The sequence below is a fragment of the Pleurodeles waltl genome, chromosome 4_1 (assembly GCF_031143425.1).
Source record: "Pleurodeles waltl isolate 20211129_DDA chromosome 4_1, aPleWal1.hap1.20221129, whole genome shotgun sequence".
Classification (NCBI taxonomy): Eukaryota; Metazoa; Chordata; class Amphibia; order Caudata; family Salamandridae; genus Pleurodeles; species Pleurodeles waltl.
Genome location: NC_090442.1, coordinates 961277345 through 961349433, shown reverse-complemented (window position 1 = coordinate 961349433; position 72089 = coordinate 961277345).

The window sequence follows — 72089 nt, the reverse complement described above, 5'->3', positions numbered from 1 at the left end:
TTTTAAAAAACTAGAGACCTAGGGGAATCCAAGATGGGGTGACTTGTGGGGCTCTGACCGGATTCTGTTCCCCAGAATCCTTTGCAAACCTCAAAATTTGGCTAAAAAAAAACATTTTCCTCACATTTCGGTGAAAGAAAGTTCTGGAATCTGAGAGGACCCACAAATTTCCTTCCACCCAGCGTTCCCCCAAGTCTCCCGATAAAAATGATACCTCACTTGTGTGGGTAGTCCTAGCACCCGGGACAGGAAATGTCCCAAAACACAACGTGGGCACATCCCATTTTTTGACCAAAAACAGAGCTTTTTTTTGCAAAGTGCCTAACTGTAGATTTTGGCCTCTAGCTCAGCCAGCACCTAGGGAAACCTTCCAAACCTGTGCATTTTAAAAAACTAGAGACCTAGGGGAATCCAAGATGGGGTGACTTGTGGGGCTCTGACCGGATTCTGTTACCCAGAATCCTTTGCAAACCTCAAAATGTGGCTAAAAAAACACATTTTCCTCACATTATGGTGACAGAAAGTTCTGTAATCTAAGAGTAGCCACAAATTTCCTTCCACCCAGCGTTCCCCAAGTCTCCCGATAAAAATGATACCTCACTTGTGTGGGTAGTCCTATCGCCCGGGACAGGAAATGTCCCAAAACACAAAGTGGGCACATCCCATTTTTTGACAGAAAACAGAGCTGTTTTTTGCAAAGTGCCTACCTGTAGATTTTGGCCTCTAGCTCAGCCAGCACCTAGGGAAACCTACTAAACCTGTGCATTTTTGAAAACTAGAGACCAAGGGGAATCCAAGATGGGGTGACTTGTGGGGCTCTGACCAGGTTCTGTTACCCAGAATCCTTTGCAAACCTCAAAATTTGGCTAAAAAAAACATTTTCCTCACATTTCGGTGACAGAAAGTACTGGAATCTGAGAGGAGCCACAGATTTCCTTCCACCTAGCATTCCCACAAGTCTGCCAATAAAAATGATACCTCACTTGTGTGGGTAGGCCTAGCGCCCGCGACAGGAAATGCCCCAAAGCACAACGTGGACACATCCCATTTTTTGACAGAAAACAGAGCTGTTTTTTGCAAAGTGCCTACCTGTAGATTTTGGCCTCTAGCACAGCCGGCACCTAGGGAAACCTACCAAACCTGTGCATTTTTTTAAACTAGAGACCTAGGGGAATCCAAGATGGGGTGACTTGTGGGGCTCTGACCAGGTTCTGTTACCCAGAAACCTTTGCAAACCTCAAAATTTGGCTAAAAAAACACATTTCCCTCACATTATGGTGACAGAAAGTTCTGGAATCTGAGAGGAGCCACAAATTTCCTTCCACCCAGTATTCCCCCAAGTCTGCCGATAAAAATGATACCTCACTTGTGTGGGTAGTCCTAGCGCCCACAACAGGAAATGTCCCAAAACACAACGTGGGCACATCCCATTTTTTGACAGAAAACAGAGCTGTTTTTTGCAAAGTGCCTACCTGTAGATTTTGGCCTCTAGCTCAGCCAGCACCTAGGGAAACCTACCAAACCTGTGCATTTTTTAAAACTAGAGATCTAGGGGAATCTAAGATGGGGTGACTTGTGGGGCTCTGACCAGGTTCTGTTACCCAGAATCCTTTGCAAACCTCAAAATTTGGCTAAAAAAACACATTTTCCTCACATTAAGGTTGACAGAAAGTTCTGGAATCTGAAAGGAGCCACAAATTTCCTTCCACCAAGCGTTCCCACAAGTCTGCCGATAAAACTGATACCTCACTTGTGTGGGTAGGCCTAGCGCCCGCGACAGGAAATGCCTCAAAGCACAACGTGGACACATCACATTTTTTGAGAGAAAACAGAGCTGTTTTTTGCAAAGTGCCTACCTGTAGATTTTGGCCTCTGGCTCAGCCGGCACCTAGGGAAACCTACCAAACCTGTGCATTTTTGAAAACTAGAGACCTAGGGGAATCCAAGATGAGGTGACTTGTAGGGCTCTGACCAGGTTCTGTTACCCAGAATCCTTTGCAAACATCAAAATTTGGCTAAAAAAACACATTTTCCTCACATTTTGTGACAGAAAGTTCTGGATTCTGAGACGAGCCACACATTTCCTTCCACACAGCGTTCCCCCAAGTCTCCCGATAAAACTGATACCTCACTTGTGTGGGTAGTCCTAGCGCCCGCTACAGGAAATGTCCCAAAACACAACGTGGGCACATCCCATTTTTTGACAGAAAACAGAGCTGTTTTTTGCAAAGTGCCTACCTGTAGATTTTGGCCTCTAGCTCAGCCTGCACCTACGGAAACCTACCAAACCTGTGCATTTCTGAAAACTAGAGACCTAGGGGAATCCAAGATGGGGTGACTTGTGGGGCTCTGACCAGGTTCTGTTACCCAGAATCCTTTGCAAACCTCAAACTTTGGCTAAAAAAACACATTTTCCTCACATTTCGGTGATAGAAAGTTCTGGAATCTGAGAGGAGCCATAAATTTCCTTCCACCCAGCGTTCCCCGAAGTCTCCCGATAAAAATGATACCTCACTTGTGTGGGTAGTACTAGCGCCCGCGACAGGAAATGTCCCAAAACACAACGTGGGCACATCACATTTTTTCACAGAAAACTGAGCTGTTTTTTGCAAAGTGCCTACCTGTAGAATTTGGCCTCTAGCTCAGCCGCCATCTAGGGAAACCTTCCAAACCTGTGCATTTTTGAAAACTAGAGACCTAGGGGAATCCAAGATGAGGTGACTTGTGGGGCGCTGACCAGGTTCGGTTACCCAGAATCTTTTGCAAACATCAAAATTTGGCTAAAAAAACACATTTTCCTCACATTTTGTGACAGAAAGTTCTGGATTCTGAGAGGAGCCACAAATTTCCTTCCACCCACCGTTCCCGCAAGTCTCCCGATAAAACTGATACCTCACTTGTGTGGGTAGTCCTAGCGCCCGCTACAGGAAATGTCCCAAAACACAACGTGGGCACATCCCATTTTTTGACAGAAAACAGAGCTGTTTTTTTGCAAAGTGCCTACCTGTAGATTTTGGCCTCTAGCTCAGCCTGCACCTAAGGAAACCTACCAAACCTGTGCATTTCTGAAAACTAGAGACCTATGGGAATCCAAGATGGTGTGACCTGTTGGACTCTGACCAGGTTCTGTTCCCCAGAATCCTCTGCAAACCTCAAAATTTGGCTAAAAAAAAACATTTTCCTCACATTTCGGTGACAGAAAGTTCTGGAATCTAAGAGGAGCCACAAATTTCCTTCCACCCAGCGTTCCCCCAAGTCTCCCGATAAAAATGATACCTCACTTGTGTGGGTAGTCCTAGCACCCGGGTCAGGAAATGTCCCAAAACACAACGTGGGCACATCCCATTTTTTGACCAAAAACAGAGCTTTTTTTTGCAAAGTTCCTAACTGTAGATTTTGGCCTCTAGCTCAGCCAGCACCTAGGGAAACCTTCCAAACCTGTGCATTTTAAAAAACTAGAGACCTAGGGGAATCCAAGATGGGGTGACTTGTGGGGCTCTGACCGGATTCTGTTCCCCAGAATCCTTTGCAAACCTCAAAATTTGGCTAAAAAAAAACATTTTCCTCACATTTCGGTGAAAGAAAGTTCTGGAATCTGAGAGGACCCACAAATTTCCTTCCACCCAGCGTTCCCCCAAGTCTCCCGATAAAAATGATACCTCACTTGTGTGGGTAGTCCTAGCACCCGGGACAGGAAATGTCCCAAAACACAACGTGGGCACATCCCATTTTTTGACCAAAAACAGAGCTTTTTTTTGCAAAGTGCCTAACTGTAGATTTTGGCCTCTAGCTCAGCCAGCACCTAGGGAAACCTTCCAAACCTGTGCATTTTAAAAAACTAGAGACCTAGGGGAATCCAAGATGGGGTGACTTGTGGGGCTCTGACCGGATTCTGTTACCCAGAATCCTTTGCAAACCTCAAAATGTGGCTAAAAAAACACATTTTCCTCACATTATGGTGACAGAAAGTTCTGTAATCTAAGAGTAGCCACAAATTTCCTTCCACCCAGCGTTCCCCAAGTCTCCCGATAAAAATGATACCTCACTTGTGTGGGTAGTCCTATCGCCCGGGACAGGAAATGTCCCAAAACACAAAGTGGGCACATCCCATTTTTTGACAGAAAACAGAGCTGTTTTTTGCAAAGTGCCTACCTGTAGATTTTGGCCTCTAGCTCAGCCAGCACCTAGGGAAACCTACTAAACCTGTGCATTTTTGAAAACTAGAGACCAAGGGGAATCCAAGATGGGGTGACTTGTGGGGCTCTGACCAGGTTCTGTTACCCAGAATCCTTTGCAAACCTCAAAATTTGGCTAAAAAAAACATTTTCCTCACATTTCGGTGACAGAAAGTACTGGAATCTGAGAGGAGCCACAGATTTCCTTCCACCTAGCATTCCCACAAGTCTGCCAATAAAAATGATACCTCACTTGTGTGGGTAGGCCTAGCGCCCGCGACAGGAAATGCCCCAAAGCACAACGTGGACACATCCCATTTTTTGACAGAAAACAGAGCTGTTTTTTGCAAAGTGCCTACCTCTAGATTTTGGCCTCTAGCACAGCCGGCACCTAGGGAAACCTACCAAACCTGTGCATTTTTTTAAACTAGAGACCTAGGGGAATCCAAGATGGGGTGACTTGTGGGGCTCTGACCAGGTTCTGTTACCCAGAAACCTTTGCAAACCTCAAAATTTGGCTAAAAAAACACATTTCCCTCACATTATGGTGACAGAAAGTTCTGGAATCTGAGAGGAGCCACAAATTTCCTTCCACCCAGTATTCCCCCAAGTCTGCCGATAAAAATGATACCTCACTTGTGTGGGTAGTCCTAGCGCCCACAACAGGAAATGTCCCAAAACACAACGTGGGCACATCCCATTTTTTGACAGAAAACAGAGCTGTTTTTTGCAAAGTGCCTACCTGTAGATTTTGGCCTCTAGCTCAGCCAGCACCTAGGGAAACCTACCAAACCTGTGCATTTTTTAAAACTAGAGATCTAGGGGAATCTAAGATGGGGTGACTTGTGGGGCTCTGACCAGGTTCTGTTACCCAGAATCCTTTGCAAACCTCAAAATTTGGCTAAAAAAACACATTTTCCTCACATTAAGGTTGACAGAAAGTTCTGGAATCTGAAAGGAGCCACAAATTTCCTTCCACCAAGCGTTCCCACAAGTCTGCCGATAAAACTGATACCTCACTTGTGTGGGTAGGCCTAGCGCCCGCGACAGGAAATGCCTCAAAGCACAACGTGGACACATCACATTTTTTGAGAGAAAACAGAGCTGTTTTTTGCAAAGTGCCTACCTGTAGATTTTGGCCTCTGGCTCAGCCGGCACCTAGGGAAACCTACCAAACCTGTGCATTTTTGAAAACTAGAGACCTAGGGGAATCCAAGATGAGGTGACTTGTAGGGCTCTGACCAGGTTCTGTTACCCAGAATCCTTTGCAAACATCAAAATTTGGCTAAAAAAACACATTTTCCTCACATTTTGTGACAGAAAGTTCTGGATTCTGAGACGAGCCACACATTTCCTTCCACACAGCGTTCCCCCAAGTCTCCCGATAAAACTGATACCTCACTTGTGTGGGTAGTCCTAGCGCCCGCTACAGGAAATGTCCCAAAACACAACGTGGGCACATCCCATTTTTTGACAGAAAACAGAGCTGTTTTTTGCAAAGTGCCTACCTGTAGATTTTGGCCTCTAGCTCAGCCTGCACCTATGGAAACCTACCAAACCTGTGCATTTCTGAAAACTAGAGACCTAGGGGAATCCAAGATGGGGTGACTTGTGGGGCTCTGACCAGGTTCTGTTACCCAGAATCCTTTGCAAACCTCAAACTTTGGCTAAAAAAACACATTTTCCTCACATTTCGGTGATAGAAAGTTCTGGAATCTGAGAGGAGCCATAAATTTCCTTCCACCCAGCGTTCCCCGAAGTCTCCCGATAAAAATGATACCTCACTTGTGTGGGTGGTACTAGCGCCCGCGACAGGAAATGTCCCAAAACACAACGTGGGCACATCACATTTTTTCACAGAAAACTGAGCTGTTTTTTGCAAAGTGCCTACCTGTAGATTTTGGCCTCTAGCTCAGCCGGCACCTAGGGAAACCTACCAAACCTGTGCATTTTTTTAAACTAGAGACCTAGGGGAATCCAAGATGGGGTGACTTGTGGGGCTCTGACCAGGTTCTGTTACCCAGAAATCTTTGCAAACCTCAAAATTTGGCTAAAAAAAACATTTCCCTCACATTATGGTGACAGAAAGTTCTGGAATCTGAGAGGAGCCACAAATTTCCTTCCACCCAGTATTCCCCCAAGTCTGCCGATAAAAATGATACCTCACTTGTGTGGGTAGTCCTAGCGCCCACAACAGGAAATGTCCCAAAACACAACGTGGGCACATCCCATTTTTTGACAGAAAACAGAGCTGTTTTTGGCAAAGTGCCTACCTGTAGATTTTGGCCTCTAGCTCAGCCAGCACCTAGGGAAACCTACCAAACCTGTGCATTTTTTAAAACTAGAGATCTAGGGGAATCTAAGATGGGGTGACTTGTGGGGCTCCGACCAGGTTCTGTTACCCAGAATCCTTTGCAAACCTCAAAATTTGGCTAAAAAAACACATTTTCCTCACATTAAGGTTGACAGAAAGTTCTGGAATCTGAAAGGAGCCACAAATTTCCTTCCACCAAGCGTTCCCACAAGTCTGCCGATAAAACTGATACCTCACTTGTGTGGGTAGGCCTAGCGCCCGCGACAGGAAATGCCTCAAAGCACAACGTGGAAACATCACATTTTTTGAGAGAAAACAGAGCTGTTTTTTGCAAAGTGCCTTCCTGTAGATTTTGGCCTCTGGCTCAGCCGGCACCTAGGGAAACCTACCAAACCTGTGCATTTTTGAAAACTAGAGACCTAGGGGAATCCAAGATGAGGTGACTTGTGGGGCTCTGACCAGGTTCTGTTACCCAGAATCCTTTGCAAACATCAAAATTTGGCTAAAAAAACACATTTTCCTCACATTTTGTGACAGAAAGTTCTGGATTCTGAGACGAGCCACAAATTTCCTTCCACACAGCGTTCCCCCAAGTCTCCCGATAAAACTGATACCTCACTTGTGTGGGTAGTCCTAGCGCCCGCTACAGGAAATGTCCCAAAACACAACGTGGGCACATCCCATTTTTTGACAGAAAACAGAGCTGTTTTTTGCAAAGTGCCTACCTGTAGATTTTGGCCTCTAGCTCAGCCTGCACCTAAGGAAACCTACCAAACCTGTGCATTTCTGAAAACTAGAGACCTAGGGGAATCCAAGATGGGGTGACTTGTGGGGCTCTGACCAGGTTCTGTTACCCAGAATCCTTTGCAAACCTCAAACTTTGGCTAAAAAAACAAATTTTCCTCACATTTCGGTGATAGAAAGTTCTGGAATCTGAGAGGAGCCATAAATTTCCTTCCACCCAGCGTTCCCCGAAGTCTCCCGATAAAAATGATACCTCACTTGTGTGGGTAGTACTAGCGCCTGCGACAGGAAATGTCCCAAAACACAACGTGGGCACATCCCATTTTTAGACAGAAAACAGAGCTGTTTTTTGCAAAGTGCCTACCTGTAGATTTTGGCCTCTAGCTCAGCCTGCACCTAAGGAAACCTACCAAACCTGTGCATTTCTGAAAACTAGAGACGTAGGGGAATCCAAGATGGGGTGACTTGTGGGGCTCTGACCAGGTTCTGTTACCCAGAATCCTTTGCAAACCTCAAACTTTGGCTAAAAAAACAAATTTTCCTCACATTTCGGTGATAGAAAGTTCTGGAATCTGAGAGGAGCCATAAATTTCCTTCCACCCAGCGTTCCCCGAAGTCTCCCGATAAAAATGATACCTCACTTGTGTGGGTAGTACTAGCGCCCGCGACAGGAAATGTCCCAAAACACAACGTGGGCACATCACATTTTTTCACAGAAAACTGAGCTGTTTTTTGCAAAGTGCCTACCTGTAGAATTTGGCCTCTAGCTCAGCCGCCATCTAGGGAAACCTTCCAAACCTGTGCATTTTTTAAAACTAGAGACCTAGGGGAATCCAAGATGAGGTGACTTGTGGGGCGCTGACCAGGTTCGGTTACCCAGAATCTTTTGCAAACATCAAAATTTGGCTAAAAAAACACATTTTCCTCACATTTTGTGACAGAAAGTTCTGGATTCTGAGAGGAGCCACAAATTTCCTTCCACCCACCGTTCCCGCAAGTCTCCCGATAAAACTGATACCTCACTTGTGTGGGTAGTCCTAGCGCCCGCTACAGGAAATGTCCCAAAACACAACGTGGGCACATCCCATTTTTTGACAGAAAACAGAGCTGTTTTTTTGCAAAGTGCCTACCTGTAGATTTTGGCCTCTAGCTCAGCCTGCACCTAAGGAAACCTACCAAACCTGTGCATTTCTGAAAACTAGAGACCTATGGGAATCCAAGATGGTGTGACCTGTTGGACTCTGACCAGGTTCTGTTCCCCAGAATCCTCTGCAAACCTCAAAATTTGGCTAAAAAAAAACATTTTCCTCACATTTCGGTGACAGAAAGTTCTGGAATCTGAGAGGAGCCACAAATTTCCTTCCACCCAGCGTTCCCCCAAGTCTCCCGATAAAAATGATACCTCACTTGTGTGGGTAGTCCTAGCACCCGGGTCAGGAAATGTCCCAAAACACAACGTGGGCACATCCCATTTTTTGACCAAAAACAGAGCTTTTTTTTGCAAAGTGCCTAACTGTAGATTTTGGCCTCTAGCTCAGCCAGCACCTAGGGAAACCTTCCAAACCTGTGCATTTTAAAAAAATAGAGACCTAGGGGAATCCAAGATGGGGTGACTTGTGGGGCTCTGACCGGATTCTGTTACCCAGAATCCTTTGCAAACCTCAAAATTTGGCTAAAAAAACACATTTTCCTCACATTATGGTGACAGAAAGTTCTGGAATCTAAGAGTAGCCACAAATTTCCTTCCACCCAGCGTTCCCCAAGTCTCCCGATAAAAATGATACCTCACTTGTGTGGGTAGTCCTAGTGCCCGGGACAGGAAATGTCCCAAAACACAACGTGGGCACATCCCATTTTTTGACAGAAAACAGAGCTGTTTTTTGCAAAGTGCCTACCTGTAGATTTTGGCCTCTAGCTCAGCCAGCACCTAGGGAAACCTACTGAACCTGTGTATTTTTGAAAACTAGAGACCAAGGGGAATCTAAGATGGGGTGACTTGTGGGGCTCTGACCAGGTTCTGTTACCCAGAATCCTTTGCAAACCTCAAAATTTGGCTAAAAAAACACATTTTCCTCACATTTCGGTGACAGAAAGTACTGGAATCTGAGAGGAGCCACAGATTTCCTTCCACCTAGCATTCCCACAAGTCTGCCAATAAAAATGATACCTCACTTGTGTGGGTAGGCCTAGCGCCCGCGACAGGAAATGCCCCAAAGCACAACGTGGACACATCCCATTTTTTGACAGAAAACAGAGCTGTTTTTTGCAAAGTGCTTACCTGTAGATTTTGGCCTCTAGCTCAGCCTGCACCTAAGGAAACCTACCAAACCTGTGCATTTCTGAAAACTAGAGACGTAGGGGAATCCAAGATGGGGTGACTTGTGGGGCTCTGACCAGGTTCTGTTACCCAGAATCCTTTGCAAACCTCAAACTTTGGCTAAAAAAACAAATTTTCCTCACATTTCGGTGATAGAAAGTTCTGGAATCTGAGAGGAGCCATAAATTTCCTTCCACCCAGCGTTCCCCGAAGTCTCCCGATAAAAATGATACCTCACTTGTGTGGGTAGTACTAGCGCCCGCGACAGGAAATGTCCCAAAACACAACGTGGGCACATCACATTTTTTCACAGAAAACTGAGCTGTTTTTTGCAAAGTGCCTACCTGTAGAATTTGGCCTCTAGCTCAGCCGCCATCTAGGGAAACCTTCCAAACCTGTGCATTTTTTAAAACTAGAGACCTAGGGGAATCCAAGATGAGGTGACTTGTGGGGCGCTGACCAGGTTCGGTTACCCAGAATCTTTTGCAAACATCAAAATTTGGCTAAAAAAACACATTTTCCTCACATTTTGTGACAGAAAGTTCTGGATTCTGAGAGGAGCCACAAATTTCCTTCCACCCACCGTTCCCGCAAGTCTCCCGATAAAACTGATACCTCACTTGTGTGGGTAGTCCTAGCGCCCGCTACAGGAAATGTCCCAAAACACAACGTGGGCACATCCCATTTTTTGACAGAAAACAGAGCTGTTTTTTTGCAAAGTGCCTACCTGTAGATTTTGGCCTCTAGCTCAGCCTGCACCTAAGGAAACCTACCAAACCTGTGCATTTCTGAAAACTAGAGACCTATGGGAATCCAAGATGGTGTGACCTGTTGGACTCTGACCAGGTTCTGTTCCCCAGAATCCTCTGCAAACCTCAAAATTTGGCTAAAAAAAAACATTTTCCTCACATTTCGGTGACAGAAAGTTCTGGAATCTGAGAGGAGCCACAAATTTCCTTCCACCCAGCGTTCCCCCAAGTCTCCCGATAAAAATGATACCTCACTTGTGTGGGTAGTCCTAGCACCCGGGTCAGGAAATGTCCCAAAACACAACGTGGGCACATCCCATTTTTTGACCAAAAACAGAGCTTTTTTTTGCAAAGTGCCTAACTGTAGATTTTGGCCTCTAGCTCAGCCAGCACCTAGGGAAACCTTCCAAACCTGTGCATTTTAAAAAAATAGAGACCTAGGGGAATCCAAGATGGGGTGACTTGTGGGGCTCTGACCGGATTCTGTTACCCAGAATCCTTTGCAAACCTCAAAATTTGGCTAAAAAAACACATTTTCCTCACATTATGGTGACAGAAAGTTCTGGAATCTAAGAGTAGCCACAAATTTCCTTCCACCCAGCGTTCCCCAAGTCTCCCGATAAAAATGATACCTCACTTGTGTGGGTAGTCCTAGTGCCCGGGACAGGAAATGTCCCAAAACACAACATGGGCACATCCCATTTTTTGACAGAAAACAGAGCTGTTTTTTGCAAAGTGCCTACCTGTAGATTTTGGCCTCTAGCTCAGCCAGCACCTAGGGAAACCTACTGAACCTGTGTATTTTTGAAAACTAGAGACCAAGGGGAATCTAAGATGGGGTGACTTGTGGGGCTCTGACCAGGTTCTGTTACCCAGAATCCTTTGCAAACCTCAAAATTTGGCTAAAAAAACACATTTTCCTCACATTTCGGTGACAGAAAGTACTGGAATCTGAGAGGAGCCACAGATTTCCTTCCACCTAGCATTCCCACAAGTCTGCCAATAAAAATGATACCTCACTTGTGTGGGTAGGCCTAGCGCCCGCGACAGGAAATGCCCCAAAGCACAACGTGGACACATCCCATTTTTTGACAGAAAACAGAGCTGTTTTTTGCAAAGTGCCTACCTGTAGATTTTGGCCTCTAGCTCAGCCGGCACCTAGGGAAACCTACCAAACCTGTGCATGTTTTTAAACTAGAGACCTAGGGGAATCCAAGATGGGGTGACTTGTGGGGCTCTGACCAGGTTCTGTTACCCAGAATCCTTTGCAAACCTCAAAATTTGGCTAAAAAAACACATTTTCCACACATTATGGTGACAGAAAGTACTGGAATCTGAGAGGAGCCACAGATTTCCTTCCACCTAGCATTCCCACAAGTCTGCCAATAAAAATGATACCTCACTTGTGTGGGTAGGCCTAGCGCCCGCGACAGGAAATGCCCCAAAGCACAACGTGGACACATCCCATTTTTTGACAGAAAACAGAGCTGTTTTTTGCAAAGTGCCTACCTGTAGATTTTGGCCTCTAGCTCAGCCGGCACCTAGGGAAACCTACCAAACCTGTGCATGTTTTTAAACTAGAGACCTAGGGGAATCCAAGATGGGGTGACTTGTGGGGCTCTGACCAGGTTCTGTTACCCAGAAACCTTTGCAAACCTCAAAATTTGGCTAAAAAAACACATTTTCCACACATTATGGTGACAGAATGTTCTGGAATCTGAGAGGAGCCACAAATTTCCTTCCACCCAGTATTCCCCCAAGTCTGCCGATAAAAATGATACCTCACTTGTGTGGGTAGTCCTAGCGCCCACAACAGGAAATGTCCCAAAACACAACGTGGGCACATCCCATTTTTTGACAGAAAACAGAGCTGTTTTTTGCAAAGTGCCTACCTGTAGATTTTGGCCTCTAGCTCAGCCAGCACCTAGGGAAACCTACTAAACCTGTGCATTTTTGAAAACTAGAGATCTAGGGGAATCTAAGATGGGGTGACTTGTGGGGCTCTGACCAGGTTCTGTTACCCAGAATCCTTTGCAAACCTCAAAATTTGGCTAAAAAAACACATTTTCCTCACATTAAGGTTGACAGAAAGTTCTGGAATCTGAAAGGAGCCACAAATTTCCTTCCACCAAGCGTTCCCACAAGTCTGCCGATAAAACTGATACCTCACTTGTGTGGGTAGGCCTAGCGCCCGCGACAGGAAATACCTCAAAGCACAACGTGGACACATCACATTTTTTGAAAGAAAACAGAGCTGTTTTTTGCAAAGTGCCTACCTGTAGATTTTGGCCTCTGGCTCAGCCGGCACCTAGGAAAACCTACCAAACCTGTGCATTTTTGAAAACTAGAGACCTAGGGGAATCCAAGATGAGGTGACTTGTGGGGCGCTGACCAGGTTCTGTTACCCAGAATCCTTTGCAAACATCAAAATTTGGCTAAAAAAACACATTTTCCTCACATTTTGTGACAGAAAGTTCTGGATTCTGAGAGGAGCCACAAATTTCCTTCCACCCAGCGTTCCCCCAAGTCTCCCGATAAAACTGATACCTCACTTGTGTGGGTAGTCCTAGCGCCCGCTACAGGAAATGTCCCAAAACACAACGTGGGCACATCCCATTTTTTGACAGAAAACAGAGCTGTTTTTTTGTAAAGTGCCTACCTGTAGATTTTGGCCTCTAGCTCAGCCTGCACCTAAGGAAACCTACCAAACCTGTGCATTTCTGAAAATTAGAGACCTAGGGGAATCCAAGATGGGGTGACTTGTGGGGCTCTGACCAGGTTCTGTTACCCAGAATCCTTTGCAAACCTCAAACTTTGGCTAAAAAAACACATTTTCCTCACATTTTGGTGATAGAAAGTTCTGGAATCTGAGAGGAGCCATAAATTTCCTTCCACCCAGCGTTCCCCGAAGTCTCCCGATAAAAATGATACCTCACTTGTGTGGGTAGTACTAGCGCCCGCGACAGGAAATGTCCCAAAACACAACGTGGGCACATCACATTTTTTCACAGAAAACTGAGCTGTTTTTTGCAAAGTGCCTACCTGTAGAATTTGGCCTCTAGCTCAGCCGCCACCTAGGGAAACCTACCAAACCTGTGTATTTCTGAAAAGTAGAGACCTAGGGGAATCCAAGATGGGGTGACTTGTGGGGCTCTGACCAGGTTCTGTTACCCAGAATCCTTTGCAAACCTCAAAATTTGGCTAAAAAAAACATTTTCCTCACATTATGGTGACAGAAAGTTCTGGAATCTGAGAGCAGCCACAAATTTCCTTCCACCCAGCGTTCCCACAAGTCTGCCGATAAAAATGATACCTCACTTGTGTGGGTAGGCCTAGCGCCCGCGACAGGAAATGCCCCAAAGCACAACGTGAACACATTCCATTTGTTGAGAGAAAACAGAGCTGTTTTTTGCAAAGTGCCTACCTGTAGATTTTGGCCTCTGGCTCAGCTGGCACCTAGGGAAACCTACCAAACCTGTGCATTTTTGAAAACTAGAGACCTATGGGAATCCAAGATGGGGTGACTTGTTGGACTCTGACCAGGTTCTGTTCCCCAGAATCCTTTGCAAACCTCAAAATTTGGCTAAAAAAAAACATTTTCCTCACATTTCGGTGAAAGAAAGTTCTGGAATCTGAGAGGACCCACAAATTTCCTTCCACCCAGCGTTCCCCCAAGTCTCCCGATAAAAATGATACCTCACTTGTGTGGGTAGTCGTAGCACCCGGGACAGGAAATGTCCCAAAACACAACGTGGGCACATCCCATTTTTTGACCAAAAACAGAGCTTTTTTTTGCAAAGTGCCTAACTGTAGATTTTGGCCTCTAGCTCAGCCAGCACCTAGGGAAACCTTCCAAACCTGTGCATTTTAAAAAACTAGAGACCTAGGGGAATCCAAGATGGGGTGACTTGTGGGGCTCTGACCGGATTCTGTTACCCAGAATCCTTTGCAAACCTCAAAATTTGGCTAAAAAAACACATTTTCCTCACATTATGGTGACAGAAAGTTCTGTAATCTAAGAGTAGCCACAAATTTCCTTCCACCCGGCGTTCCCCAAGTCTCCCGATAAAAATGATACCTCACTTGTGTGGGTAGTCCTAGCGCCCGGGACAGGAAATGTCCCAAAACACAACGTGGGCACATCCCATTTTTTGACAGAAAACAGAGCTGTTTTTTGCAAAGTGCCTACCTGTAGATTTTGGCCTCTAGCTCAGCCAGCACCTAGGGAAACCTACTAAACCTGTGCATTTTTGAAAACTAGAGACCAAGGGGAATCCAAGATGGGGTGACTTGTGGGGCTCTGACCAGGTTCTGTTACCCAGAATCCTTTGCAAACCTCAAAATTTGGCTAAAAAAACACATTTTCCTCACATTTCGGTGACAGAAAGTACTGGAATCTGAGAGGAGCCACAGATTTCCTTCCACCTAGCATTCCCACAAGTCTGCCAATAAAAATGATACCTCACTTGTGTGGGTAGGCCTAGCGCCCGCGACAGGAAAAGCCCCAAAGCACAACGTGGACACATTCCAGTTGTTGAGAGAAAACAGAGCTGTTTTTTGCAAAGTGCCTACCTGTAGATTTTGGCCTCTGGCTCAGCTGGCACCTAGGGAAACCTACCAAACCTGCGCATTTTTGAAAACTAGAGACCTATGGGAATCCAAGATGGGGTGACTTGTTGGACTCTGACCAGGTTCTGTTCCCCAGAATCCTTTGCAAACCTCAAAATTTGGCTAAAAAAAAACATTTTCCTTACATTTCGGTGACAGAAAGTTCTGGAATCTGAGAGGACCCACAAATTTCCTTCCACCCAGCGTTCCCCCAAGTCTCCCGATAAAAATGATACCTCACTTGTGTGGGTAGTCCTAGCACCCGGGACAGGAAATGTCCCAAAACACAACGTGGGCACATCCCATTTTTTGACCAAAAACAGAGCTTTTTTTTGCAAAGTGCCTAACTGTAGATTTTGGCCTCTAGCTCAGCCAGCACCTAGGGAAACCTTCCAAACCTGTGCATTTTAAAAAACTAGAGACCTAGGGGAATCCAAGATGGGGTGACTTGTGGGGCTCTGACCGGATTCTGTTACCCAGAATCCTTTGCAAACCTCAAAATGTGGCTAAAAAAACACATTTTCCTCACATTATGGTGACAGAAAGTTCTGTAATCTAAGAGTAGCCACAAATTTCCTTCCACCCAGCGTTCCCCAAGTCTCCCGATAAAAATGATACCTCACTTGTGTGGGTAGTCCTATCGCCCGGGACAGGAAATGTCCCAAAACACAAAGTGGGCACATCCCATTTTTTGACAGAAAACAGAGCTGTTTTTTGCAAAGTGCCTACCTGTAGATTTTGGCCTCTAGCTCAGCCAGCACCTAGGGAAACCTACTAAACCTGTGCATTTTTGAAAACTAGAGACCAAGGGGAATCCAAGATGGGGTGACTTGTGGGGCTCTGACCAGGTTCTGTTACCCAGAATCCTTTGCAAACCTCAAAATTTGGCTAAAAAAAAACATTTTCCTCACATTTCGGTGACAGAAAGTACTGGAATCTGAGAGGAGCCACAGATTTCCTTCCACCTAGCATTCCCACAAGTCTGCCAATAAAAATGATACCTCACTTGTGTGGGTAGGCCTAGCGCCCGCGACAGGAAATGCCCCAAAGCACAACGTGGACACATCCCATTTTTTGACAGAAAACAGAGCTGTTTTTTGCAAAGTGCCTACCTGTAGATTTTGGCCTCTAGCACAGCCGGCACCTAGGGAAACCTACCAAACCTGTGCATTTTTTTAAACTAGAGACCTAGGGGAATCCAAGATGGGGTGACTTGTGGGGCTCTGACCAGGTTCTGTTACCCAGAAACCTTTGCAAACCTCAAACTTTGGCTAAAAAAACACATTTTCCTCACATTAAGGTTGACAGAAAGTTCTGGAATCTGAAAGGAGCCACAAATTTCCTTCCACCAAGCGTTCCCACAAGTCTGCCAATAAAAATGATACCTCACTTGTGTGGGTAGGCCTAGCGCCCGCGACAGGAAATGCCCCAAAGCACAACGTGGACACATCCCATTTTTTGACAGAAAACAGAGCTGTTTTTTGCAAAGTGCCTACCTGTAGATTTTGGCCTCTAGCACAGCCGGCACCTAGGGAAACCTACCAAACCTGTGCATTTTTTTAAACTAGAGACCTAGGGGAATCCAAGATGGGGTGACTTGTGGGGCTCTGACCAGGTTCTGTTACCCAGAAACCTTTGCAAACCTCAAACTTTGGCTAAAAAAACACATTTTCCTCACATTAAGGTTGACAGAAAGTTCTGGAATCTGAAAGGAGCCACAAATTTCCTTCCACCAAGCGTTCCCACAAGTCTGCCGATAAAACTGATACCTCACTTGTGTGGGTAGGCCTAGCGCCTGCGACAGGAAATGCCTCAAAGCACAACGTGGACACATCACATTTTTTGAGAGAAAACAGAGCTGTTTTTTGCAAAGTGCCTACCTGTAGATTTTGGCCTCTGGCTCAGCTGGCACCTAGGGAAACCTACCAAACCTGCGCATTTTTGAAAACTAGAGACCTATGGGAATCCAAGATGGGGTGACTTGTTGGACTCTGACCAGGTTCTGTTCCCCAGAATCCTTTGCAAACCTCAAAATTTGGCTAAAAAAAAACATTTTCCTTACATTTCGGTGACAGAAAGTTCTGGAATCTGAGAGGACCCACAAATTTCCTTCCACCCAGCGTTCCCCCAAGTCTCCCGATAAAAATGATACCTCACTTGTGTGGGTAGTCCTAGCACCCGGGACAGGAAATGTCCCAAAACACAACGTGGGCACATCCCATTTTTTGACCAAAAACAGAGCTTTTTTTTGCAAAGTGCCTAACTGTAGATTTTGGCCTCTAGCTCAGCCAGCACCTAGGGAAACCTTCCAAACCTGTGCATTTTAAAAAACTAGAGACCTAGGGGAATCCAAGATGGGGTGACTTGTGGGGCTCTGACCGGATTCTGTTACCCAGAATCCTTTGCAAACCTCAAAATGTGGCTAAAAAAACACATTTTCCTCACATTATGGTGACAGAAAGTTCTGTAATCTAAGAGTAGCCACAAATTTCCTTCCACCCAGCGTACCCCAAGTCTCCCGATAAAAATGATACCTCACTTGTGTGGGTAGTCCTATCGCCCGGGACAGGAAATGTCCCAAAACACAAAGTGGGCACATCCCATTTTTTGACAGAAAACAGAGCTGTTTTTTGCAAAGTGCCTACCTGTAGATTTTGGCCTCTAGCTCAGCCAGCACCTAGGGAAACCTACTAAACCTGTGCATTTTTGAAAACTAGAGACCAAGGGGAATCCAAGATGGGGTGACTTGTGGGGCTCTGACCAGGTTCTGTTACCCAGAATCCTTTGCAAACCTCAAAATTTGGCTAAAAAAAAACATTTTCCTCACATTTCGGTGACAGAAAGTACTGGAATCTGAGAGGAGCCACAGATTTCCTTCCACCTAGCATTCCCACAAGTCTGCCAATAAAAATGATACCTCACTTGTGTGGGTAGGCCTAGCGCCCGCGACAGGAAATGCCCCAAAGCACAACGTGGACACATCCCATTTTTTGACAGAAAACAGAGCTGTTTTTTGCAAAGTGCCTACCTGTAGATTTTGGCCTCTAGCACAGCCGGCACCTAGGGAAACCTACCAAACCTGTGCATTTTTTTAAACTAGAGACCTAGGGGAATCCAAGATGGGTGACTTGTGGGGCTCTGACCAGGTTCTGTTACCCAGAAACCTTTGCAAACCTCAAACTTTGGCTAAAAAAACACATTTTCCTCACATTAAGGTTGACAGAAAGTTCTGGAATCTGAAAGGAGCCACAAATTTCCTTCCACCAAGCGTTCCCACAAGTCTGCCGATAAAACTGATACCTCACTTGTGTGGGTAGGCCTAGCGCCCGCGACAGGAAATGCCTCAAAGCACAACGTGGACACATCACATTTTTTGAGAGAAAACAGAGCTGTTTTTTGCAAAGTGCCTACCTGTAGATTTTGGCCTCTGGCTCAGCCGGCACCTAGGGACACCTACCAAACCTGTTCATTTTTGAAAACTAGAGACCTAGGGGAATCCAAGATGAGGTGACTTGTAGGGCTCTGACCAGGTTCTGTTACCCAGAATCCTTTGCAAACATCAAAATTTGGCTAAAAAAACACATTTTCCTCACATTTTGTGACAGAAAGTTCTGGATTCTGAGACGAGCCACACATTTCCTTCCACACAGCGTTCCCCCAAGTCTCCCGATAAAACTGATACCTCACTTGTGTGGGTAGTCCTAGCGCCCGCTACAGGAAATGTCCCAAAACACAACGTGGGCACATCCCATTTTTTGACAGAAAACAGAGCTGTTTTTTGCAAAGTGCCTACCTGTAGATTTTGGCCTCTAGCTCAGCCTGCACCTACGGAAACCTACCAAACATGTGCATTTCTGAAAACTAGCGACCTAGGGGAATCCAAGATGGGGTGACTTGTGGGGCTCTGACCAGGTTCTGTTACCCAGAATCCTTTGCAAACCTCAAACTTTGGCTAAAAAAACACATTTTCCTCACATTTCGGTGATAGAAAGTTCTGGAATCTGAGAGGAGCCATAAATTTCCTTCCACCCAGCGTTCCCCGAAGTCTCCCGATAAAAATGATACCTCACTTGTGTGGGTGGTACTAGCGCCCGCGACAGGAAATGTCCCAAAACACAACGTGGGCACATCACATTTTTTCACAGAAAACTGAGCTGTTTTTTGCAAAGTGCCTACCTGTAGAATTTGGCCTCTAGCTCAGCCGCCACCTAGGGAAACCTACCAAACCTGTGTATTTCTGAAAAGTAGAGTCCTAGGGGAATCCAAGATGGGGTGACTTGTGGGGCTCTGACCAGGTTCTGTTACCCAGAATCCTTTGCAAACCTCAAAATTTGGCTAAAAAAAACATTTTCCTCACATTATGGTGACAGAAAGTTCTGGAATCTGAGAGGAGCCACAAATTTCCTTCCACCCAGCGTTCCCACAAGTCTGCCGATAAAAATGATACCTCACTTGTGTGGGTAGGCCTAGCGCCCGCGACAGGAAATGCCCCAAAGCACAACGTGGACACATTCCATTTGTTGAGAGAAAACAGAGCTGTTTTTTGCAAAGTGCCTACCTGTAGATTTTGGCCTCTGGCTCAGCTGGCACCTAGGGAAACCTACCAAACCTGTGCATTTTTGAAAACTAGAGACCTATGGGAATCCAAGATGGGGTGACTTGTTGGACTCTGACCAGGTTCTGTTCCCCAGAATCCTTTGCAAACCTCAAAATTTGGCTAAAAAAAAACATTTTCCTCACATTTCGGTGACAGAAAGTTCTGGAATCTGAGAGGACCCACAAATTTCCTTTCACCCAGCGTTCCCCCAAGTCTCCCGATAAAAATGATACCTCACTTGTGTGGGTAGTCCTAGCACCCGGGACAGGAAATGTCCCAAAACACAACGTGGGCACATCCCATTTTTTGACCAAAAACAGAGCTTTTTTTTGCAAAGTGCCTAACTGTAGATTTTGGCCTCTAGCTCAGCCAGCACCTAGGGAAACCTTCCAAACCTGTGCATTTTAAAAAACTAGAGACCTAGGGGAATCCAAGATGGGGTGACTTGTGGGGCTCTGACCGGATTCTGTTACCCAGAATCCTTTGCAAACCTCAAAATTTGGCTAAAAAAACACATTTTCCTCACATTATGGTGACAGAAAGTTCTGTAATCTAAGAGTAGCCACAAATTTCCTTCCACCCAGCGTTCCCCAAGTCTCCCGATAAAAATGATACCTCACTTGTGTGGGTAGTCCTAGCGCCCGGGACAGGAAATGTCCCAAAACACAACGTGGGCACATCCCATTTTTTGACAGAAAACAGAGCTGTTTTTTGCAAAGTGCCTACCTGTAGATTTTGGCCTCTAGCTCAGCCAGCACCTAGGGAAACCTACTAAACCTGTGCATTTTTGAAAACTAGAGACCAAGGGGAATCCAAGATGGGGTGACTTGTGGGGCTCTGACCAGGTTCTGTTACCCAGAATCCTTTGCAAACCTCAAAATTTGGCTAAAAAAAAACATTTTCCTTACATTTCGGTGACAGAAAGTTCTGGAATCTGAGAGGAGCCACAGATTTCCTTCCACCTAGCATTCCCACAAGGCTGCCAATAAAAATGATACCTCACTTGTGTGGGTAGGCCTAGCGCCCGCGACAGGAAATGCCCCAAAGCACAACGTGGACACATCCCATTTTTTGACAGAAAACAGAGCTGTTTTTTGCAAAGTGCCTACCTGTAGATTTTGGCCTCTAGCTCAGCCGGCACCTAGGGAAACCTACCAAACCTGTGCATTTTTTTAAACTAGAGACCTAGGGGAATCCAAGATGGGGTGACTTGAGGGGCTCTGACCAGGTTCTGTTACCCAGAAACCTTTGCAAACCTCAAAATTTGGCTAAAAAAAACATTTCCCTCACATTATGGTGACAGAAAGTTCTGGAATCTGAGAGGAGCCACAAATTTCCTTCCACCCAGTATTCCCCCAAGTCTGCCGATAAAAATGATACCTCACTTGTGTGGGTAGTCCTAGCGCCCACAACAGGAAATGTCCCAAAACACAACGTGGGCACATCCCATTTTTTGACAGAAAACAGAGCTGTTTTTTGCAAAGTGCCTACCTGTAGATTTTGGCCTCTAGCTCAGCCAGCACCTAGGGAAACCTACCAAACATGTGCATTTTTTAAAACTAGAGATCTAGGGGAATCTAAGATGGGGTGACTTGTGGGGCTCTGACCAGGTTCTGTTACCCAGAATCCTTTGCAAACCTCAAAATTTGGCTAAAAAAACACATTTTCCTCACATTAAGGTTGACACAAAGTTCTGGAATCTGAAAGGAGCCACAAATTTCCTTCCACCAAGCGTTCCCACAAGTCTGCCGATAAAACTGATACCTCACTTGTGTGGGTAGGCCTAGCGCCCGCGACAGGAAATGCCTCAAAGCACAACGTGGAAACATCATTTTTTGAGAGAAAACAGAGCTGTTTTTTGCAAAGTGCCTTCCTGTAGATTTTGGCCTCTGGCTCAGCCGGCACCTAGGGAAACCTACCAAACCTGTGCATTTTTGAAAACTAGAGACCTAGGGGAATCCAAGATGAGGTGACTTGTGGGGCTCTGACCAGGTTCTGTTACCCAGAATCCTTTGCAAACATCAAAATTTGGCTAAAAAAACACATTTTCCTCACATTTTGTGACAGAAAGTTCTGGATTCTGAGACGAGCCACAAATTTCCTTACACACAGCGTTCCCCCAAGTCTCCCGATAAAACTGATACCTCACTTGTGTGGGTAGTCCTAGCGCCCGCTACAGGAAATGTCCCAAAACACAACGTGGGCACATCCCATTTTTTGACAGAAAACAGAGCTGTTTTTTGCAAAGTGCCTACCTGTAGATTTTGGCCTCTAGCTCAGCCTGCACCTAAGGAAACCTACCAAACCTGTGCATTTCTGAAAACTAGAGACCTAGGGGAATCCAAGATGGGGTGACTTGTGGGGCTCTGACCAGGTTCTGTTACCCAGAATCCTTTGCAAACCTCAAACTTTGGCTAAAAAAACAAATTTTCCTCACATTTCGGTGATAGAAAGTTCTGGAATCTGAGAGGAGCCATAAATTTCCTTCCACCCAGCGTTCCCCGAAGTCTCCCGATAAAAATGATACCTCACTTGTGAGGGTAGTACTAGCGCCTGCGACAGGAAATGTCCCAAAACACAACGTGGGCACATCACATTTTTTCACAGAAAACTGAGCTGTTTTTTGCAAAGTGCCTACCTGTAGAATTTGGCCTCTAGCTCAGCCGCCACCTAGGGAAACCTTCCAAACCTGTGCATTTTTGAAAACTAGAGACCTAGGGGAATCCAAGATGAGGTGACTTGTGGGGCGCTGACCAGGTTCGGTTACCCAGAATCCTTTGCAAACATCAAAATTTGGCTAAAAAAACACATTTTCCTCACATTTTGTGACAGAAAGTTCTGGATTCTGAGAGGAGCCACAAATTTCCTTCCACCCAGCGTTCCCCCAAGTCTCCCGATAAAACTGATACCTCACTTGTGTGGGTAGTCCTAGCGCCCACTACAGGAAATGTCCCAAAACACAACGTGGGCACATCCCATTTTTTGACAGAAAACAGAGCTGTTTTTTGCAAAGTGCCTACCTGTAGATTTTGGCCTCTAGCTCAGCCAGCACCTAGGGAAACCTACTAAACATGTGCATTTTTTAAAACTAGAGATCTAGGGGAATCTAAGATGGGGTGACTTGTGGGGCTCTGACCAGGTTCTGTTACCCAGAATCCTTTGCAAACCTCAAAATTTGGCTAAAAAAACACATTTTCCTCACATTAAGGTTGACAGAAAGTTCTGGAATCTGAAAGGAGCCACAAATTTCCTTCCACCAAGCGTTCCCACAAGTCTGCCGATAAAACTGATACCTCACTTGTGTGGGTAGGCCTAGCGCCCGCGACAGGAAATGCCTCAAAGCACAACGTGGAAACATCACATTTTTTGAGAGAAAACAGAGCTGTTTTTTGCAAAGTGCCTTCCTGTAGATTTTGGCCTCTGGCTCAGCCGGCACCTAGGGAAACCTACCAAACCTGTGCATTTTTGAAAACTAGAGACCTAGGGGAATCCAAGATGAGGTGACTTGTGGGGCTCTGACCAGGTTCTGTTACCCAGAATCCTTTGCAAACATCAAAATTTGGCTAAAAAAACACATTTTCCTCACATTTTGTGACAGAAAGTTCTGGATTCTGAGACGAGCCACAAATTTCCTTCCACACAGCGTTCCCCCAAGTCTCCCGATAAAACTGATACCTCACTTGTGTGGGTAGTCCTAGCGCCCGCTACAGGAAATGTCCCAAAACACAACGTGGGCACATCCCATTTTTTGACAGAAAACAGAGCTGTTTTTTGCAAAGTGCCTACCTGTAGATTTTGGCCTCTAGCTCAGCCTGCACCTAAGGAAACCTACCAAACCTGTGCATTTCTGAAAACTAGAGACCTAGGGGAATCCAAGATGGGGTGACTTGTGGGGCTCTGACCAGGTTCTGTTACCCAGAATCCTTTGCAAACCTCAAACTTTGCCTAAAAAAACAAATTTTCCTCACATTTCGGTGATAGAAAGTTCTGGAATCTGAGAGGAGCCATAAATTTCCTTCCACCCAGCGTTCCCCGAAGTCTCCCGATAAAAATGATACCTCACTTGTGTGGGTAGTACTAGCGCCTGCGACAGGAAATGTCCCAAAACACAACGTGGGCACATCCCATTTTTTGACAGAAAACAGAGCTGTTTTTTGCAAAGTGCCTACCTGTAGATTTTGGCCTCTAGCTCAGCCAGCACCTAGGGAAACCTACCAAACCTGTGCATTTTTTAAAACTAGAGATCTAGGGGAATCTAAGATGGGGTGACTTGTGGGACTCCGACTAGGTTCTGTTACCCAGAATCCTTTGCAAACCTCAAAATTTGGCTAAAAAAACACATTTTCCTCACATTAAGGTTGACAGAAAGTTCTGGAATCTGAAAGGAGCCACAAATTTCCTTCCACCAAGCGTTCCCAAAAGTCTGCCGATAAAACTGATACCTCACTTGTGTGGGTAGGCCTAGCGCCCGCGACAGGAAATGCCTCAAAGCACAACGTGGAAACATCACATTTTTTGAGAGAAAACAGAGCTGTTTTTTGCAAAGTGCCTACCTGTAGATTTTGACCTCTGGCTCAGCCGGCACCTAGGGAAACCTACCAAACCTGTGCATTTTTGAAAACTAGAGACCTAGGGGAATCCAAGATGAGGTGACTTGTGGGGCTCTGACCAGGTTCTGTTACCCAGAATCCTTTGCAAACATCAAAATTTGGCTAAAAAAACACATTTTCCTCACATTTTGTGACAGAAAGTTCTGGATTCTGAGACGAGCCACAAATTTCCTTCCACACAGCGTTCCCCCAAGTCTCCCGATAAAACTGATACCTCACTTGTGTGGGTAGTCCTAGCTCCCGCTACAGGAAATGTCCCAAAACACAACGTGGGCACATCCCATTTTTAGACAGAAAACAGAGCTGTTTTTTGCAAAGTGCCTACCTGTAGATTTTGGCCTCTAGCTCAGCCTGCACCTAAGGAAACCTACCAAACCTGTGCATTTCTGAAAACTAGAGACCTAGGGGAATCCAAGATGGGGTGACTTGTGGGGCTCTGACCAGGTTCTGTTACCCAGAATCCTTTGCAAACCTCAAACTTTGGCTAAAAAAACAAATTTTCCTCACATTTCGGTGATAGAAAGTTCTGGAATCTGAGAGGAGCCATAAATTTCCTTCCACCCAGCGTTCCCCGAAGTCTCCCGATAAAAATGATACCTCACTTGTGTGGGTAGTACTAGCGCCCGCGACAGGAAATGTCCCAAAACACAACGTGGGCACATCACATTTTTTCACAGAAAACTGAGCTGTTTTTTGCAAAGTGCCTACCTGTAGAATTTGGCCTCTAGCTCAGCCGCCATCTAGGGAAACCTTCCAAACCTGTGCATTTCTGAAAACTAGAGACCTAGGGGAATCCAAGATGAGGTGACTTGTGGGGCGCTGACCAGGTTCGGTTACCCAGAATCTTTTGCAAACATCAAAATTTGGCTAAAAAAACACATTTTCCTCACATTTTGTGACAGAAAGTTCTGGATTCTGAGAGGAGCCACAAATTTCCTTCCACCCACCGTTCCCGCAAGTCTCCCGATAAAACTGATACCTCACTTGTGTGGGTAGTCCTAGCGCCCGCTACAGGAAATGTCCCAAAACACAACGTGGGCACATCCCATTTTTTGACAGAAAACAGAGCTGTTTTTTTGCAAAGTGCCTACCTGTAGATTTTGGCCTCTAGCTCAGCCTGCACCTAAGGAAACCTACCAAACCTGTGCATTTCTGAAAACTAGAGACCTATGGGAATCCAAGATGGTGTGACCTGTTGGACTCTGACCAGGTTCTGTTCCCCAGAATCCTCTGCAAACCTCAAAATTTGGCTAAAAAAAAACATTTTCCTCACATTTCGGTGACAGAAAGTTCTGGAATCTGAGAGGAGCCACAAATTTCCTTCCACCCAGCGTTCCCCCAAGTCTCCCGATAAAAATGATACCTCACTTGTGTGGGTAGTCCTAGCACCCGGGTCAGGAAATGTCCCAAAACACAACGTGGGCACATCCCATTTTTTGACCAAAAACAGAGCTTTTTTTTGCAAAGTGCCTAACTGTAGATTTTGGCCTCTAGCTCAGCCAGCACCTAGGGAAACCTTCCAAACCTGTGCATTTTAAAAAACTAGAGACCTAGGGGAATCCAAGATGGGGTGACTTGTGGGGATCTGACCGGATTCTGTTACCCAGAATCCTTTGCAAACCTCAAAATTTGGCTAAAAAAACACATTTTCCTCACATTATGGTGACAGAAAGTTCTGGAATCTAAGAGTAGCCACAAATTTCCTTCCACCCAGCGTTCTCCAAGTCTCCCGATAAAAATGATACCTCACTTGTGTGGGTAGTCCTAGTGCCCGGGACAGGAAATGTCCCAAAACACAACGTGGGCACATCCCATTTTTTGACAGAAAACAGAGCTGTTTTTTGCAAAGTGCCTACCTGTAGATTTTGGCCTCTAGCTCAGCCAGCACCTAGGGAAACCTACTGAACCTGTGCATTTTTGAAAACTAGAGACCAAGGGGAATCCAAGATGGGGTGACTTGTGGGGCTCTGACCAGGTTCTGTTACCCAGAATCCTTTGCAAACCTCTAAATTTGGCTAAAAAAACACATTTTCCTCACATTTCGGTGTCAGAAAGTACTGGAATCTGAGAGGAGCCACAGATTTCCTTCCACCTAGCATTCCCACAAGTCTGCCAATAAAAATGATACCTCACTTGTGTGGGTAGGCCTAGCGCCCGCGACAGGAAATGCCCCAAAGCACAACGTGGACACATCCCATTTTTTGACAGAAAACAGAGCTGTTTTTTGCAAAGTGCCTACCTGTAGATTTTGGCCTCTAGCTCAGCCGGCACCTAGGGAAACCTACCAAACCTGTGCATTTTTTTAAACTAGAGACCTAGGGGAATCCAAGATGGGGTGACTTGTGGGGCTCTGACCAGGTTCTGTTACCCAGAAACCTTTGCAAACCTCAAAATTTGGCTAAAAAAACACATTTTCCACACATTATGGTGACAGAAAGTTCTGGAATCTGAGAGGAGCCACAAATTTCCTTCCACCCAGTATTCCCCCAAGTCTGCCGATAAAAATGATACCTCACTTGTGTGGGTAGTCCTAGCGCCCACAACAGGAAATGTCCCAAAACACAACGTGGGCACATCCCATTTTTTGACAGAAAACAGAGCTGTTTTTTGCAAAGTGCCTACCTGTAGATTTTGGCCTCTAGCTCAGCCAGCACCTAGGGAAACCTACTAAACCTGTGCATTTTTGAAAACTAGAGATCTAGGGGAATCTAAGATGGGGTGACTTGTGGGGCTCTGACCAGGTTCTGTTACCCAGAATCCTTTGCAAACCTCAAAATTTGGCTAAAAAAACACATTTTCCTCACATTAAGGTTGACAGAAAGTTCTGGAATCTGAAAGGAGCCACAAATTTCCTTCCACCAAGCGTTCCCACAAGTCTGCCGATAAAACTGATACCTCACTTGTGTGGGTAGGCCTAGCGCCCGCGACAGGAAATGCCTCAAAGCACAACGTGGACACATCACATTTTTTGAGAGAAAACAGAGCTGTTTTTTGCAAAGTGCCTACCTGTAGATTTTGGCCTCTGGCTCAGCCGGCACCTAGGGAAACCTACCAAACCTGTGCATTTTTGAAAACTAGAGACCTAGGGGAATCCAAGATGAGGTGACTTGTGGGGCGCTGACCAGGTTCTGTTACCCAGAATCCTTTGCAAACATCAAAATTTGGCTAAAAAAACACATTTTCCTCACATTTTGTGACAGAAAGTTCTGGATTCTGAGAGGAGCCACAAATTTCCTTCCACCCAGCGTTCCCCCAAGTCTCCCGATAAAACTGATACCTCACTTGTGTGGGTAGTCCTAGCGCCCGCTACAGGAAATGTCCCAAAACACAACGTGGGCACATCCCATTTTTTGACAGAAAACAGAGCTGTTTTTTTGTAAAGTGCCTACCTGTAGATTTTGGCCTCTAGCTCAGCCTGCACCTAAGGAAACCTACCAAACCTGTGCATTTCTGAAAACTAGAGACCTATGGGAATCCAGATGGGGTGACTTGTTGGACTCTGACCAGGTTCTGTTCCCCAGAATCCTTTGCAAACCTCAAAATTTGGCTAAAAAAAAACACTTTCCTCACATTTCGGTGACAGAAAGTTCTGGAATCTGAGAGGAGCCACAAATTTCCTTCCACCCAGCGTTCCCCCAAGTCTCCCGATAAAAATGATACCTCACTTGTGTGGGTAGTCCTAGCACCCGGGACAGGAAATGTCCCAAAACACAACGTGGGCACATCCCATTTTTTGACCAAAAACAGAGCTTTTTTTTGCAAAGTGCCTAACTGTAGATTTTGGCCTCTAGCTCATCCAGCACCTAGGGAAACCTTCCAAACCTGTGCATTTTAAAAAACTAGAGACCTAGGGGAATCCAAGATGGGGTGACTTGTGGGGCTCTGACCGGATTCTGTTACCCAGAATCCTTTGCAAACCTCAAAATTTGGCTAAAAAAACACATTTTCCTCACATTATGGTGACAGAAAGTTCTGGAATCTAAGAGTAGCCACAAATTTCCTTCCACCCAGCGTTCCCCAAGTCTCCCGATAAAAATGATACCTCACTTGTGTGGGTAGTCCTAGTGCCCGGGACAGGAAATGTCCCAAAACACAACGTGGGCACATCCCATTTTTTGACAGAAAACAGAGCTGTTTTTTGCAAACTGCCTACCTGTAGATTTTGGCCTCCAGCTCAGCCACCACCTAGGGAAACCTACCAAACCTGTGCATTTTTGAAAACTAGAGATCTAGGGGAATCTAAGATGGGGTGACTTGTGGGGCTCTGACCAGGTTCTGTTACCCAGAATCCTTTGCAAACCTCAAAATTTGGCTAAAAAAACACATTTTCCTCACATTAAGGTTGACAGAAAGTTCTGGAATCTGAAAGGAGCCACAAATATCCTTCCACCAAGCGTTCCCACAAGTCTACCGATAAAACTGATACCTCACTTGTGTGGGTAGGCCTAGCGCCCGCGACAGGAAATGCCTCAAAGCACAACGTGGACACATCACATTTTTTGAGAGAAAACAGAGCTGTTTTTTGCAAAGTGCCTACCTGTAGATTTTGGCCTCTGGCTCAGCCGGCACCTAGGGAAACCTACCAAACCTGTGCATTTTTGAAAACTAGAGACCTAGGGGAATCCAAGATGAGGTGACTTGTGGGGCTCTGACCAGGTTCTGTTACCCAGAATCCTTTGCAAACATCAAAATTTGGCTAAAAAAACACATTTTCCTCACATTTTGTGACAGAAAGTTCTGGATTCTGAGACGAGCCACAAATTTCCTTCCACACAGCGTTCCCCCAAGTCTCCCGATAAAACTGATACCTCACTTGTGTGGGTAGTCCTAGCGCCCGCTACAGGAAATGTTCCAAAACACAACGTGGGCACATCCCATTTTTTGACAGAAAACAGAGCTGTTTTTTGCAAAGTGCCTACCTGTAGATTTTGGCCTCTAGCACAGCCGGCACCTAGGGAAACCTACCAAACCTGTGCTTTTTTTTAAACTAGAGACCTAGGGGAATCCAAGATGGGGTGACTTGTGGGGCTCTGACCAGGTTCTGTTACCCAGAAACCTTTGCAAACCTCAAAATTTGGCTAAAAAAACACATTTCCCTCACATTATGGTGACAGAAAGTTCTGGAATCTGAGAGGAGCCACAAATTTCCTTCCACCCAGTATTCCCCCAAGTCTGCCGATAAAAATGATACCTCACTTGTGTGGGTAGTCCTAGCGCCCACAACAGGAAATGTCCCAAAACACAACGTGGGCACATCCCATTTTTTGACAGAAAACAGAGCTGTTTTTTTTGCAAAGTGCCTACCTGTAGATTTTGGCCTCTAGCTCAGCCAGCACCTAGGGAAACCTACCAAACCTGTGCATTTTTTAAAACTAGAGATCTAGGGGAATCTAAGATGGGGTGACTTGTGGGGCTCTGACCAGGTTCTGTTACCCAGAATCCTTTGCAAACCTCAAAATTTGGCTAAAAAAACACATTTTCCTCACATTAAGGTTGACAGAAAGTTCTGGAATCTGAAAGGAGCCACAAATTTCCTTCCACCAAGCGTTCCCACAAGTCTGCCGATAAAACTGATACCTCACTTGTGTGGGTAGGCCTAGCGCCCGCGACAGGAAATGCCTCAAAGCACAACGTGGACACATCACATTTTTTGAGAGAAAACAGAGCTGTTTTTTGCAAAGTGCCTACCTGTAGATTTTGGCCTCTGGCTCAGCCGGCACCTAGGGAAACCTACCAAACCTGTGCATTTTTGAAAACTAGAGACCTAGGGGAATCCAAGATGAGGTGACTTGTAGGGCTCTGACCAGGTTCTGTTACCCAGAATCCTTTGCAAACATCAAAATTTGGCTAAAAAAACACATTTTCCTCACATTTTGTGACAGAAAGTTCTGGATTCTGAGACGAGCCACACATTTCCTTCCACACAGCGTTCCCCCAAGTCTCCCGATAAAACTGATACCTCACTTGTGTGGGTAGTCCTAGCGCCCGCTACAGGAAATGTCCCAAAACACAACGTGGGCACATCCCATTTTTTGACAGAAAACAGAGCTGTTTTTTGCAAAGTGCCTACCTGTAGATTTTGGCCTCTAGCTCAGCCTGCACCTACGGAAACCTACCAAACCTGTGCATTTCTGAAAACTAGAGACCTAGGGGAATCCAAGATGGGGTGACTTGTGGGGCTCTGACCAGGTTCTGTTACCCAGAATCCTTTGCAAACCTCAAACTTTGGCTAAAAAAACACATTTTCCTCACATTTCGGTGATAGAAAGTTCTGGAATCTGAGAGGAGCCATAAATTTCCTTCCACCCAGCGTTCCCCGAAGTCTCCCGATAAAAATGATACCTCACTTGTGTGGGTGGTACTAGCGCCCGCGACAGGAAATGTCCCAAAACACAACGTGGGCACATCACATTTTTTCACAGAAAACTGAGCTGTTTTTTGCAAAGTGCCTACCTGTAGAATTTGGCCTCTAGCTCAGCCGCCACCTAGGGAAACCTACCAAACCTGTGTATTTCTGAAAAGTAGAGTCCTAGGGGAATCCAAGATGGGGTGACTTGTGGGGCTCTGACCAGGTTCTGTTACCCAGAATCCTTTGCAAACCTCAAAATTTGGCTAAAAAAAACATTTTCCTCACATTATGGTGACAGAAAGTTCTGGAATCTGAGAGGAGCCACAAATTTCCTTCCACCCAGCGTTCCCACAAGTCTGCCGATAAAAATGATACCTCACTTGTGTGGGTAGGCCTAGCGCCCGCGACAGGAAATGCCCCAAAGCACAACGTGGACACATTCCATTTGTTGAGAGAAAACAGAGCTGTTTTTTGCAAAGTGCCTACCTGTAGATTTTGGCCTCTGGCTCAGCTGGCACCTAGGGAAACCTACCAAACCTGTGCATTTTTGAAAACTAGAGACCTATGGGAATCCAAGATGGGGTGACTTGTTGGACTCTGACCAGGTTCTGTTCCCCAGAATCCTTTGCAAACCTCAAAATTTGGCTAAAAAAAAACATTTTCCTCACATTTCGGTGACAGAAAGTTCTGGAATCTGAGAGGACCCACAAATTTCCTTTCACCCAGCGTTCCCCCAAGTCTCCCGATAAAAATGATACCTCACTTGTGTGGGTAGTCCTAGCACCCGGGACAGGAAATGTCCCAAAACACAACGTGGGCACATCCCATTTTTTGACCAAAAACAGAGCTTTTTTTTGCAAAGTGCCTAACTGTAGATTTTGGCCTCTAGCTCAGCCAGCACCTAGGGAAACCTTCCAAACCTGTGCATTTTAAAAAACTAGAGACCTAGGGGAATCCAAGATGGGGTGACTTGTGGGGCTCTGACCGGATTCTGTTACCCAGAATCCTTTGCAAACCTCAAAATTTGGCTAAAAAAACACATTTTCCTCACATTATGGTGACAGAAAGTTCTGTAATCTAAGAGTAGCCACAAATTTCCTTCCACCCAGCGTTCCCCAAGTCTCCCGATAAAAATGATACCTCACTTGTGTGGGTAGTCCTAGCGCCCGGGACAGGAAATGTCCCAAAACACAACGTGGGCACATCCCATTTTTTGACAGAAAACAGAGCTGTTTTTTGCAAAGTGCCTACCTGTAGATTTTGGCCTCTAGCTCAGCCAGCACCTAGGGAAACCTACTAAACCTGTGCATTTTTGAAAACTAGAGACCAAGGGGAATCCAAGATGGGGTGACTTGTGGGGCTCTGACCAGGTTCTGTTACCCAGAATCCTTTGCAAACCTCAAAATTTGGCTAAAAAAAAACATTTTCCTTACATTTCGGTGACAGAAAGTTCTGGAATCTGAGAGGAGCCACAGATTTCCTTCCACCTAGCATTCCCACAAGGCTGCCAATAAAAATGATACCTCACTTGTGTGGGTAGGCCTAGCGCCCGCGACAGGAAATGCCCCAAAGCACAACGTGGACACATCCCATTTTTTGACAGAAAACAGAGCTGTTTTTTGCAAAGTGCCTACCTGTAGATTTTGGCCTCTAGCTCAGCCGGCACCTAGGGAAACCTACCAAACCTGTGCATTTTTTTAAACTAGAGACCTAGGGGAATCCAAGATGGGGTGACTTGAGGGGCTCTGACCAGGTTCTGTTACCCAGAAACCTTTGCAAACCTCAAAATTTGGCTAAAAAAAACATTTCCCTCACATTATGGTGACAGAAAGTTCTGGAATCTGAGAGGAGCCACAAATTTCCTTCCACCCAGTATTCCCCCAAGTCTGCCGATAAAAATGATACCTCACTTGTGTGGGTAGTCCTAGCGCCCACAACAGGAAATGTCCCAAAACACAACGTGGGCACATCCCATTTTTTGACAGAAAACAGAGCTGTTTTTTGCAAAGTGCCTACCTGTAGATTTTGGCCTCTAGCTCAGCCAGCACCTAGGGAAACCTACCAAACATGTGCATTTTTTAAAACTAGAGATCTAGGGGAATCTAAGATGGGGTGACTTGTGGGGCTCTGACCAGGTTCTGTTACCCAGAATCCTTTGCAAACCTCAAAATTTGGCTAAAAAAACACATTTTCCTCACATTAAGGTTGACACAAAGTTCTGGAATCTGAAAGGAGCCACAAATTTCCTTCCACCAAGCGTTCCCACAAGTCTGCCGATAAAACTGATACCTCACTTGTGTGGGTAGGCCTAGCGCCCGCGACAGGAAATGCCTCAAAGCACAACGTGGAAACATCATTTTTTGAGAGAAAACAGAGCTGTTTTTTGCAAAGTGCCTTCCTGTAGATTTTGGCCTCTGGCTCAGCCGGCACCTAGGGAAACCTACCAAACCTGTGCATTTTTGAAAACTAGAGACCTAGGGGAATCCAAGATGAGGTGACTTGTGGGGCTCTGACCAGGTTCTGTTACCCAGAATCCTTTGCAAACATCAAAATTTGGCTAAAAAAACACATTTTCCTCACATTTTGTGACAGAAAGTTCTGGATTCTGAGACGAGCCACAAATTTCCTTACACACAGCGTTCCCCCAAGTCTCCCGATAAAACTGATACCTCACTTGTGTGGGTAGTCCTAGCGCCCGCTACAGGAAATGTCCCAAAACACAACGTGGGCACATCCCATTTTTTGACAGAAAACAGAGCTGTTTTTTGCAAAGTGCCTACCTGTAGATTTTGGCCTCTAGCTCAGCCTGCACCTAAGGAAACCTACCAAACCTGTGCATTTCTGAAAACTAGAGACCTAGGGGAATCCAAGATGGGGTGACTTGTGGGGCTCTGACCAGGTTCTGTTACCCAGAATCCTTTGCAAACCTCAAACTTTGGCTTAAAAAACAAATTTTCCTCACATTTCGGTGATAGAAAGTTCTGGAATCTGAGAGGAGCCATAAATTTCCTTCCACCCAGCGTTCCCCGAAGTCTCCCGATAAAAATGATACCTCACTTGTGAGGGTAGTACTAGCGCCTGCGACAGGAAATGTCCCAAAACACAACGTGGGCACATCACATTTTTTCACAGAAAACTGAGCTGTTTTTTGCAAAGTGCCTACCTGTAGAATTTGGCCTCTAGCTCAGCCGCCACCTAGGGAAACCTTCCAAACCTGTGCATTTTTGAAAACTAGAGACCTAGGGGAATCCAAGATGAGGTGACTTGTGGGGCGCTGACCAGGTTCGGTTACCCAGAATCCTTTGCAAACATCAAAATTTGGCTAAAAAAACACATTTTCCTCACATTTTGTGACAGAAAGTTCTGGATTCTGAGAGGAGCCACAAATTTCCTTCCACCCAGCGTTCCCCCAAGTCTCCCGATAAAACTGATACCTCACTTGTGTGGGTAGTCCTAGCGCCCACTACAGGAAATGTCCCAAAACACAACGTGGGCACATCCCATTTTTTGACAGAAAACAGAGCTGTTTTTTTGCAAAGTGCCTACCTGTAGATTTTGGCCTCTAGCTCAGCCTGCACCTAAGGAAACCTACCAAACCTGTGCATTTCTGAAAACTAGAGACCTATGGGAATCCAAGATGGGGTGACCTGTTGGACTCTGACCAGGTTCTGTTCCCCAGAATCCTCTGCAAACCTCAAAATTTGGCTAAAAAAACACATTTTCCTCACATTTCGGTGACAGAAAGTTCTGGAATCTGAGAGGAGCCACAAATTTCCTTCCACCCAGCGTTCCCCCAAGTCTCCCGATAAAAATGATACCTCACTTGTGTGGGTAGTCCTAGCACCCGGGACAGGAAATGTCCCAAAACACAACGTGGGCACATCCCATTTTTTGACCAAAAACAGAGCTTTTTTTTGCAAAGTGCCTAACTGTAGATTTTGGCCTCTAGCTCAGCCAGCACCTAGGGAAACCTTCCAAACCTGTGCATTTTAAAAAACTAGAGACCTAGGGGAATCCAAGATGGGGTGACTTGTGGGGCTCTGACCGGATTCTGTTACCCAGAATCCTTTGCAAACCTCAAAATTTGGCTAAAAAAACACATTTTCCTCACATTATGGTGACAGAAAGTTCTGGAATCTAAGAGTAGCCACAAATTTCCTTCCACCCAGCGTTCCCCAAGTCTCCCGATAAAAATGATACCTCACTTGTGTGGGTAGTCCTAGTGCCCGGGACAGGAAATGTCCCAAAACACAACGTGGGCACATCCCATTTTTTGACAGAAAACAGAGCTGTTTTTTGCAAAGTGCCTACCTGTAGATTTTGGCCTCTAGTTTCAGCCAGCACCTAGGGAAACCTACCAAACCTGTGCATTTTTTAAAACTAGAGATCTAGGGGAATCTAAGATGGGGTGACTTGTGGGACTCCGACTAGGTTCTGTTACCCAGAATCCTTTGCAAACCTCAAAATTTGGCTAAAAAAACACATTTTCCTCACATTAAGGTTGACAGAAAGTTCTGGAATCTGAAAGGAGCCACAAATTTCCTTCCACCAAGCGTTCCCAAAAGTCTGCCGATAAAACTGATACCTCACTTGTGTGGGTAGGCCTAGCGCCCGCGACAGGAAATGCCTCAAAGCACAACGTGGAAACATCACATTTTTTGAGAGAAAACAGAGCTGTTTTTTGCAAAGTGCCTACCTGTAGATTTTGACCTCTGGCTCAGCCGGCACCTAGGGAAACCTACCAAACCTGTGCATTTTTGAAAACTAGAGACCTAGGGGAATCCAAGATGAGGTGACTTGTGGGGCTCTGACCAGGTTCTGTTACCCAGAATCCTTTGCAAACATCAAAATTTGGCTAAAAAAACACATTTTCCTCACATTTTGTGACAGAAAGTTCTGGATTCTGAGACGAGCCACAAATTTCCTTCCACACAGCGTTCCCCCAAGTCTCCCGATAAAACTGATACCTCACTTGTGTGGGTAGTCCTAGCGCCCGCTACAGGAAATGTCCCAAAACACAACGTGGGCACATCCCATTTTTAGACAGAAAACAGAGCTGTTTTTTGCAAAGTGCCTACCTGTAGATTTTGGCCTCTAGCTCAGCCTGCACCTAAGGAAACCTACCAAACCTGTGCATTTCTGAAAACTAGAGACCTATGGGAATCCAAGATGGGGTGACCTGTTGGACTCTGACCAGGTTCTGTTCCCCAGAATCCTCTGCAAACCTCAAAATTTGGCTAAAAAAACACATTTTCCTCACATTTCGGTGACAGAAAGTTCTGGAATCTGAGAGGAGCCACAAATTTCCTTCCACCCAGCGTTCCCCCAAGTCTCCCGATAAAAATGATACCTCACTTGTGTGGGTAGTCCTAGCACCCGGGACAGGAAATGTCCCAAAACACAACGTGGGCACATCCCATTTTTTGACCAAAAACAGAGCTTTTTTTTGCAAAGTGCCTAACTGTAGATTTTGGCCTCTAGCTCAGCCAGCACCTAGGGAAACCTTCCAAACCTGTGCATTTTAAAAAACTAGAGACCTAGGGGAATCCAAGATGGGGTGACTTGTGGGGCTCTGACCGGATTCTGTTACCCAGAATCCTTTGCAAACCTCAAAATTTGGCTAAAAAAACACATTTTCCTCACATTATGGTGACAGAAAGTTCTGGAATCTAAGAGTAGCCACAAATTTCCTTCCACCCAGCGTTCCCCAAGTCTCCCGATAAAAATGATACCTCACTTGTGTGGGTAGGCCTAGCGCCCGCGACAGGAAATGCCTCAAAGCACAACGTGGAAACATCACATTTTTTGAGAGAAAACAGAGCTGTTTTTTGCAAAGTGCCTACCTGTAGATTTTGACCTCTGGCTCAGCCGGCACCTAGGGAAACCTACCAAACCTGTGCATTTTTGAAAACTAGAGACCTAGGGGAATCCAAGATGAGGTGACTTGTGGGGCTCTGACCAGGTTCTGTTACCCAGAATCCTTTGCAAACATCAAAATTTGGCTAAAAAAACACATTTTCCTCACATTTTGTGACAGAAAGTTCTGGATTCTGAGACGAGCCACAAATTTCCTTCCACACAGCGTTCCCCCACGTCTCCCGATAAAACTGATACCTCACTTGTGTGGGTAGTCCTAGCGCCCGCTACAGGAAATGTCCCAAAACACAACGTGGGCACATCCCATTTTTAGACAGAAAACAGAGCTGTTTTTTGCAAAGTGCCTACCTGTAGATTTTGGCCTCTAGCTCAGCCTGCACCTAAGGAAACCTACCAAACCTGTGCATTTCTGAAAACTAGAGACCTATGGGAATCCAAGATGGGGTGACCTGTTGGACTCTGACCAGGTTCTGTTCCCCAGAATCCTCTGCAAACCTCAAAATTTGGCTAAAAAAACACATTTTCCTCACATTTCGGTGACAGAAAGTTCTGGAATCTGAGAGGAGCCACAAATTTCCTTCCACCCAGCGTTCCCCCAAGTCTCCCGATAAAAATGATACCTCACTTGTGTGGGTAGTCCTAGCACCCGGGACAGGAAATGTCCCAAAACACAACGTGGGCACATCCCATTTTTTGACCAAAAACAGAGCTTTTTTTTGCAAAGTGCCTAACTGTAGATTTTGGCCTCTAGCTCAGCCAGCACCTAGGGAAACCTTCCAAACCTGTGCATTTAAAAAAACTAGAGACCTAGGGGAATCCAAGATGGGGTGACTTGTGGGGCTCTGACCGGATTCTGTTACCCAGAATCCTTTGCAAACCTCAAAATTTGGCTAAAAAAACACATTTTCCTCACATTATGGTGACAGAAAGTTCTGGAATCTAAGAGTAGCCACAAATTTCCTTCCACCCAGCGTTCCCCAAGTCTCCCGATAAAAATGATACCTCACTTGTGTGGGTAGTCCTAGTGCCCGGGACAGGAAATGTCCCAAAACACAACGTGGGCACATCCCATTTTTTGACAGAAAACAGAGCTGTTTTTTGCAAAGTGCCTACCTGTAGATTTTGGCCTCTAGTTTCAGCCAGCACCTAGGGAAACCTACCAAACCTGTGCATTTTTTAAAACTAGAGATCTAGGGGAATCTAAGATGGGGTGACTTGTGGGACTCCGACTAGGTTCTGTTACCCAGAATCCTTTGCAAACCTCAAAATTTGGCTAAAAAAACACATTTTCCTCACATTAAGGTTGACAGAAAGTTCTGGAATCTGAAAGGAGCCACAAATTTCCTTCCACCAAGCGTTCCCAAAAGTCTGCCGATAAAACTGATACCTCACTTGTGTGGGTAGGCCTAGCGCCCGCGACAGGAAATGCCTCAAAGCACAACGTGGAAACATCACATTTTTTGAGAGAAAACAGAGCTGTTTTTTGCAAAGTGCCTACCTGTAGATTTTGACCTCTGGCTCAGCCGGCACCTAGGGAAACCTACCAAACCTGTGCATTTTTGAAAACTAGAGACCTAGGGGAATCCAAGATGAGGTGACTTGTGGGGCTCTGACCAGGTTCTGTTACCCAGAATCCTTTGCAAACATCAAAATTTGGCTAAAAAAACACATTTTCCTCACATTTTGTGACAGAAAGTTCTGGATTCTGAGACGAGCCACAAATTTCCTTCCACACAGCGTTCCCCCAAGTCTCCCGATAAAACTGATACCTCACTTGTGTGGGTAGTCCTAGCGCCCGCTACAGGAAATGTCCCAAAACACAACGTGGGCACATCCCATTTTTAGACAGAAAACAGAGCTGTTTTTTGCAAAGTGCCTACCTGTAGATTTTGGCCTCTAGCTCAGCCTGCACCTAAGGAAACCTACCAAACCTGTGCATTTCTGAAAACTAGAGACCTAGGGGAATCCAAGATGGGGTGACTTGTGGGGCTCTGACCAGGTTCTGTTACCCAGAATCCTTTGCAAACCTCAAACTTTGGCTAAAAAAACAAATTTTCCTCACATTTCGGTGATAGAAAGTTCTGGAATCTGAGAGGAGCCATAAATTTCCTTCCACCCAGCGTTCCCCGAAGTCTCCCGATAAAAATGATACCTCACTTGTGTGGGTAGTACTAGCGCCCGCGACAGGAAATGTCCCAAAACACAACGTGGGCACATCACATTTTTTCACAGAAAACTGAGCTGTTTTTTGCAAAGTGCCTACCTGTAGAATTTGGCCTCTAGCTCAGCCGCCACCTAGGGAAACCTTCCAAACCTGTGCATTTTTGAAAACTAGAGACCTAGGGGAATCCAAGATGAGGTGACTTGTGGGGCGCTGACCAGGTTCGGTTACCCAGAATCTTTTGCAAACATCAAAATTTGGCTAAAAAAACAAATTTTCCTCACATTTTGTGACAGAAAGTTCTGGATTCTGAGAGGAGCCACAAATTTCCTTCCACCCACCGTTCCCGCAAGTCTCCCGATAAAACTGATACCTCACTTGTGTGGGTAGTCCTAGCGCCCGCTACAGGAAATGTCCCAAAACACAACGTGGGCACATCCCATTTTTTGACAGAAAACAGAGCTGTTTTTTTGCAAAGTGCCTACCTGTAGATTTTGGCCTCTAGCTCAGCCTGCACCTAAGGAAACCTACCAAACCTGTGCATTTCTGAAAACTAGAGACCTATGGGAATCCAAGATGGTGTGACCTGTTGGACTCTGACCAGGTTCTGTTCCCCAGAATCCTCTGCAAACCTCAAAATTTGGCTAAAAAAAAACATTTTCCTCACATTTCGGTGACAGAAAGTTCTGGAATCTGAGAGGAGCCACAAATTTCCTTCCACCCAGCGTTCCCCCAAGTCTCCCGATAAAAATGATACCTCACTTGTGTGGGTAGTCCTAGCACCCGGGTCAGGAAATGTCCCAAAACACAACGTGGGCACATCCCATTTTTTGACCAAAAACAGAGCTTTTTTTTGCAAAGTGCCTAACTGTAGATTTTGGCCTCTAGCTCAGCCAGCACCTAGGGAAACCTTCCAAACCTGTGCATTTTAAAAAACTAGAGACCTAGGGGAATCCAAGATGGGGTGACTTGTGGGGCTCTGACCGGATTCTGTTACCCAGAATCCTTTGCAAACCTCAAAATTTGGCTAAAAAAACACATTTTCCTCACATTATGGTGACAGAAAGTTCTGGAATCTAAGAGTAGCCACAAATTTCCTTCCACCCAGCGTTCCCCAAGTCTCCCGATAAAAATGATACCTCACTTGTGTGGGTAGTCCTAGTGCCCGGGACAGGAAATGTCCCAAAACACAACGTGGGCACATCCCATTTTTTGACAGAAAACAGAGCTGTTTTTTGCAAAGTGCCTACCTGTAGATTTTGGCCTCTAGCTCAGCCAGCACCTAGGGAAACCTACTGAACCTGTGCATTTTTGAAAACTAGAGACCAAGGGGAATCCAAGATGGGGTGACTTGTGGGGCTCTGACCAGGTTCTGTTACCCAGAATCCTTTGCAAACCTCAAAATTTGGCTAAAAAAACACATTTTCCTCACATTTCGGTGACAGAAAGTACTGGAATCTGAGAGGAGCCACAGATTTCCTTCCACCTAGCATTCCCACAAGTCTGCCAATAAAAATGATACCTCACTTGTGTGGGTAGGCCTAGCGCCCGCGACAGGAAATGCCCCAAAGCACAACGTGGACACATCCCATTTTTTGACAGAAAACAGAGCTGTTTTTTGCAAAGTGCCTACCTGTAGAATTTGGCCTCTAGCTCAGCCGGCACCTAGGGAAACCTACCAAACCTGTGCATTTTTTTAAACTAGAGACCTAGGGGAATCCAAGATGGGGTGACTTGTGGGGCTCTGACCAGGTTCTGTTACCCAGAATCCTTTGCAAACCTCAAAATTTGGCTAAAAAAACACATTTTCCTCACATTAAGGTTGACAGAAAGTTCTGGAATCTGAAAGGAGCCAGAAATTTCCTTCCACCAAGCGTTCCCACAAGTCTGCCGATAAAACTGATACCTCACTTGTGTGGGTAGGCCTAGCGCCCGCGACAGGAAATGCCTCAAAGCACAACGTGGACACATCACATTTTTTGAGAGAAAACAGAGCTGTTTTTTGCAAAGTGCCTACCTGTAGATTTTGGCCTCTGGCTCAGCCGGCACCTAGGGAAACCTACCAAACCTGTGCATTTTTGAAAACTAGAGACCTAGGGGAATCCAAGATGAGGTGACTTGTGGGGCGCTGACCAGGTTCTGTTACCCAGAATCCTTTGCAAACATCAAAATTTGGCTAAAAAAACACATTTTCCTCACATTTTGTGACAGAAAGTCCTGGATTCTGAGAGGAGCCACAAATTTCCTTCCACCCAGCGTTCCCCCAAGTCTCCCGATAAAACTGATACCTCACTTGTGTGGGTAGTCCTAGCGCCCGCTACAGGAAATGTCCCAAAACACAACGTGGGCACATCCCATTTTTTGACAGAAAACAGAGCTGTTTTTTTGTAAAGTGCCTACCTGTAGATTTTGGCCTCTAGCTCAGCCTGCACCTAAGGAAACCTACCAAACCTGTGCATTTCTGAAAACTAGAGACCTATGGGAATCCAGATGGGGTGACTTGTTGGACTCTGACCAGGTTCTGTTCCCCAGAATCCTTTGCAAACCTCAAAATTTGGCTAAAAAAAAACATTTTCCTCACATTTCGGTGACAGAAAGTTCTGGAATCTGAGAGGAGCCACAAATTTCCTTCCACCCAGCGTTCCCCCAAGTCTCCCGATAAAAATGATACCTCACTTGTGTGGGTAGTCCTAGCACCCGGGACAGGAAATGTCCCAAAACACAACGTGGGCACATCCCATTTTTTGACCAAAAACAGAGCTTTTTTTTGCAAAGTGCCTAACTGTAGATTTTGGCCTCTAGCTCAGCCAGCACCTAGGGAAACCTTCCAAACCTGTGCATTTTAAAAAACTAGAGACCTAGGGGAATCCAAGATGGGGTGACTTGTGGGGCTCTGACCGGATTCTGTTACCCAGAATCCTTTGCAAACCTCAAAATTTGGCTAAAAAAACACATTTTCCTCACATTATGGTGACAGAAAGTTCTGGAATCTAAGAGTAGCCACAAATTTCCTTCCACCCAGCGTTCCCCAAGTCTCCCGATAAAAATGATACCTCACTTGTGTGGGTAGTCCTAGTGCCCGGGACAGGAAATGTCCCAAAACACAACATGGGCACATCCCATTTTTTGACAGAAAACAGAGCTGTTTTTTGCAAACTGCCTACCTGTAGATTTTGACCTCCAGCTCAGCCAGCACCTAGGGAAACCTACCAAACCTGTGCATTTTTGAAAACTAGAGATCTAGGGGAATCTAAGATGGGGTGACTTGTGGGGCTCTGACCAGGTTCTGTTACCCAGAATCCTTTGCAAACCTCAAAATTTGGCTAAAAAAACACATTTTCCTCACATTAAGGTTGACAGAAAGTTCTGGAATCTGAAAGGAGCCACAAATATCCTTCCACCAAGCGTTCCCACAAGTCTACCGATAAAACTGATACCTCACTTGTGTGGGTAGGCCTAGCGCCCGAGACAGGAAATGCCTCAAAGCACAACGTGGACACATCACATTTTTGGAGAGAAAACAGAGCTGTTTTTTGCAAAGTGCCTACCTGTAGATTTTGGCCTCTGGCTCAGCCGGCACCTAGGGAAACCTACCAAACCTGTGCATTTTTGAAAACTAGAGACCTAGGGGAATCCAAGATGAGGTGACTTGTGGGGCTCTGACCAGGTTCTGTTACCCAGAATCCTTTGCAAACATCAAAATTTGGCTAAAAAAACACATTTTCCTCACATTTTGTGACAGAAAGTTCTGGATTCTGAGACGAGCCACAAATTTCCTTCCACACAGCGTTCCCCCAAGTCTCCCGATAAAACTGATACCTCACTTGTGTGGGTAGTCCTAGCGCCCGCTACAGGAAATGTTCCAAAACACAACGTGGGCACATCCCATTTTTTGACAGAAAACAGAGCTGTTTTTTGCAAAGTGCCTACCTGTAGATTTTGGCCTCTAGCTCAGCCTGCACCTAAGGAAACCTACCAAATCTGTGCATTTCTGAAAACTAGAGACCTAGGGGAATCCAAGATGGGGTGACTTGTGGGGCTCTGACCAGGTTCTGTTACCCAGAATCCTTTGCAAACCTCAAACTTTGGCTAAAAAAACACATTTTCCTCACATTTCGGTGATAGAAAGTTCTGGAATCTGAGAGGAGCCATAAATTTCCTTCCACCCAGCGTTCTCCGAAGTATCCCGATAAAAATGATCCCTCACTTGTGTTGGTAGTACTAGCGCCCGCGACAGGAAATGTCCCAAAACACAACGTGGGCACATCACATTTTTTCACAGAAAACTGAGCTGTTTTTTGCAAAGTGCCTACCTGTAGAATTTGGCCTCTAGCTCAGCCGCCACCTAGGGAAACCTACCAAACCTGTGTATTTCTGAAAAGTAGAGACCTAGGGGAATCCAAGATGGGGTGACTTGTGGAGCTCTGACCAGGTTCTGTTACCCAGAATCCTTTGCAAACCTCAAAATTTGGCTAAAAAAAACATTTTCCTCACATTATGGTGACAGAAAGTTCTGGAATCTGAGAGGAGCCACAAATTTCCTTCCACCCAGCGTTCCCACAAGTCTGCCGATAAAAATGATACCTCACTTGTGTGGGTAGGCCTAGCGCCCGCGACAGGAAATGCCCCAAAGCACAACGTGGACACATTCCATTTGTTGAGAGAAAACAGAGCTGTTTTTTGCAAAGTGCCTACCTGTAGATTTTGGCCTCTGGCTCAGCTGGCACCTAGGGAAACCTACCAAACCTGTGCATTTTTGAAAACTAGAGACCTATGGGAATCCAAGATGGGGTGACTTGTTGGACTCTGACCAGGTTCTGTTCCCCAGAATCCTTTGCAAACCTCAAAATTTGGCTAAAAAAAAACATTTTCCTCACATTTCGGTGACAGAAAGTTCTGGAATCTGAGAGGACCCACAAATTTCCTTCCACCCAGCGTTCCCCCAAGTCTCCCGATAAAAATGATACCTCACTTGTGTGGGTAGTCCTAGCACCCGGGACAGGAAATGTCCCAAAACACAACGTGGGCACATCCCATTTTTTGACCAAAAACAGAGCTTTTTTTTGCAAAGTGCCTAACTGTAGATTTTGGCCTCTAGCTCAGCCAGCACCTAGGGAAACCTTCCAAACCTGTGCATTTTAAACAATTAGAGACCTAGGGGAATCCAAGATGGGGTGACTTGTGGGGCTCTGACCGGATTCTGTTACCCAGAATCCTTTGCAAACCTCAAAATTTGGCTAAAAAAACACATTTTCCTCACATTATGGTGACAGAAAGTTCTGTAATCTAAGAGTAGCCACAAATTTCCTTCCACCCAGCGTTCCCCAAGTCTCCGATATAAATGATACCTCACTTGTGTGGGTAGTCCTAGCGCCCGGGACAGGAAATGTCCCAAAACACAACGTGGGCACAGCCCATTTTTTGACAGAAAACAGAGCTGTTTTTTGCAAAGTGCCTACCTGTAGATTTTGGCCTCTAGCTCAGCCAGCACCTAGGGAAACCTACTAAACCTGTGCATTTTTTAAAACTAGAGACCAAGGGGAATCCAAGATGGGGTGACTTGTGGGGCTCTGACCAGGTTCTGTTACCCAGAATCCTTTGCAAACCTCAAAATTTGGCTAAAAAAACACATTTCGGTGACAGAAAGTACTGGAATCTGAGAGGAGCCACAGATTTCCTTCCACCTAGCATTCCCACAAGTCTGCCAATAAAAATGATACCTCACTTGTTTGGGTAGGCCTAGCGCCCGCGACAGGAAATGCCCCAAAGCACAACGTGGACACATTCCATTTGTTGAGAGAAAACAGAGCTGTTTTTTGCAAAGTGCCTACCTGTAGATTTTGGCCTCTGGCTCAGCTGGCACCTAGGGAAACCTACCAAACCTGCGCTTTTTTGAAAACTAGAGACCTATGGGAATCCAAGATGGGGTGACTTGTTGGACTCTGACCAGGTTCTGTTCCCCAGAATCCTTTGCAAACCTCAAAATTTGGCTAAAAAAAAACATTTTCCTTACATTTCGGTGACAGAAAGTTCTGGAAACTGAGAGGACCCACAAATTTCCTTCCACCCAGCGTTCCCCCAAGTCTCCCGATAAAAATGATACCTCACTTGTGTGGGTAGTCCTAGCACCCGGGACAGGAAATGTCCCAAAACACAACGTGGGCACATCCCATTTTTTGACCAAAAACAGAGCTTTTTTTTGCAAAGTGCCTAACTGTAGATTTTGGCCTCTAGCTCAGCCAGCACCTAGGGAAACCTTCCAAACCTGTGCATTTTAAAAAACTAGAGACCTAGGGGAATCCAAGATGGGGTGACTTGTGGGGCTCTGACCGGATTCTGTTACCCAGAATCCTTTGCAAACCTCAAAATTTGGCTAAAAAAACACATTTTCCTCACATTATGGTGACAGAAAGTTCTGGAATCTGAGAGGAGCCACAAATTTCCTTCCACCCAGTATTCCCCCAAGTCTGCCGATAAAAATTATACCTCACTTGTGTGGGTAGTCCTAGCGCCCGCAACAGGAAATGTCCCAAAACACAACGTGGGCACATCCCATTTTTTGACAGAAAACAGAGCTGTGTTTTGCAAAGTGCCTACCTGTAGATTTTGGCCTCTAGCTCAGCCAGCACCTAGGGAAACCTACCAAACCTGTGCATTTTTTAAAACTAGAGATCTAGGGGAATCTAAGATGGGGTGACTTGTGGGGCTCTGACCAGGTTCTGTTACCCAGAATCCTTTGCAAACCTCAAAATTTGGCTAAAAAAACACATTTTCCTCACATTAAGGTTGACAGAAAGTTCTGGAATCTGAAAGGAGCCACAAATTTCCTTCCACCAAGCGTTCCCACAAGTCTGCCGATAAAACTGATACCTCACTTGTGTGGGTAGGCCTAGCGCCCGCGACAGGAAATGCCTCAAAGCACAACGTGGACACATCACATTTTTTGAGAGAAAACAGAGCTGTTTTTTGCAAAGTGCCTACCTGTAGATTTTGGCCTCTGGCTCAGCCGGCACCTAGGGAAACCTACCAAACCTGTGCATTTTTGAAAACTAGAGACCTAGGGGAATCCAAGATGAGGTGACTTGTGGGGCTCTGACCAGGTTCTGTTACCCAGAATCCTTTGCAAACATCAAAATTTGGCTAAAAAAACACATTTTCCTCACATTTTGTGACAGAAAGTTCTGGATTCTGAGACGAGCCACAAATTTCCTTCCACACAGCGTTTCCCCAAGTCTCCCGATAAAACTGATACCTCACTTGTGTGGGTAGTCCTAGCGCCCGCTACAGGAAATGTCCCAAAACACAACGTGGGCACATCCCATTTTTTGACAGAAAACAGAGCTGTTTTTTGCAAAGTGCCTACCTGTAGATTTTGGCCTCTAGCTCAGCCTGCACCTAAGGAAACCTACCAAACCTGTGCATTTTTTAAAACTAGAGACCAAGGGGAATCCAAGATGGGGTGACTTGTGGGGCTCTGACCAGGTTCTGTTACCCAGAATCCTTTGCAAACCTCAAAATTTGGCTAAAAAAAAACATTTTCCTCACATTTTGTGACAGAAAGTTCTGGATTCTGAGACGAGCCACAAATTTCCTTCCACCCAGCGTTCCCCCAAGTCTCCCGATAAAAATGATACCTCACTTGTGTGGGTAGTCCTAGCACCCGGGACAGGAAATGTCCCAAAACACAACGTGGGCACATCCCATTTTTTGACCAAAAACAGAGCTTTTTTTTGCAAAGTGCCTAACTGTAGATTTTGGCCTCTAGCTCAGCCAGCACCTAGGGAAACCTTCCAAACCTGTGCATTTTAAACAACTAGAGACCTAGGGGAATCCAAGATGGGGTGACTTGTGGGGCTCTGACCGGATTCTGTTACCCAGAATCCTTTGCAAACCTCAAAATTTGGCTAAAAAAACACATTTTCCTCACATTATGGTGACAGAAAGTTCTGTAATCTAAGAGTAGCCACAAATTTCCTTCCACCCAGCGTTCCCCAAGTCTCCCGATAAAAATGATACCTCACTTGTGTGGGTAGTCCATCGCCCGGGACAGGAAATGTCCCAAAACACAACGTGGGCACATCCCATTTTTTGACAGAAAACAGAGCTGTTTTTTGCAAAGTGCCTACCTGTAGATTTTGGCCTCTAGCTCAGCCAGCACCTAGGGAAACCTACTAAACCTGTGCATTTCTGAAAACTAGAGACCTAGGGGAATCCAAGATGGGGTGACTTGTGGGGCTCTGACCAGGTTCTGTTACCCAGAATCCTTTGCAAACCTCAAACTTTGGCTAAAAAAACAAATTTTCCTCACATTTCGGTGATAGAAAGTTCTGGAATCTGAGAGGAGCCATAAATTTCCTTCCACCCAGCGTTCCCCGAAGTCTCCCGATAAAAATGATACCTCACTTGTGTGGGTAGTACTAGCGCCCGCGACAGGAAATGTCCCAAAACACAACGTGGGCACATCACATTTTTTCACAGAAAACTGAGCTGTTTTTTGCAAAGTGCCTACCTGTAGAATTTGGCCTCTAGCTCAGCCGCCACCTAGGGAAACCTACCAAACCTGTGCATTTTTTAAAACTAGAGACCTAGAGGAATCCAAGATGAGGTGACTTGTGGGGCGCTGACCAGGTTCTGTTACCCAGAATCCTTTGCAAACATCAAAATTTGGCTAAAAAAACACATTTTCCTCACATTTTGTGACAGAAAGTTCTGGATTCTGAGAGGAGCCACAAATTTCCTTCCACCCAGCGTTCCCCCAAGTCTCCCGATAAAACTGATACCTCACTTGTGTGGGTAGTCCTAGCGCCCGCTACAGGAAATGTCCCAAAACACAACGTGGGCACATCCCATTTTTTGACAGAAAACAGAGCTGTTTTTTTGCAAAGTGCCTACCTGTAGATTTTGGCCTCCAGCTCAGCCTGCACCTAAGGAAACCTACCAAACCTGTGCATTTCTGAAAACTAGAGACCTATGGGAATCCAAGATGGGGTGACCTGTTGGACTCTGACCAGGTTCTGTTCCCCAGAATCCTCTGCAAACCTCAAAATTTGGCTAAAAAAAAACATTTTCCTCACATTTCGGTGACAGAAAGTTCTGGAATCTGAGAGGAGCCACAAATTTCCTTCCACCCAGCGTTCCCCCAAGTCTCCCGATAAAAATGATACCTCACTTGTGTGGGTAGTCCTAGCACCCGGGACAGGAAATGTCCCAAAACACAACGTGGGCACATCCCATTTTTTGACCAAAAACAGAGCTTTTTTTTGCAAAGTGCCTAACTGTAGATTTTGGCCTCTAGCTCAGCCAGCACCTAGGGAAACCTTCCAAACCTGTGCATTTTAAAAAACTAGAGACCTAGGGGAATCCAAGATGGGGTGACTTGTGGGGCTCTGACCGGATTCTGTTACCCAGAATCCTTTGCAAACCTCAAAATTTGGCTAAAAAAACACATTTTCCTCACATTATGGTGACAGAAAGTTCTGTAATCTAAGAGTAGCCACAAATTTCCTTCCACCCAGCGTTCCCCAAGTCTCCCGATAAAAATGATACCTCACTTGTGTGGGTAGTCCTAGCGCCCGGGACAGGAAATGTCCCAAAACACAACGTGGGCACATCCCATTTTTTGACAGAAAACAGAGCTGTTTTTTGCAAAGTGCCTACCTGTAGATTTTGGCCTCTAGCTCAGCCAGCACCTAGGGAAACCTACTAAACCTGTGCATTTTTGAAAACTAGAGACCAAGGGGAATCCAAGATGGGGTGACTTGTGGGGCTCTGACCAGGTTCTGTTACCCAGAATCCTTTACAAACCTCAAAATTTGGCTAAAAAACACATTTTCCTCACATTTCGGTGACAGAAATTACTGGAATCTGAGAGGAGCCACAGATTTCCTTCCACCTAGCATTCCCACAAGTCTGCCAATAAAAATGATACCTCACTTGTGTGGGTAGGCCTAGCGCCCGCGACAGGAAATGCCCCAAAGCACAACGTGGACACATCCCATTTTTTGACAGAAAACAGAGCTGTTTTTTGCAAAGTGCCTACCTGTAGATTTTGGCCTCTAGCTCAGCCGGCACCTAGGGAAACCTACCAAACCTGTGCATTTTTTTAAACTAGAGACCTAGGGGAATCCAAGATGGGGTGACTTGTGGGGCTCTGACCAGGTTCTGTTACCCAGAAACCTTTGCAAACCTCAAAATTTGGCTAAAAAAACACATTTCCCTCACATTTCGGTGATAGAAAGTTCTGGAATCTGAGAGGAGCCATAAATTTCCTTCCACCCAGCGTTCCCCGAAGTCTCCCGATAAAAATTATACCTCACTTGTGTGGGTAGTACTAGCGCCCGCGACAGGAAATGTCCCAAAACACAACGTGGGCACATCACATTTTTTCACAGAAAACTGAGCTGTTTTTGGCAAAGTGCCTACCTGTAGAATTTGGCCTCTAGCTCAGCCGCCACCTAGGGAAACCTACCAAACCTGTGCATTTTTGAAAACTAGAGACCTAGAGGAATCCAAGATGAGGTGACTTGTGGGGCGCTGACCAGGTTCTGTTACCCAGAATCCTTTGCAAACATCAAAATTTGGCTAAAAAAACACATTTTCCTCACATTTTGTGACAGAAAGTTCTGGATTCTGAGAGGAGCCACAAATTTCCTTCCACCCAGCGTTCCCCCAAGTCTTCCGATAAAACTGATACCTCACTTGTGTGGGTAGTCCTAGCGCCCGCTACAGGAAATGTCCCAAAACACAACGTGGGCACATCCAATTTTTTGACAGAAAACAGAGCTGTTTTTTTGCAAAGTGCCTACCTGTAGATTTTGGCCTCTAGCTCAGCCTGCACCTAAGGAAACCTACCAAACCTGTGCATTTCTGAAAACTAGAGACCTATGGGAATCCAAGATGGGGTGACCTGTTGGACTCTGACCAGGTTCTGTTCCCCAGAATCCTCTGCAAACCTCAAAATTTGGCTAAAAAAAAACATTTTCCTCACATTTCGGTGACAGAAAGTTCTGGAATCTGAGAGGAGCCACAAATTTCCTTCCACCCAGCGTTCCCCCAAGTCTCCCGATAAAAATGATACCTCACTTGTGTGGGTAGTCCTAGCACCCGGGACAGGAAATGTCCCAAAACACAACGTGGGCACATCCCATTTTTTGACCAAAAACAGAGCTTTTTTTTGCAAAGTGCCTAACTGTAGATTTTGGCCTCTAGCTCAGCCAGCACCTAGGGAAACCTTCCAAACCTGTGCATTTTAAAAAACTAGAGACCTAGGGGAATCCAAGATGGGGTGACTTGTGGGGCTCTGACCGGATTCTGTTACCCAGAATCCTTTGCAAACCTCAAAATTTGGCTAAAAAAACACATTTTCCTCACATTATGGTGACAGAAAGTTCTGTAATCTAAGAGTAGCCACAAATTTCCTTCCACCCAGCGTTCCCCAAGTCTCCCGATAAAAATGATACCTCACTTGTGTGGGTAGTCCTAGCGCCCGGGACAGGAAATGTCCCAAAACACAACGTGGGCACATCCCATTTTTTGACAGAAAACAGAGCTGTTTTTTGCAAAGTGCCTACCTGTAGATTTTGGCCTCTAGCTCAGCCAGCACCTATGGAAACCTACTAAACCTGTGCATTTTTTAAAACTAGAGACCAAGGGGAATCCAAGATGGGGTGACTTGGGGGGCTCTGACCAGGTTCTGTTACCCAGAATCCTTTACAAACCTCAAAATTTGGCTAAAAAAACACATTTTCCTCACATTTCGGTGACAGAAATTACTGGAATCTGAGAGGAGCCACAGATTTCCTTCCACCTAGCATTCCCACAAGTCTGCCAATAAAAATGATACCTCACTTGTGTGGGTAGGCCTAGCGCCCGCAACAGGAAATGCCCCAAAGCACAACGTGGACACATCCCATTTTTTGACAGAAAACAGAGATGTTTTTTGCAAAGTGCCTACCTGTAGATTTTGGCCTCTAGCTCAGCCGGCACCTAGGGAAACCTACCAAACCTGTGCATTTTTTTAAACTAGAGACCTAGGGGAATCCAAGATGGGGTGACTTGTGGGGCTCTGACCAGGTTCTGTTACCCAGAAACCTTTGCAAACCTCAAAATTTGGCTAAAAAAACACATTTTCCTCACATTATGGTGACAGAAAGTTCTGGAATCTGAGAGGAGCCACACATTTCCTTCCACCCAGTATTCCCCCAAGTCTGCCGATAAAAATGATACCTCACTTGTGTGGGTAGTCCTAGCGCCCACAACAGGAAATGTCCCAAAACACAACGTGGGCACATCCCATTTTTTGACAGAAAACAGAGCTGTTTTTTGCAAAGTGCCTACCTGTAGATTTTGGCCTCTAGCTCAGCCAGCACCTAGGGAAACCTACTAAACCTGTGCATTTTTGAAAACTAGAGATCTAGGGGAATCTAAGATGGGGTGACTTGTGGGGCTCTGACCAGGTTCTGTTACCCAGAATCCTTTGCAAACCTCAAAATTTGGCTAAAAAAACACATTTTCCTCACATTAAGGTTGACAGAAAGTTCTGGAATCTGAAAGGAGCCACAAATTTCCTTCCACCAAGCGTTCCCACAAGTCTGCCGATAAAACTGATACCTCATTTGTGTGGGTAGGCCTAGCGCCCGCGACAGGAAATGCCTCAAAGCACAACGTGGACACATCACATTTTTTGAGAGAAAACAGAGCTGTTTTTTGCAAAGTGCCTACCTGTAGATTTTGGCCTCTGGCTCAGCCGGCACCTAGGGAAACCTACCAAACCTGTGCATTTTTGAAAACTAGAGACCTAGGGGAATCCAAGATGAGGTGACTTGTGGGGCGCTGACCAGGTTCTGTTACCCAGAATCCTTTGCAAACATCAAAATTTGGCTAAAAAAACACATTTTCCTCACATTTTGTGACAGAAAGTTCTGGATTCTGAGAGGAGCCACAAATTTCCTTCCACCCAGCGTTCCCCCAAGTCTTCCGATAAAACTGATACCTCACTTGTGTGGGTAGTCCTAGCGCCCGCTACAGGAAATGTCCCAAAACACAACGTGGGCACATCCCATTTTTTGACAGAAAACAGAGCTGTTTTTTTGCAAAGTGCCTACCTGTAGATTTTGGCCTCTAGCTCAGCCTGCACCTAAGGAAACCTACCAAGCCTGTGCATTTCTGAAAACTAGAGACCTATGGGAATCCAAGATGGGGTGACCTGTTGGACTCTGACCAGGTTCTGTTCCCCAGAATCCTCTGCAAACCTCAAAATTTGGCTAAAAAAAAACATTTTCCTCACATTTCGGTGACAGAAAGTTCTGGAATCTGAGAGGAGCCACAAATTTCCTTCCACCCAGCGTTCCCCCAAGTCTCCCGATAAAAATGATACCTCACTTGTGTGGGTAGTCCTAGCACCCGGGACAGGAAATGTCCCAAAACACAACGTGGGCACATCCCATTTTTTGACCAAAAACAGAGCTTTTTTTTGCAAAGTGCCTAACTGTAGATTTTGGCCTCTAGCTCAGCCAGCACCTAGGGAAACCTTCCAAACCTGTGCATTTTAAAAAACTAGAGACCTAGGGGAATCCAAGATGGGGTGACTTGTGGGGCTCTGACCGGATTCTGTTACCCAGAATCCTTTGCAAACCTCAAAATTTGGCTAAAAAAACACATTTTCCTCACATTATGGTGACAGAAAGTTCTGTAATCTAAGAGTAGCCACAAATTTCCTTCCACCCAGCGTTCCCCAAGTCTCCCGATAAAAATGATACCTCACTTGTGTGGGTAGTCCTAGCGCCCGGGACAGGAAATGTCCCAAAACACAACGTGGGCACATCCCATTTTTTGACAGAAAACAGAGCTGTTTTTTGCAAAGTGCCTACCTGTAGATTTTGGCCTCTAGCTCAGCCAGCACCTAGGGAAACCTACTAAACCTGTGCATTTTTGAAAACTAGAGACCAAGGGGAATCCAAGATGGGGTGACTTGTGGGGCTCTGACCAGGTTCTGTTACCCAGAATCCTTTACAAACCTCAAAATTTGGCTAAAAAAACACATTTTCCTCACATTTCGGTGACAGAAATTACTGGAATCTGAGAGGAGCCACAGATTTCCTTCCACCTAGCATTCCCACAAGTCTGCCAATAAAAATGATACCTCACTTGTGTGGGTAGGCCTAGCGCCCGCGACAGGAAATGCCCCAAAGCACAACGTGGACACATCCCATTTTTTGACAGAAAACAGAGATGTTTTTTGCAAAGTGCCTACCTGTAGATTTTGGCCTCTAGCTCAGCCGGCACCTAGGGAAACCTACCAAACCTGTGCATTTTTTTAAACTAGAGACCTAGGGGAATCCAAGATGGGGTGACTTGTGGGGCTCTGACCAGGTTCTGTTACCCAGAAACCTTTGCAAACCTCAAAATTAGGCTAAAAAAACACATTTTCCTCACATTATGGTGACAGAAAGTTCTGGAATCTGAGAGGAGCCACAAATTTCCTTCCACCCAGTATTCCCCCAAGTCTGCCGATAAAAATGATACCTCACTTGTGTGGGTAGTCCTAGCGCCCACAACAGGAAATGTCCCAAAACACAACGTGGGCACATCCCATTTTTTGACAGAAAACAGAGCTGTTTTTTGCAAAGTGCCTACCTGTAGATTTTGGCCTCTAGCTCAGCCAGCACCTAGGGAAACCTACTAAACCTGTGCATTTTTGAAAACTAGAGATCTAGGGGAATCTAAGATGGGGTGACTTGTGGGGCTCTGACCAGGTTCTGTTACCCAGAATCCTTTGCAAACCTCAAAATTTGGCTAAAAAAACACATTTTCCTCACATTAAGGTTGACAGAAAGTTCTGGAATCTGAAAGGAGCCACAAATTTCCTTCCACCAAGCGTTCCCACAAGTCTGCCGATAAAACTGATACCTCATTTGTGTGGGTAGGCCTAGCGCCCGCGACAGGAAATGCCTCAAGCACAACGTGGACACATCACATTTTTTGAGAGAAAACAGAGCTGTTTTTTGCAAAGTGCCTACCTGTAGATTTTGGCCTCTGGCTCAGCCGGCACCTAGGGAAACCTACCAAACCTGTGCATTTTTGAAAACTAGAGACCTAGGGGAATCCAAGATGATGTGACTTGTGGGGCGCTGACCAGGTTCTGTTACCCAGAATCCTTTGCAAACATCAAAATTTGGCTAAAAAAACACATTTTCCTCACATTTTGTGACAGAAAGTTCTGGATTCTGAGAGGAGCCACAAATTTCCTTCCACCCAGCGTTCCCCCAAGTCTCCCGATAAAACTGATACCTCACTTGTGTGGGTAGTCCTAGCGCCCGCTACAGGAAATGTCCCAAAACACAACGTGGGCTCATCCCATTTTTTGACAGAAAACAGAGCTGTTTTTTTGCAAAGTGCCTACCTGTAGATTTTGGCCTCTAGCTCAGCCTGCACCTAAGGAAACCTACCAAACCTGTGCATTTCTGAAAACTAGAGACCTATGGGAATCCAAGATGGGGTGACTTGTTGGACTCTGACCAGGTTCTGTTCCCCAGAATCCTTTGCAAACCTCAAAATTTGGCTAAAAAAAAACATTTTCCTCACATTTCGGTGACAGAAAGTTCTGGAATCTGAGAGGAGCCACAAATTTCCTTCCACCCAGCGTTCCCCCAAGTCTCCCGATAAAAATGATACCTCACTTGTGTGGGTAGTCCTAGCACCCGGGACAGGAAATGTCCCAAAACACAACGTGGGCACATCCCATTTTTTGACCAAAAACAGAGCTTTTTTTTGCAAAGTGTCTAACTGTAGATTTTGGCCTCTAGCTCAGCCAGCACCTAGGGAAACCTTCCAAACCTGTGCATTTTAAAAAACTAGAGACCTAGGGGAATCCAAGATGGGTGACTTGTGGGGCTCTGACCGGATTCTCTTACCCAGAATCCTTTGCAAACCTCAAAATTTGGCTAAAAAAACACATTTTCCTCACATTATGGTGACAGAAAGTTCTGGAATCTAAGAGTAGCCACAAATTTCCTTCCACCCAGCGTTCCCCAAGTCTCCCGATAAAAATGATGCCTCACTTGTGTGGGTAGTCCTAGTGCCCGGGACAGGAAATGTCCCAAAACACAACGTGGGCACATCCCATTTTTTGACAGAAAACAGAGCTGTTTTTTGCAAAGTGCCTACCTGTAGATTTTGGCCTCTAGCTCAGCCAGCACCTAGGGAAACCTACTAAACCTGTGCATTTTTGAAAACTAGAGACCAAGGGGAATCCAAGATGGGGTGACTTGTGGGGCTCTGACCAGGTTCTGTTACCAAGAATCCTTTGCAAACCTCAAAATGTGGCTAAAAAAACAAATTTTCCTCACATTTCGGTGACAGAAAGTACTGGAATCTGAGAGGAGCCACAAATTTCCTTCCACCTAGCATTCCCACAAGTCTGCCAATAAAAATGATACCTCACTTGTGTGGGTAGGCCTAGCGCCCGCGACAGGAAATGCCCCAAAGCACAACGTGGACACATCCCATTTTTTGACAGAAAACAGAGCTGTTTTTTGCAAAGTGCCTATCTGTAGATTTTGGCCTCTAGCTCAGTCGGCACCTAGGGAAACCTACCAAACCTGTGCATTTTTTAAAACTAGAGACCTAGGGGAATCCAAGATGGGGTGACTTGTGGGGCTCTGACCAGGTTCTGTTACCCAGAAACCTTTGCAAACCTCAAAATTTGGCTAAAAAACACATTTTCCTCACATTATGGTGACAGAAAGTTCTGGAATCTGAGAGGAGCCACAAATTTCCATCCACCCAGTATTCCCCCAAGTCTGCCGATAAAAATGATACCTCACTTGTGTGGGTAGTCCTAGCGCCCACAACAGGAAATGTCCCAAAACACAACGTAGGCACATCCCATTTTTTGACAGAAAACAGAGCTGTTTTTTGCAAAGTGCCTACCTGTAGATTTTGGCCTCTAGCTCAGCCAGCACCTAGGGAAACCTACCAAACCTGTGCATTTTTGAAAACTAGAGATCTAGGGGAATCTAAGATGGGGTGACTTGTGGGGCTCTGACCAGGTTCTGTTACCCAGAATCCTTTGCAAACCTCAAAATTTGGCTAAAAAAACACATTTTCCTCACATTATGGTGACAGAAAGTTCTGGAATCTAAGAGGAGCCACAAAATTCCTTCCACCCAGTATTCCCCCAAGTCTGCCGATAAAAATGATACCTCACTTGTGTGGGTAGTCCTAGCGCCCACAACAGGAAATGTCCCAAAACACAACGTGGGCACATCCCATTTTTTGACAGAAAACAGAGGTGTTTTTTGCAAAGTGCCTACCTGTAGATTTTGGCCTCTAGCTCAGCCAGCACCTAGGGAAACCTACCAAACCTGTGCATTTTTGAAAACTAGAGATCTAGGGGAATCTAAGATGGGGTGACTTGTGGGGCTCTGACCAGGTTCTGTTACCCAGAATCCTTTGCAAACCTCAAAATTTGGCAAAAAAAACACATTTTCCTCACATTAAGGTTGACAGAAAGTTCTGGAATCTGAAAGGAGCCACAAATTTCCTTCCACCAAGCGTTCCCACAAGTCTGCCGATAAAACTGATACCTCACTTGTGTGGGTAGGCCTAGCGCCCGCGACAGGAAATGCCTCAAAGCACAACGTGGACACATCACATTTTTTGAGAGAAAACAGAGCTGTTTTTTGCAAAGTGCCTACCTGTAGATTTTGGCCTCTGGCTCAGCCGGCACCTAGGGAAACCTACCAAACCTGTGCATTTTTGAAAACTAGAGACCTAGGGGAATCCAAGATGAGGTGACTTGTGGGGCGCTGACCAGGTTCTGTTACCCAGAATCCTTTGCAAACATCAAAATTTGGCTAAAAAAACACATTTTCCTCACATTTTGTGACAGAAAGTTCTGGATTCTGAGAGGAGCCACAAATTTCCTTCCACCCAGCGTTCCCCCAAGTCTCCCGATAAAACTGATACCTCACTTGTGTGGGTAGTCCTAGCACCCGCTACAGGAAATGTCCCAAAACACAACGTGGGCACATCCCATTTTTTGACAGAAAACAGAGCTGTTTTTTTGCAAAGTGCCTACCTGTAGATTTTGGCCTCTAGCTCAGCCTGCACCTAAGGAAACCTACCAAGCCTGTGCATTTCTGAAAACTAGAGACCTATGGGAATCCAAGATGGGGTGACCTGTTGGACTCTGACCAGGTTCTGTTCCCCAGAATCCTCTGCAAACCTCAAAATTTGGCTAAAAAAAAACATTTTCCTCACATTTCGGTGACAGAAAGTTCTGGAATCTGAGAGGAGCCACAAATTTCCTTCCACCCAGCGTTCCCCCAAGTCTCCCGATAAAAATGATACCTCACTTGTGTGGGTAGTCCTAGCACCCGGGACAGGAAATGTCCCAAAACACAACGTGGGCACATCCCATTTTTTGACCAAAAACAGAGCTTTTTTTTGCAAAGTGCCTAACTGTAGATTTTGGCCTCTAGCTCAGCCAGCACCTAGGGAAACCTTCCAAACCTGTGCATTTTAAAAAACTAGAGACCTAGGGGAATCCAAGATGGGGTGACTTGTGGGGCTCTGACCGGATTCTGTTACCCAGAATCCTTTGCAAACCTCAAAATTTGGCTAAAAAAACACATTTTCCTCACATTATGGTGACAGAAAGTTCTGTAATCTAAGAGTAGCCACAAATTTCCTTCCACCCAGCGTTCCCCAAGTCTCCCGATAAAAATGATACCTCACTTGTGTGGGTAGTCCTAGCGCCCGGGACAGGAAATGTCCCAAAACACAACGTGGGCACATCCCATTTTTTGACAGAAAACAGAGCTGTTTTTTGCAAAGTGCCTACCTGTAGATTTTGGCCTCTAGCTCAGCCAGCACCTAGGGAAACCTACTAAACCTGTGCATTTTTGAAAACTAGAGACCAAGGGGAATCCAAGATGGGGTGACTTGTGGGGCTCTGACCAGGTTCTGTTACCCAGAATCCTTTACAAACCTCAAAATTTGGCTAAAAAAACACATTTTCCTCACATTTCGGTGACAGAAATTACTGGAATCTGAGAGGAGCCACAGATTTCCTTCCACCTAGCATTCCCACAAGTCTGCCAATAAAAATGATACCTCACTTGTGTGGGTAGGCCTAGCGCCCGCGACAGGAAATGCCCCAAAGCACAACGTGGACACATCCCATTTTTTGACAGAAAACAGAGATGTTTTTTGCAAAGTGCCTACCTGTAGATTTTGGCCTCTAGCTCAGCCGGCACCTAGGGAAACCTACCAAACCTGTGCATTTTTTTAAACTAGAGACCTAGGGGAATCCAAGATGGGGTGACTTGTGGGGCTCTGACCAGGTTCTGTTACCCAGAAACCTTTGCAAACCTCAAAATTAGGCTAAAAAAACACATTTTCCTCACATTATGGTGACAGAAAGTTCTGGAATCTGAGAGGAGCCACAAATTTCCTTCCACCCAGTATTCCCCCAAGTCTGCCGATAAAAATGATACCTCACTTGTGTGGGTAGTCCTAGCGCCCACAACAGGAAATGTCCCAAAACACAACGTGGGCACATCCCATTTTTTGACAGAAAACAGAGCTGTTTTTTGCAAAGTGCCTACCTGTAGATTTTGGCCTCTAGCTCAGCCAGCACCTAGGGAAACCTACTAAACCTGTGCATTTTTGAAAACTAGAGATCTAGGGGAATCTAAGATGGGGTGACTTGTGGGGCTCTGACCAGGTTCTGTTACCCAGAATCCTTTGCAAACCTCAAAATTTGGCTAAAAAAACACATTTTCCTCACATTAAGGTTGACAGAAAGTTCTGGAATCTGAAAGGAGCCACAAATTTCCTTCCACCAAGCGTTCCCACAAGTCTGCCGATAAAACTGATACCTCATTTGTGTGGGTAGGCCTAGCGCCCGCGACAGGAAATGCCTCAAGCACAACGTGGACACATCACATTTTTTGAGAGAAAACAGAGCTGTTTTTTGCAAAGTGCCTACCTGTAGATTTTGGCCTCTGGCTCAGCCGGCACCTAGGGAAACCTACCAAACCTGTGCATTTTTGAAAACTAGAGACCTAGGGGAATCCAAGATGATGTGACTTGTGGGGCGCTGACCAGGTTCTGTTACCCAGAATCCTTTGCAAACATCAAAATTTGGCTAAAAAAACACATTTTCCTCACATTTTGTGACAGAAAGTTCTGGATTCTGAGAGGAGCCACAAATTTCCTTCCACCCAGCGTTCCCCCAAGTCTCCCGATAAAACTGATACCTCACTTGTGTGGGTAGTCCTAGCGCCCGCTACAGGAAATGTCCCAAAACACAACGTGGGCTCATCCCATTTTTTGACAGAAAACAGAGCTGTTTTTTTGCAAAGTGCCTACCTGTAGATTTTGGCCTCTAGCTCAGCCTGCACCTAAGGAAACCTACCAAACCTGTGCATTTCTGAAAACTAGAGACCTATGGGAATCCAAGATGGGGTGACTTGTTGGACTCTGACCAGGTTCTGTTCCCCAGAATCCTTTGCAAACCTCAAAATTTGGCTAAAAAAAAACATTTTCCTCACATTTCGGTGACAGAAAGTTCTGGAATCTGAGAGGAGCCACAAATTTCCTTCCACCCAGCGTTCCCCCAAGTCTCCCGATAAAAATGATACCTCACTTGTGTGGGTAGTCCTAGCACCCGGGACAGGAAATGTCCCAAAACACAACGTGGGCACATCCCATTTTTTGACCAAAAACAGAGCTTTTTTTTGCAAAGTGTCTAACTGTAGATTTTGGCCTCTAGCTCAGCCAGCACCTAGGGAAACCTTCCAAACCTGTGCATTTTAAAAAACTAGAGACCTAGGGGAATCCAAGATGGGTGACTTGTGGGGCTCTGACCGGATTCTCTTACCCAGAATCCTTTGCAAACCTCAAAATTTGGCTAAAAAAACACATTTTCCTCACATTATGGTGACAGAAAGTTCTGGAATCTAAGAGTAGCCACAAATTTCCTTCCACCCAGCGTTCCCCAAGTCTCCCGATAAAAATGATGCCTCACTTGTGTGGGTAGTCCTAGTGCCCGGGACAGGAAATGTCCCAAAACACAACGTGGGCACATCCCATTTTTTGACAGAAAACAGAGCTGTTTTTTGCAAAGTGCCTACCTGTAGATTTTGGCCTCTAGCTCAGCCAGCACCTAGGGAAACCTACTAAACCTGTGCATTTTTGAAAACTAGAGACCAAGGGGAATCCAAGATGGGGTGACTTGTGGGGCTCTGACCAGGTTCTGTTACCAAGAATCCTTTGCAAACCTCAAAATGTGGCTAAAAAAACAAATTTTCCTCACATTTCGGTGACAGAAAGTACTGGAATCTGAGAGGAGCCACAAATTTCCTTCCACCTAGCATTCCCACAAGTCTGCCAATAAAAATGATACCTCACTTGTGTGGGTAGGCCTAGCGCCCGCAACAGGAAATGCCCCAAAGCACAACGTGGACACATCCCATTTTTTGACAGAAAACAGAGCTGTTTTTTGCAAAGTGCCTATCTGTAGATTTTGGCCTCTAGCTCAGTCGGCACCTAGGGAAACCTACCAAACCTGTGCATTTTTTAAAACTAGAGACCTAGGGGAATCCAAGATGGGGTGACTTGTGGGGCTCTGACCAGGTTCTGTTACCCAGAAACCTTTGCAAACCTCAAAATTTGGCTAAAAAACACATTTTCCTCACATTATGGTGACAGAAAGTTCTGGAATCTGAGAGGAGCCACAAATTTCCATCCACCCAGTATTCCCCCAAGTCTGCCGATAAAAATGATACCTCACTTGTGTGGGTAGTCCTAGCGCCCACAACAGGAAATGTCCCAAAACACAACGTAGGCACATCCCATTTTTTGACAGAAAACAGAGCTGTTTTTTGCAAAGTGCCTACCTGTAGATTTTGGCCTCTAGCTCAGCCAGCACCTAGGGAAACCTACCAAACCTGTGCATTTTTGAAAACTAGAGATCTAGGGGAATCTAAGATGGGGTGACTTGTGGGGCTCTGACCAGGTTCTGTTACCCAGAATCCTTTGCAAACCTCAAAATTTGGCTAAAAAAACACATTTTCCTCACATTATGGTGACAGAAAGTTCTGGAATCTAAGAGGAGCCACAAAATTCCTTCCACCCAGTATTCCCCCAAGTCTGCCGATAAAAATGATACCTCACTTGTGAGGGTAGTCCTAGCGCCCACAACAGGAAATGTCCCAAAACACAACGTGGGCACATCCCATTTTTTGACAGAAAACAGAGGTGTTTTTTGCAAAGTGCCTACCTGTAGATTTTGGCCTCTAGCTCAGCCAGCACCTAGGGAAACCTACCAAACCTGTGCATTTTTGAAAACTAGAGATCTAGGGGAATCTAAGATGGGGTGACTTGTGGGGCTCTGACCAGGTTCTGTTACCCAGAATCCTTTGCAAACCTCAAAATTTGGCAAAAAAAACACATTTTCCTCACATTAAGGTTGACAGAAAGTTCTGGAATCTGAAAGGAGCCACAAATTTCCTTCCACCAAGCGTTCCCACAAGTCTGCCTATAAAACTGATACCTCACTTGTGTGGGTAGGCCTAGCGCCCGCGACAGGAAATGCCTCAAAGCACAACGTGGACACATCACATTTTTTGAGAGAAAACAGAGCTGTTTTTTGCAAAGTGCCTACCTGTAGATTTTGGCCTCTGGCTCAGCCGGCACCTAGGGAAACCTACCAAACCTGTGCATTTTTGAAAACTAGAGACCTAGGGGAATCCAAGATGAGGTGACTTGTGGGGCGCTGACCAGGTTCTGTTACCCAGAATCCTTTGCAAACATCAAAATTTGGCTAAAAAAACACATTTTCCTCACATTTTGTGACAGAAAGTTCTGGATTCTGAGAGGAGCCACAAATTTCCTTCCACCCAGCGTTCCCCCAAGTCTCCCGATAAAACTGATACCTCACTTGTGTGGGTAGTCCTAGCGCCCGCTACAGGAAATGTCCCAAAACACAACGTGGGCACATCCCATTTTTTGACAGAAAACAGAGCTGTTTTTTTGCAAAGTGCCTACCTGTAGATTTTGGCCTCTAGCTCAGCCTGCACCTAAGGAAACCTACCGAACCTGTGCATTTCTGAAAACTAGAGACCTATGGGAATCCAAGATGGGGTGACTTGTTGGACTCTGACGAGGTTCTGTTCCCCAGAATCCTTTGCAAACCTAAAAATTTGGCTAAAAAAAAACATTTTCCTCACATTTCGGTGACAGAAAGTTCTGGAATCTGAGAGGAGCCACAAATTTCCTTCCACCCAGCGTTCCCCCAAGTCTCCCGATAAAAATGATACCTCACTTGTGTGGGTAGTCCTAGCACCCGGGACAGGAAATGTCCCAAAACACAACGTGGGCACATTCCATTTTTTGACCAAAAACAGAGCTTTTTTTTGCAAAGTGCCTAACTGTAGATTTTGGCCTCTAGCTCAGCCAGCACCTAGGGAAACATTCCAAACCTGTGCATTTTAAAAAACTAGAGACCTAGGGGAATCCAAGATGGGGTGACTTGTGGGGCTCTGACAGGATTCTGTTACCCAGAATCCTTTGCAAACCTCAAAATTTGGCTAAAAAAACACATTTTCCTCACATTATGGTGACAGAAAGTTCTGGAATCTAAGAGTAGCCACAAATTTCCTTCCCCCCAGCGTTCCCCAAGTCTCCCGATAAAAATGATACCTCACTTGTGTGGGTAGTCCTAGCGCCCGGGACAGGAAATGTCCCAAAACACAACGTGGGCACATCCCATTTTTTGACAGAAAACAGAGCTGTTTTTTGCAAAGTGCCTACCTGTAGATTTTGGCCTCTAGCTCAGCCAGCACCTAGGGAAACCTACTAAAACTGTGCATTTTTGAAAACTAGAGACCAAGGGGAATCCAAGATGGGGTGACTTGTGGGGCTCTGATCAGGTTCTGTTACCCAGAATCCTTTGCAAACCTCAAAATTTGGCTAAAAAAACACATTTTCCTCACATTTCGGTGACAGAAAGTACTGGAATCTGAGAGGAGCCACAAATTTCCTTCCACCTAGCATTCCCACAAGTCTGCCAATAAAAATGATACCTCACTTGTGTGGGTAGGCCTAGCGCCCGCGACAGGAAATGCCCCAAAGCACAACGTGGACACATCCCATTTTTTGACAGAAAACAGAGCTGTTTTTTGCAAAGTGCCTATCTGTAGATTTTGGCCTCTAGCTCAGCCGGCACCTAGGGAAACCTACCAAACCTGTGCATTTTTTAAAACTAGAGACCTAGGGGAATCCAAGATGGGGTGACTTGTGGGGCTCTGACCAGGTTCTGTTACCCAGAAACCTTTGCAAACCTCAAAATTTGGCTAAAAAAACACGTTTTCCTCACATTATGGTGACAGAAAGTTCTGGAATCTGAGAGGAGCCACAAATTTCCTTCCACCCAGTATTCCCCCAAGTCTGCCGATAAAACTGATACCTCACTTGTGTGGGTAGTCCTAGCGCCCACAACAGGAAATGTCCCAAAACACAACGTAGGCACATCCCATTTTTTGACAGAAAACAGAGCTGTTTTTTGCAAAGTGCCTACCTGTAGATTTTGGCCTCTAGCTCAGCCAGCACCTAGGGAAACCTACCAAACCTGTGCATTTTTTAAAACTAGAGATCTAGGGGAATCTAAGATGGGGTGACTTGTGGGGCTCTGACCAGGTTCTGTTACCCAGAATCCTTTGCAAACCTCAAAATTTGGCTAAAAAAACACATTTTCCTCACATTAAGGTTGACAGAAAGTTCTGGAATCTGAAAGGAGCCACAAATTTCCTTCCACCAAGCGTTCCCACAAGTCTGCCGATAAAACTGATACCTCACTTGTGTGGGTAGGCCTAGCGCCCGCGTTAGGAAATGCCTCAAAGCACAACGTGGACACAACACATTTTTTGAGAGAAAACAGAGCTGTTTTTTGCAAAGTGCCTACCTGTAGATTTTGGCCTCTGGCTCAGCCGGCACCTAGGGAAACCTACCAAACCTGTGCATTTTTGAAAACTAGAGACCTAGGGGAATCCAAGATGAGGTGACTTGTGGGGCTCTGACCAGGTTCAGTTACCCAGAATCCTTTGCAAACCTCAAAATTTGGCTAAAAAAACACATTTTCCTCACATTTCGGTGACAGAAAGTACTGGAATCTGAGAGGAGCCACAAATTTCCTTCCACCTAGAATTCCCACAAGTCTGCCAATAAAAATGATACCTCACTTTTGTGGGTAGGCCTAGCGCCCGCTACAGGAAATGCCCCAAAGCACAACGTGGACACATCCCATTTTTTGACAGAAAACAGAGCTGTTTTTTGCAAAGTGCCTATGTGTAGATTTTGGCCTCTAGCTCAGCCGGCACCTAGGGAAACCTACCAAACCTGTGCATTTTTTAAAACTACAGTAGAGACCTAGGGGAATCCAAGATAGGGTGACTTGTGGGGCTCTGACCAGGTTCTGTTACCCAGAAACCTTTGCAAACCTCAAAATTTGGCTAAAAAAACACATTTTCCTCACATTATGGTGACAGAAAGTTCTGGAATCTGAGAGGAGCCACAAATTTCCTTCCACCCAGTATTCCCCCAAGTCTGCCGATAAAAATGATACCTCACTTGTGTGGGTAGTCCTAGCGCCCACAACAGGAAATGTCCCAAAACACAACGTAGGCACATCCCATTTTTTGACAGAAAACAGAGCTGTTTTTTTGCAAAGTGCCTACCTGTAGATTTTGGCCTCTAGCTCAGCCAGCACCTAGGGAAACCTACCAAACCTGTGCATTTTTGAAAACTAGAGATCTAGGGGAATCTAAGATGGGGTGACTTGTGGGGCTCTGACCAGGTTCTGTTACCCAGAATCCTTTGCAAACCTCAAAATTTGGCTAAAAAAACACATTTTCCTCACATTAAGGTTGACAGAAAGTTCTGGAATCTGAAAGGAGCCACAAATTTCCTTCCACCAAGCGTTCCCACAAGTCTGCCGATAAAACTGATACCTCACTTGTGTGGGTAGTCCTAGCGCCCGCTACAGGAAATGTCACAAAACACAACGTGGGCACATCCCATTTTTTGACAGAAAACAGAGCTGTTTTTTTGCAAAGTGCCTACCTGTAGGTTTTGGCCTCTAGCTCAGCCTGCACCTAAGGAAACCTACCAAACCTGTGCATTTCTGAAAACTAGAGACCTATGGGAATCCAAGATGGGGTGACTTGTTGGACTCTGACCAGGTTCTGTTCCCCAGAATCCTTTGCAAACCTCAAAATTTGGCTAAAAAAAAACAGTTTCCTCACATTTCGGTGACAGAAAGTTCTGGAATCTGAGAGGAGCCACAAATTTCCTTCCACCCAGCGTTCCCCCAAGTCTCCCGATAAAAATGATACCTCACTTGTGTGGGTAGTCCTAGCACCGGGACAGGAAATGTCCCAAAACACAACGTGGGCACATCCCATTTTTTGACCAAAAACAGAGCTTTTTTTTGCAAAGTGCCTAACTGTAGATTTTGGCCTCTAGCTCAGCCAGCACCTAGGGAAACCTTCCAAACCTGTGCATTTTAAAAAACTAGAGACCTAGGGGAATCCAAGATGGGGTGACTTGTGGGGCTCTGACCGGATTCTGTTACCCAGAATCCTTTGCAAACCTCAAAATTTGGCTAAAAAAACACATTTTCCTCACATTACGGTGACAGAAAGTTCTGTAATCTAAGAGTAGCCACAAATTTCCTTCCACCCAGCATTCCCCAAGTCTCCCGATAAAAATGATACCTCACTTGTGTGGGTAGTCCTAGCGCCCGGGACAGGAAATGTCCCAAAACACAACGTGGGCACATCCCATTTTTTGACAGAAAACAGAGCTGTTTTTTGCAAAGTGCCTACCTGTAGATTTTGGCCTCTAGCTCAGCCAGCACCTAGGGAAACCTACTAAACCTGTGCATTTTTGAAAACTAGAGACCAAGGGGAATCCAAGATGGGGTGACTTGTGGGGCTCTGACCAGGTTCTGTTACCCAGAATCCTTTGCAAACCTCAAAATTTGGCTAAAAAAACAAATTTTCCTCACATTTCGGTGACAGAAAGTACTGGAATCTGAGAGGAGCCACAGATTTCCTTCCACCTAGCATTCCCACAAGTCTGCCAATAAAAATGATACCTCACTTGTGTGGTTAGGCCTAGCGCCCGCGACAGAAAATGCCCCAAAGCACAACGTGGACACATCCCATTTTTTGACAGAAAACAGAGCTGTTTTTTGCAAAGTGCCTACCTGTAGATTTTGGCCTCTAGCTCAGCCAGCACCTAGGGAAACCTACCAAACCTGTGCATTTTTTTAAACTAGAGACCTAGGGGAATCCAAGATGGGGTGACTTGTGGGGCTCTGACCAGGTTCTGTTACCCAGAAACCTTTGCAAACCTCAAAATTTGGCTAAAAAAAGACATTTTCCTCACATTATGGTGACAGAAAGTTCTGGAATCTGAGAGGAGCACAAATTTCCTTCCACCCAGTATTCCCCCAAGACTGCCGATAAAAATGATACCTCACTTGTGTGGGTAGTCCTAGCGCCCACAACAGGAAATGTCCCAAAACACAACGTGGGCACATCCCATTTTTTGACGGAAAACAGAGCTGTTTTTTGCAAAGTGCCTACCTGTAGATTTTGGCCTCTAGCTCAGCCAGCACCTAGGGAAACCTACCAAACCTGTGCATTTTTGAAAACTAGAGATCTAGGGGAATCTAAGATGGGGTGACTTGTGGGGCTCTGACCAGGTTCTGTTACCCAGAATCCTTTGCAAACCTCAAAATTTGGCTAAAAAAACACATTTTCCTCACATTAAGGTTGACAGAAAGTTCTGGAATCTGAAAGGAGCCACAAATTTCGTTCCACCAAGCGTTCCCACAAGTCTGCCGATAAAACTGATACCTCACTTGTGTGGGTAGGCCTAGCACCAGCGACAGGAAATGCCTCAAAGCACAACGTGGACACATCACATTTTTTGAGAGAAAACAGAGCTGTTTTTTGCAAAGTGCCTACCTGTAGATTTTGGCCTCTGGCTCAGCCGGCACCTAGGGAAACCTACCAAACCTGTGCATTTTTTAAAACTAGAGACCTAGGGGAATCCAAGATGAGGTGACTTGTGGGGCGCTGACCAGGTTCTGTTACCCAGAATCCTTTGCAAACATCAAAATTTGGCTAAAAAAACACATTTTCCTCACATTTTGTGACAGAAAGTTCTGGATTCTGAGAAGAGCCACAAATTTCCTTCCACCCAGCGTTCCCCCAAGTCTCCCGATAAAACTGATACCTCACTTGTGTGGTTAGGCCTAGCGCCCGCGACAGAAAATGCCCCAAAGCACAACGTGGACACATCCCATTTTTTGACAGAAAACAGAGCTGTTTTTTGCAAAGTGCCTACCTGTAGATTTTGGCCTCTAGCTCAGCCAGCACCTAGGGAAACCTACCAAACCTGTTCATTTTTTTAAACTAGAGACCTAGGGGAATCCAAGATGGGGTGACTTGTGGGGCTCTGACCAGGTTCTGTTACCCAGAAACCTTTGCAAACCTCAAAATTTGGCTAAAAAAAGACATTTTCCTCACATTATGGTGACAGAAAGTTCTGGAATCTGAGAGGAGCACAAATTTCCTTCCACCCAGTATTCCCCCAAGTCTGCCGATAAAAATGATACCTCACTTGTGTGGGTAGTCCTAGCGCCCACAACAGGAAATGTCCCAAAACACAACGTGGGCACATCCCATTTTTTGACGGAAAACAGAGCTGTTTTTTGCAAAGTGCCTACCTGTAGATTTTGGCCTCTAGCTCAGCCAGCACCTAGGGAAACCTACCAAACCTGTGCATTTTTGAAAACTAGAGATCTAGGGGAATCTAAGATGGGGTGACTTGTGGGGCTCTGACCAGGTTCTGTTACCCAGAATCCTTTGCAAACCTCAAAATTTGGCTAAAAAAACACATTTTCCTCACATTAAGGTTGACAGAAAGTTCTGGAATCTGAAAGGAGCCACAAATTTCGTTCCACCAAGCGTTCCCACAAGTCTGCCGATAAAACTGATACCTCACTTGTGTGGGTAGGCCTAGCACCAGCGACAGGAAATGCCTCAAAGCACAACGTGGACACATCACATTTTTTGAGAGAAAACAGAGCCGTTTTTTGCAAAGTGCCTACCTGTAGATTTTGGCCTCTAGCTCAGCCAGCACCTAGGGAAACCTACTAAAACTGTGCATTTTTGAAAACTAGAGACCAAGGGGAATCCAAGATGGGGTGACTTGTGGGGCTCTGACCAGGTTCTGTTACCCAGAATCCTTTGCAAACCTCAAAATTTGGCTAAAAAAACACATTTTCCTCACATTTCGGTGACAGAAAGTACTGGAATCTGAGAGGAGCCACAAATTTCCTTCCACCTAGCATTCCCACAAGTCTGCCAATAAAAATGATACCTCACTTGTGTGGGTAGGCCTAGCACCCGCGACAGGAAATGCCCCAAAGCACAACGTGGACACATCCCATTTTTTGACAGAAAACAGAGCTGTTTTTTGCAAAGTGCCTATCTGTAGATTTTGGCCTCTAGCTCAGCCGGCACCTAGGGAAACCTACCAAACCTGTGCATTTTTTAAAACTAGAGACCTAGGGGAATCCAAGATGGGGTGACTTGTGGGGCTCTGACCAGGTTCTGTTACCCAGAAACCTTTGCAAACCTCAAAATTTGGCTAAAAAAACACGTTTTCCTCACATTATGGTGACAGAAAGTTCTGGAATCTGAGAGGAGCCACAAATTTCCTTCCACCCAGTATTCCCCCAAGTCTGCCGATAAAACTGATACCTCACTTGTGTGGGTAGTCCTAGCGCCCACAACAGGAAATGTCCCAAAACACAACGTAGGCACATCCCATTTTTTGACAGAAAACAGAGCTGTTTTTTGCAAAGTGCCTACCTGTAGATTTTGGCCTCTAGCTCAGCCAGCACCTAGGGAAACCTACCAAACCTGTGCATTTTTTTAAACTAGAGATCTAGGGGAATCTAAGATGGGGTGACTTGTGGGGCTCTGACCAGGTTCTGTTACCCAGAATCCTTTGCAAACCTCAAAATTTGGCTAAAAAAACACATTTTCCTCACATTAAGGTTGACAGAAAGTTCTGGAATCTGAAAGGAGCCACAAATTTCCTTCCACCAAGCGTTCCCACAAGTCTGCCGATAAAACTGATACCTCACTTGTGTGGGTAGGCCTAGCGCCCGCGACAGGAAATGCCTCAAAGCACAACGTGGACACAACACATTTTTTGAGAGAAAACAGAGCTGTTTTTTGCAAAGTGCCTACCTGTAGATTTTGGCCTCTGGCTCAGCCGGCACCTAGGGAAACCTACCAAACCTGTGCATTTTTGAAAACTAGAGACCTAGGGGAATCCAAGATGAGGTGACTTGTGGGGCTCTGACCAGGTTCAGTTACCCAGAATCCTTTGCAAACCTCAAAATTTGGCTAAAAAAACACATTTTCCTCACATTTCGGTGACAGAAAGTACTGGAATCTGAGAGGAGCCACAAATTTCCTTCCACCTAGAATTCCCACAAGTCTGCCAATAAAAATGATACCTCACTTTTGTGGGTAGGCCTAGCGCCCGCTACAGGAAATGCCCCAAAGCACAACGTGGACACATCCCATTTTTTGACAGAAAACAGAGCTGTTTTTTGCAAAGTGCCTATGTGTAGATTTTGGCCTCTAGCTCAGCCGGCACCTAGGGAAACCTACCAAACCTGTGCATTTTTTAAAACTACAGTAGAGACCTAGGGGAATCCAAGATAGGGTGACTTGTGGGGCTCTGACCAGGTTCTGTTACCCAGAAACCTTTGCAAACCTCAAAATTTGGCTAAAAAAACACATTTTCCTCACATTATGGTGACAGAAAGTTCTGGAATCTGAGAGGAGCCACAAATTTCCTTCCACCCAGTATTCCCCCAAGTCTGCCGATAAAAATGATACCTCACTTGTGTGGGTAGTCCTAGCGCCCACAACAGGAAATGTCCCAAAACACAACGTAGGCACATCCCATTTTTTGACAGAAAACAGAGCTGTTTTTTTGCAAAGTGCCTACCTGTAGATTTTGGCCTCTAGCTCAGCCAGCACCTAGGGAAACCTACCAAACCTGTGCATTTTTGAAAACTAGAGATCTAGGGGAATCTAAGATGGGGTGACTTGTGGGGCTCTGACCAGGTTCTGTTACCCAGAATCCTTTGCAAACCTCAAAATTTGGCTAAAAAAACACATTTTCCTCACATTAAGGTTGACAGAAAGTTCTGGAATCTGAAAGGAGCCACAAATTTCCTTCCACCAAGCGTTCCCACAAGTCTGCCGATAAAACTGATACCTCACTTGTGTGGGTAGTCCTAGCGCCCGCTACAGGAAATGTCACAAAACACAACGTGGGCACATCCCATTTTTTGACAGAAAACAGAGCTGTTTTTTTGCAAAGTGCCTACCTGTAGGTTTTGGCCTCTAGCTCAGCCTGCACCTAAGGAAACCTACCAAACCTGTGCATTTCTGAAAACTAGAGACCTATGGGAATCCAAGATGGGGTGACTTGTTGGACTCTGACCAGGTTCTGTTCCCCAGAATCCTTTGCAAACCTCAAAATTTGGCTAAAAAAAAACATTTTCCTCACATTTCGGTGACAGAAAGTTCTGGAATCTGAGAGGAGCCACAAATTTCCTTCCACCCAGCGTTCCCCCAAGTCTCCCGATAAAAATGATACCTCACTTGTGTGGGTAGTCCTAGCACCGGGACAGGAAATGTCAAAAAAACACAACGTGGGCACATCCCATTTTTTGACCAAAAACAGAGCTTTTTTTTGCAAAGTGCCTAACTGTAGATTTTGGCCTCTAGCTCAGCCAGCATCTAGGGAAACCTTCCAAACCTGTGCATTTTAAAAAACTAGAGACCTAGGGGAATCCAAGATGGGGTGACTTGTGGGGCTCTGACCGGATTCTGTTACCCAGAATCCTTTGCAAACCTCAAAATTTGGCTAAAAAAACACATTTTCCTCACATTACGGTGACAGAAAGTTCTGTAATCTAAGAGTAGCCACAAATTTCCTTCCACCCAGCATTCCCCAAGTCTCCCGATAAAAATGATACCTCACTTGTGTGGGTAGTCCTAGCGCCCGGGACAGGAAATGTCCCAAAACACAACGTGGGCACATCCCATTTTTTGACAGAAAACAGAGCTGTTTTTTGCAAAGTGCCTACCTGTAGATTTTGGCCTCTAGCTCAGCCAGCACCTAGGGAAACCTACTAAACCTGTGCATTTTTGAAAACTAGAGACCAAGGGGAATCCAAGATGGGGTGACTTGTGGGGCTCTGACCAGGTTCTGTTACCCAGAATCCTTTGCAAACCTCAAAATTTGGCTAAAAAAACAAATTTTCCTCACATTTCGGTGACAGAAAGTACTGGAATCTGAGAGGAGCCACAGATTTCCTTCCACCTAGCATTCCCACAAGTCTGCCAATAAAAATGATACCTCACTTGTGTGGTTAGGCCTAGCGCCCGCGACAGAAAATGCCCCAAAGCACAACGTGGACACATCCCATTTTTTGACAGAAAACAGAGCTGTTTTTTGCAAAGTGCCTACCTGTAGATTTTGGCCTCTAGCTCAGCCAGCACCTAGGGAAACCTACCAAACCTGTGCATTTTTTTAAACTAGAGACCTAGGGGAATCCAAGATGGGGTGACTTGTGGGGCTCTGACCAGGTTCTGTTACCCAGAAACCTTTGCAAACCTCAAAATTTGGCTAAAAAAAGACATTTTCCTCACATTATGGTGACAGAAAGTTCTGGAATCTGAGAGGAGCACAAATTTCCTTCCACCCAGTATTCCCCCAAGACTGCCGATAAAAATGATACCTCACTTGTGTGGGTAGTCCTAGCGCCCACAACAGGAAATGTCCCAAAACACAACGTGGGCACATCCCATTTTTTGACGGAAAACAGAGCTGTTTTTTGCAAAGTGCCTACCTGTAGATTTTGGCCTCTAGCTCAGCCAGCACCTAGGGAAACCTACCAAACCTGTGCATTTTTGAAAACTAGAGATCTAGGGGAATCTAAGATGGGGTGACTTGTGGGGCTCTGACCAGGTTCTGTTACCCAGAATCCTTTGCAAACCTCAAAATTTGGCTAAAAAAACACATTTTCCTCACATTAAGGTTGACAGAAAGTTCTGGAATCTGAAAGGAGCCACAAATTTCGTTCCACCAAGCGTTCCCACAAGTCTGCCGATAAAACTGATACCTCACTTGTGTGGGTAGGCCTAGCACCAGCGACAGGAAATGCCTCAAAGCACAACGTGGACACATCACATTTTTTGAGAGAAAACAGAGCTGTTTTTTGCAAAGTGCCTACCTGTAGATTTTGGCCTCTGGCTCAGCCGGCACCTAGGGAAACCTACCAAACCTGTGCATTTTTTAAAACTAGAGACCTAGGGGAATCCAAGATGAGGTGACTTGTGGGGCGCTGACCAGGTTCTGTTACCCAGAATCCTTTGCAAACATCAAAATTTGGCTAAAAAAACACATTTTCCT